The sequence below is a fragment of the Thermobia domestica genome, chromosome 10 (assembly GCF_964235325.1).
Source record: "Thermobia domestica chromosome 10, izTheDome1.hap1.1, whole genome shotgun sequence".
Taxonomy (NCBI): Eukaryota; Metazoa; Arthropoda; class Insecta; order Zygentoma; family Lepismatidae; genus Thermobia; species Thermobia domestica.
The window spans coordinates 77,170,869-77,242,957 of NC_137463.1; the positions used below are offsets into that span (position 1 = coordinate 77,170,869).

At 35.3% G+C, this 72,089-nt stretch overlaps 1 protein-coding gene across 1 annotated transcript; it reads right to left on the minus strand.

Moving 5' to 3' along the window:
• Positions 1-33,817: 33,817 nt before the first annotated feature.
• LOC145661514 (zinc finger MYM-type protein 1-like) lies at positions 33,818-34,915 on the minus strand. The gene has a single exon (XM_081726832.1). The coding sequence runs from the start codon at positions 34,913-34,915 to the stop codon at positions 33,818-33,820; it is 1,098 nt and encodes a 365-aa protein (XP_081582958.1).
• Positions 34,916-72,089: the final 37,174 nt, after the last annotated feature.

The window sequence follows — 72,089 nt, forward strand, 5'->3', positions numbered from 1 at the left end:
TACTCCACTTGAGACGAGGTTATGGAATGTACTCGTGGTGGAATACGTAAAGACGTAAACCTCTGAAATTCACTTCTGTCATCATATTTGTCAATGCATAGATCTTACGTGTTGAATTGTGAAAGCTAGCTGACTTCAGTGCTTGGCAATGATTTCAAAGACGGAATTACATAGCAGTTTTACAGATAAAGAATTCATTAATTAAACAGAATTTGATTTTTGAAATATCCATAATTTCCTTTCGCTGTTCGTTGAATGTCCTTTGAAGAACATTGAACTAAAATTACAATCACGGACAAAGTTTAACGATGATATCGATGAGCGTCCGTGACACAACATTGTCTTCAGTTAACTTTGCCGTCTTCAAGTAGGAATTTTCTGTTCCAGTAGGGCCCATCAACTGTAGCTTGATTCTGCTCTTCTCTTGTTTTTTTTTTTTCTGTCATTGTACCTGTATCCCTCAAGATACAATACTTTCTCAGTCAATGCACTTTATCTTGCTCTAGTTTTCTTACATACTATTCGTAGCTCTTCCTCGTTTGTTTCCCGTTCAAAACAGCTAATTTTCTCAGTTCTTCGACACGCCAATATTTTAAACTATCCTTTCTTTCTTTTTTCTTTTTCATCACTTTCAGGTAGTACCCATGTTTCTGCTCCGTCGAGTGCAATACTCCACAAGAAACATGTTATGGGTCTTTTTGTTAACTCCATTCAAGGACCCTCAAAATAAAATTCTTTTTCCTAAGTGCATCTTTGGCCATTCCTATCCTTGCTTTTATTTCACATTCGCACTTCATATCGCCACTAATAATACTATCTATATATCGAAAGCTAGTCATCTGTTTCACTTTCTTCCCTCCTGCTTCTACATTTCAAATAGTTCGCTTCGTTCCAAATATCATGGCTCTTGTCTTCCTAATCAGTGGCGAATCTAGAAGGTAAAAACTGGGGGGGGGAGGAGGCAGCCAATACCCAGACTATGATAGTTATATATAATTCAGGTATACATATAAATATATAAATAATAGCTTAAATTATTTTGTCACTGAAAAAACTGTGGGGGCCTAAGTCCCCCGGACCTGGCCTAGATCCGCCACTGTTTCTAATGTTCATTTTCATTCAACTGGAGACTTGATTCTTTGATACACTATAAAACAACTCCATTACTTACTATTCAAAACGTTTTTTTGCAGTAAAAAGGAAAGACAATAGTTTGAAATACAGGGTTTTTATTAAAGAATTACGGGATTCCAAACGCCTGTCATTTATCTTGTATGTTAAACTAATGCACTTTTTGTTTCCTGACTGGAGAAACTCATGAAATTTATTTCCTGGAAAGGTGAGGTTGTAATGTCATCAGGTTTTACCTTTACTTGACTTTAACCAAACTTTTGACGTCACAATGACGACTGAGCATGCGATGCCGAATTCATCCGAGAAAGCGCAGTGCGTCAATTTGGTAAACTAAAACTAAATAAGTAGTTACTGTACAACGTAACTTCGGTAGCGTTCAGTAGTTACATTTGTGAGTCTATGAACTAAGTTTTCTTGCAGATAGATCGGCAAAGGAGGAACAATTGCTTAGCCTCCTTGTATCCCTTACCTTATGCCTTTGGAGACACGTAAAATATCTTGTGTGTGCTTAGAAGATTCAAGATTTAAATCACCACAGAAATTCTGAATACTACCCTGGTTAAATAACATCATTAGATAGAGTTGTTGAAGTATTACGTAATCACATTTGTGGTCAGAGTCGGTTCTAGACATTCCTTGAGTGTATGCAAACAATATTTATGCGCCCTCACCTAAATAATAATAAAAAGAGTAGAAAGTTGCTATGGACAAAAATTCTTCAAATAATTGTTACAATAGTAAATTTTCTTCAATATCTGTAGTCTCCCTGTGAATATCAACGAAATATTAACGAAAATTATAACTAATGAACAAAGTTTCAATTTTAATAATTATTACAATTTTATATTAAATAAGCACAAGACACAAGTAAGATATATACCTAAGATGTATTTGACAAGTACAATTCAAACAGAAGTCGAAACAATAAAATTCATGAGCTTCAAGTCTAACATTAACACAGGTTTGATTTTAACAAAGAAGTATGCTCTTATGCTTCATTAAAAGCATAATAATTATATAGTATTTTCTAGTAATACGATTATGGTAATTTAGAACAAGGGCCAAGGGGGTGATAACTCCCCCTCTAGGGAACTTTTGCCACCCTATTAAAAGTGTTCCTTAGGGTCCTTAGAATAAAAAAAAATAATTATTGGTCAATATATAAATCCAACACCTGAGTCCTGGGGCCCTTAACCTTTTAGCACCCGTGCATATTTACAGACATCGATGGGATCTCCTTAAATGACCGTAGATCAGAAAGTTAATGCAACACTGGAACAAGTTATACCTTGATCGATTTGTAAGATAGTAGGCTTTCAGCTTACGTAATGAACGGGACATTTCTGTGTACAAAGGAAAACTAATTGAGGGATATTTAAGAAAATTTCCCTTAAAAAGTCCCTTCTCGCTATTCTTTTAGTTATTACGTGGCAACACTGAAAACTAGGTGAATAATAAAATTTATTTATGTGTCTATTTTATGTTCAACTTAAACTGAAAATTTCATCTTGACCCATCAAATTACATCAGAAAAAATATGATTTTTATAGTTTTCACAGAATTCATAATAATAGATTTTCATGGAAGTAAGACTATGACTTTGTGTCAATGTTCCGACCGCCAGTGCAACACTGAAACAAGTTATACCTCGATCGATTTGTAAGAGTGTAGGGTTTCAGTTTACGTAACGAACGAGACATTTCTGCGTACAAAGAAAAAATAATTGAGGGATATTTAAGAAAATTTTCCTAAAAGGCGCTTCTCGCGATTCTTTTAGTTATTATGTGGCAACACTGCAAACTACGTGAATAATAAGACGTATTTAGGTATTCTGTTTTATGTTCAACTTAAACTGAACATTTCGTCTAGATCCATCAAATAGCAGCAGAGAAAATATGTATTTTATAGTTTTCACAGAATTCATAATAATTGATTTACATGGAAGCACGAGTATGACTTTGTGTCAATGTTCTGTTTTATTTTTCTATAGAAAACAAGTGATACAAACTATTCTACTTCTACTTCATAATTATTCTACTTCATTTTCTCATTCGTTATATTCCGACAGATTCCCAGTACCGAGAAATCTCACAGGAAGGTTTTATGGTTTGTTGGTCCATGGTATAATAGAAAATATTTCGAATAATTTTACTGTTGTGCGGTTCCATTATGTTCCTTTGGAAATACTTGTTGTTTTGGTATTCTGCAATGAATAGATTTCCAAACATGTCTGCTGGTATGTGAAGTTATCAAACAACTCTGGAAGTTATTGCGTAGGGCATGTATTCTTATTACATATGCACACAGATAATCGCACTTAATATAGTATGTAATACGTAGTTTTTTAATTGCCGGAATACTAAACAATTTGTTATATTCTTTGTGTTCATGTCTGTCTGTAAGTTGATAATAGTAGCACATTCGCTCTGAAATCCACGTGTTCTCAGTTATTCTGGAGAAGAATGACAAACAAAAAGAAGCCAGTCAGACAGACGACAATTGCAACCAGAAAATTGATTACTGTTGTGAAAAATCAAAAAAATATGTTTAATACACTACGCATAAAACGAAACTGACATGAGGATGACAAATTTCATCAGAAGGAAAAAGAAAATCTTCCTTAAGAACTTTCAGGTCAGAGTACTGCGGCAAGAGACTGACACTGCACCGCTTAACATCAATTTGCATGCAAATTCCTACAGAATACGACACAAACAAACATGGTCTATCGCTGGGACTATACTGTAAAAAATCGTTGTGTTATTTCAACGACATGCCTATGTGTTAACACGATTGTGTTAGAATATAACACAAACAAGCGGTTAGAACGACTCACTCTCCATTTGGAGTTGTGTCAAATGCCGGTAATTGAAATGACACACAGCTGTGTGTTAAATTAACACAAGTGTAGAATCTTCAGTGTTGTTTTCTGCGTGATTGCCAAATATCTTGGGCATCTAATTATAAAGGCTTATGAATTGAAGCTACAGACAAACACAGTAGAAAGAAATACTTAAACAAATCCAATATACACAAAATTTCATCTCTCACATTTGATGCATTTATTGCTTCTTTTTCTAAGTGATTGTGTACTTAGAAGCAACAAACGCATTAACTTTATTAGATGGCAACTGTCGCCGATCATTTGAAAGTGAATATGGAAGAACTATAAAATAAAGTAAATAGACAGTCGTCATTTTGTTATAAAATTACATGGCGAACAGATTTTATCTTATCTCAAACGGTTATCGTCGAATATACGCGGCTTAAAGGAGCACTCTGATTAGCCAAATTCAAAAGACCTCAACAATTTATTCCTCTACAAGCGACGGTTTCTTCATCGCCTCCGCGGCCAAGCCGGAAGAACACGCGGCTAGTAATCGAAAGATTAGTGGTTCGGGCCCTCTACCCGATACTGGAGTACTTTCTTTTTTTTTACTTGTTTAAAGTGTTTTTGTAGGCTCAGCGTAATAGAAACACATCACACATATAGGCGATCTAACATATTTTGAGGGAATCATTTTGTGGTTCATTAACGCTTGCAGCACGGCTCAACACCAGTTGTGTGTTAAAGACGTACCGCGGGGTATGTGGTCACGCTGGAACCAAGGCCTTGTGTTAAAATTGAGTTGAATTAACACAGCTATTTTTTTATTGTGTATCAAAATTTCACAAAATTACCACGATTGCTAAGTCAAGCTGCTGAGTCATGTCTGGCGGAAAATTGTACACCCTTAGTGGATACTTCACCATATTTGGAACGTACTGCTATACGACAGTATGTAGCAGACATCCTGTTTAAGGAGGAGCAGTGCGTATTTGGTCAGAAATAGAGCTAAAATGCTGATCACGAAAAAAGGGAAAGGGTGTTTCATGGGAAACTCTAGTGCCATGTGTCACTAGAATAGTTGAACGTGTCATTAAAGGAACACCTATTCGATAGGAAGACGAATCACTACTGTTACAGGTTCAAGAGATTTCATAGCAGCCAAAATGAGGTACCACAACTTGTACCAGATCGTGGAGGTGAAATTGTTCATAGAAGAAACATACCTAAAGATAAATTCATTGAAGGCGCAGTCTGCGCAGGTATGTCCGTAAGTGTTTTAGTTACTGAAGCAGCTTTATTGTTACTGCTAGCTTTTATTAATCACCATCGACAAGCGTCAGATCTTTCATGGCTGTCCACGGCAAAATTGCTACATGCCAAGAGCTTGAATGGAACAACAATAACCAGCCATCCACTGAAGATATCAACAGTCCCCAGCCGTCAACATCATCTGCATATATCCGTGATCCTGTAGCTCAAGCTTCGTCTTAGTCTTCTCACTCTAAATCCTCCAGTGACAGCTATTTCACTGAACTTACTCCAACTCCAAAAATTAACAGATCTCTTCCTGGAAGGAATAGATCAAAAAACGTCCAAGCAGTAAACGAACGTCCTAACAGAAAGGGAGTTGAGTTGATTTTGAGTTTTACGTCCCGTTCAGCAGCGAGGCTATATGAGACGTGGACCTACTGATTAACGTGGAATCCGAACCACATGAGCTCCCGCCGGGAATCGAACCCGGGCCTCCCACGCCAAAGGCGCGTACGCTAACCGCTTAGCCACGGAGGAGCTCTAACAGAAAGGGAAAAAGGTCAACTTTGCAAGCGGGTGGACGAAAGAAAGGGTACTTATAAAAAGAATGGCGAAAGTAAACGTTCAAAAACATGTCATTACAGATAGCTTCTACTATTGCGTTACTTGCAAAAGGGTACTATTACGACGATACTGGTGAATTATTGGTTGCAATGTAGAGCCTGTAAGTGGTGATATTACGAAACTTGTGATGACATATTACCTCTTACTGGACACTGCTCTTCTTGTTCCAACTAAATGTACTTGTTCCAGCGTATCTTAGTTCATTGGTTTCATGATAATACGAATAATGATAAAATAGTGCTATTGTATCCATAGTGTATGCAATACCGCCATTTCACTTTGCGCGACATTTTTGTGCACTACTTGTACTACATATATATATATATATATATATATATATATATATATATATATATATATATATATATATATATATATATATATATATATAATATATATATATATATATATTCAAGTTCTTTGCTATGTTGTAATCAGTAAACACTATGCTACCAAACAATGCAACATGTATTTTTTACGTCAAATATTAAATGTGAAATCCTAGAAAAACTAAGAATGATGGCCTCATTGTAGCCAGTTACCCTAATTGTATTCAAACAAATTTTGAAGTACATTGAATTTAATTCAGACTCGTAACCGAAGAAACCGCATCCATTTCATTTTAATTTAACAATTAAATTACTGCAAGAAAGTAAAATAAACTTAGAATTTCAAAAGTTTGTGGACTTGCAAACGCTTCGTTAATGAAACTGCCACCCCGTTTCTACTTCACACCTACTATCCCTATTGACAACTTCCGCACCCCAACATTTGTATGATTATCACTTTCGAAATTTTCTCTAGAAATTGATTGAAACTTTTTAAGAGCCTTCCTTGCCTCTTATTTTCTTTCAAGTTTCGTAGCTTTCTTTACCAATAAATTGCTCATTTGTTTTTTTATCTTTGGCCATTATTATTATATGAAAAACAAAGTACTATTGAAAAGTGAAAACACACATCATTATAAACAAATTATAAAAACGAAATGACTCAGGATAGAAGCGAAAATGTTGACGAATGACAAATGAACTAATAGACATTAACAAAGTGAGCATAAAGCAATGGGCAACGATTGTGAGCCACTGATATTAGGAAGTTAAGTTAAAATTCCCTCAAAAAAGATCAAAAATTCCATTTGTATCGCCTCTTCTTGTTTTAGTTTTCGACCTCTCCCTGGACCAATGGACAACAAAAAACTAGTCGCTCGTACTTCGATAATGTGCATTTCATTTACGCTTACCTTTCTCAACCCTTGAACCGAAGCACTATGTGAGGACACTGTTTATCACAAGGCGGAGCACCCTTGAAGATATTTCTTTCTACTGTGATAATGTCGCCCAACCCATAAGCAACACTTGCAGTTGACTTCCTTTGGCTTGTTGATCCATTGCCATTTCAAAGACATTTCGCAATGATATGCTCCAGCAAGGTCGTGGAAAGGTGGTTGGGAGAGGAATGAAGAGTCTGTTATATTTGTATTTTCTGCATATCGTGAGATTGTGGAAAGAATTCCGCTGTCTTTAGTCGTACTGCCGTAGTGCTTAATATGAGAGCTATTGATAAGTTAAATTTCCTTACATTTTATCTCATATTTGTAAAATTTCCCTTTTTTCCCCCTTGTTTAAAAAAATCTTTCCTAAACCCCCCTGCATCGCGGGAAATTTTCTTTAAACTAGCATTACTTGTAAATATGGCATTGACACTATCTAGGTAATTAATTTACGAGTCTATTTCAATTGTAAGGGCTATTTTACAGTCAACCACGCAAAGATTCGTCTTTATTGTTCTTTTGACGTATTTTAACCGAATCTCGGCCTGTACAACATTTATTTAAAGCTTTGGAAATTTTTTCATCATAACATTTTCTCTAATAAATATTCACAATTAAAACAAAAAATTCATTTTCCAGTTTTACGTCCTCTTCACTTGGCGCCTCCTGCTTACGCATAGTTCGCAGGATTCAAGATCTGGCCCTGTTTGTAGTCATTTTAGAGACCCTAGCTAAGCAAACGTAAGCAGATGATTTTACCCCCTTCCCGCTGATAAGGATTATTTTTATTTCTCAGGAACTGTTATGTTTCGTGGCTTTCAGAGTCTGTTTTAGCTCATTCAGGGTATGATGTTTGTTTTCAAAATACATTTTTGTTCTTGAATGGTCAGCGGAAAGTTACCAAAAATATTTGTCAGGCATTATCGATTAAAATATTTCAGAAGCAAGATGCAGATTGAAACACTACTAAAGATAACAATAAGATTGAGCAGTAAAACCTTCCTGTACCAACGAAACGAATGCTTAGTTCAATGTCAAAGAAGTAAAATCGTGAACTTAATTAAATCCATATTTTATGCATTCAAGTTTTCTTTATTCGACTTTTGAATTGTCTTACTCAAAAGTTGAAGAGATAGATCTACCTAATCCTGTGAAAAAAAAAAAAAAACTAATATTCCCTTCCTTTCTTCTTCGCTGAAATCCGGGACATTTAAACGTCCCGAGAAATATTTTCGGTACGCCGGGACGCAGATCTCGATTCCGTGAAGGTCCATAATTTTCCGGGACAAATGACAACTCTAGACAATTTGTATTTAAAAGATGTTTACAACACTTAGAAGATGAATCTAATTATATAAAGAAGAAGAAAAATCCAGTAAGAATGTACTCGGAATCGTTTAGATTCAGAGTTATAGACTGCCGAAAATATGGAAAATGAATTCTTTTATCACATTAATTTCAAAATAGAATTTTTTCATGTGGGCTGTGAGATGAGTGCATGAAACTCTGAGTATCTGTTGTGTATATATAATGTCCTGGTAACTGAACTAACTAATTAAACAACTAACATTAAATAATAACAACAATACATTTATGGAGGACACATACCAGTTCTTTTTCTCCTGAACGGATTCGGCATGAATGATTTGCTTGGCTTACAAAGAAAGAGCATGGGTTTGCTTATCATTGAGCATCTATGTGCATCAGCCGTTACATAAGCAACTTGGATAGAGCAGTAGTGATGCCAGCAAACTTCAGCATCACAATGAAAAGGTAAGACTGGAAAATTCTTATGCAGAATAACTATTAAGAATTGGTTTAATTTTCAAAAAAATATCTCTGTGAAGCGGCGAAAAGGTAACATTTAAAAAAACAATCATGCAGAAATTGCTGCCTTGCATGAGCCTTTGTTATTTTGAGATAATCTTCAGTTTGTCCAAAACTTCCGCAATTTATGGAAGCATAATTGTCTACTTACGTTGCTTCAAAATATAAAAACTGTTAGCGAGGAGTCCACAGATCTATTTTTTTTGTGAAAAAAGAAAAGAAAGAAAGAAAATCTATAAACATATGTCGAAGTCATGCGTGAGTATATACCGTATACAATTACACTGAGAAGAAAAAACGTAGGTTACATGTGTAAATCATGTAGTTTTTGGACTTAACGTACAGCAAACGTATAGCCGAAAAAGTATATTTTATACGTACTTTTCGTATAAGTATTCCCAATAAACGTGCTTTCCGTGCGAACAAAAGAACTATATATAGGAGGTCAGGATCTCACACACAGATGGATGTATGTAACATATAGCTGACGTATGTAACTTAGGCATATGAAAAATGAAATGAAATCTTTGAGTTTTACGTCCCACGGTTATGCCGGTTATTAGGTATATGAATGTGATATACGGAAGACCGTTATATGTCATACATCCTGCAATGACATGATGTAACATCTAAGCGGGAAAATATGAGCTCATGAATAACGTGTGTTAGTATTGATTTCCGTAGTAAACATAAGGATTCTGTATATTTGTACAATATACAGCTGTCCGGATAACGGATTTTTCTGTGTATGGCATTAATCATTGATAAGTTTTATAGTATATTCCGAAGTTATCATCGGACTCTGATTACATTTACATGGGATCACCGGAGATAGATATCCTTTCAAATAAATAAGAACCATCAATATTGAAGTTCATGGGACAACTCCGAGAAGAACCATTGAGTACGATGTTGCCCATCATAAACTCACTTGACTTGGGATCGAACAAGGAAACTTTAGCATCTGAAAGAAGCTTTCTACCATGAGTCTAAGTGCTCTTAGTATATTTGTTACTATTTCACTTTATTTGTTTCTATTTCACTTTCGATTCCTTTAAATAGCACCTCAATACAAACAATTATCATACACCACTCTTGCAATACGTCTTCTCATTTATTGCACCATAGACCCATGCTTATGAACCACAAACCCGAGGTCAGTGACATGGGTCTCCAATCTCTTGGAGGAAGATAGTGTGGTAAGGAATGACCTATAGGGTAATTTGGGGTAATTTGGGGTAATATGGGCAGTAAAAGAAAAATGTTAAAATTTCTCATAGATACTAAAATATAATTTGACAACAAATATTACAGCAATGTAGACTAATACCTTGTGTTTACTCTCATAGAGTTTGCTTTCAAAAATATTTGAATGTTTGTCGAGAAAATTAAAAAAACTAACCTTACTGCAATTGCTCATATTTAACAAAATGTATGTGTTATATGAGCAGACATTATGAATAAAATAAGCAGGTGTCTCTCATTGGTACTTAAATTATCCATTACAAACTAAGAGCAAAATATAATAATGGATGAAGTGGTACTAAATATTGAACAAATTTAAGCTGTACAATAACACTATAAAATATATGGAAGCATTAAAATGGGAATACACAATGTTGATTGTAATATTCGTAGCTACTTGAAAACTACAATGTTAGACACTGAAACCAAATGTGATAAATTTAAATGTATATGATGTGATAAAAGTAAAATATAGTTTTTGCTCACACGTTATTGCAATGGAGTTGGAAAGACCGAGAGTGGAATCCGTTGACTGACTGCCTTTGTCATATTTTCCGATTTTCACCACACTTGTGATAAAATGTAACAAAACTCAAGTTTAATTAAAGGTCGATCATTGCGATAACGGATTTAAGTACTTGACACAAATTTATAATGAGTATTCTTCCAGTGGTCTTAAGAGAGATTTGTCAGGTGGCCGTAGCCATTGAAGTCAGACAGTGGCGTACTTTGAAGTAAAATATAATTTTTGCGCGTACAATATTTTTCAAAACATTTTCTTTCAAGATGAAAAAGGTATGTATAATATGAAATTATTTCATTGTTTATGTGATAATAAGTATTCAGTGGATGTTTATTATAACTGCCCATTTTGTACAAAATGAATATGCCCATATTATACGTAATGACAATGCTTAGTGATTTGCAACACTGCAGTTAGAATGTAATGCGGCAACTCTTATTCTTTGCTGTGTAGTGATAATGCAATGTTTGTAGATTACCATAAATGAGCTGACTTTTGTATTCAAAAGATTATAGTGCATGAATTCCTTATATCCATGTTACTGAAATTTACAAACAAAATGTACAAATCAAATAACGATAATTACTCATTTTTTTGTTTTTCAAAATAACACAAAATAACAGCACAACCGTCATGCACATTTGTGTCCACTTTCCAACACAATATTAAGTTGTGTACACAATGTTATCAACTAACAAATTCAGTTTTAGATTAATTCTGGTATGAGTAATACTCTGAAAACCTTAGTTTCGCCCATATTATCGAACTGCCCATATTACTGAATTCACTCATTTCATTCATTCATTTTTGAGTTTAATGTCCCCTTCAGCAGCGGGGCTATATGAGACGTGGACCTACTGATTAACCTGAAATCCGAACTACATGAGCTCCCGCCGGGAATCGAACACTGATCTCTCACGCCAAAGGTGCGTATGCTAACCGCCATATTACTCTAGACTACCCTCTGTGAAAATTGATTTTGATGATAATCTGTGCACCCGTCAACTGGATCGGATCCAAGCTCTGATCGTGGTCCAGAACTCACATTAATATAAGGATATTTTCCCATATATTATTTTTGTTCTTTGTATATTACTTTCACAGATACTCGGAGCAATGAATTTAGTATAAGTTCTGAAAATAATATTTTATAGCAATATTATGAAAAAGAGGTGACAGACCCTAGAAATTCTCAATACTACGCTGGCTAAATAACTTTAGAAGACTCTACAATTTCCAAGAATAACCCTTTCTGTTATAATATAGTGTGTATCTAAAAGTTGTTTACAGTATTTAGGAGGTGAATCTATTCATAGAAAGAAGAAGAAAAGCGTTTACTCGAAATCGCTTAGATTCAGAGGTAGGGTGCTGACTGCCAGAGCCAATTATTGGTGCTGATTGCCACGACTAGCGCTGATTGCCAATATCAAGGTGCTGACTACCACGAGCTTGAGAGAAAGTTGCTAGACGTAACATGAAAGAAACTATATGAACCTTAGGATTGTGCTGTTCAGACCAACACCTAACAAAGGTAAACAGATCTCTGTATGTAAACTCGTGCCAAAATTATTGTCGCATGACTATAAATATGTTGTTCTAGTAATATAATTTGATAACGAATTCGCCCGGTATTTCTTATAATGTTAATATGTGTATAGTCGATAAAGACAAGTATGTGGTAAATTTCATGTCAAAAGAGCAGTAAATAAGAACAATAAAACGAAAATAAAATTTTATTGTCCATTTAGTTACATTTTATTTTACTCATTATAATTTTCGTATTTATAATTCTTTTCCTATGAAATTTACCACAAATATACATTTCCTGATTATACACATAATATCAGTAGATCTCTATTAAAAGTACTCTGCAAAATTATCAAATTATATTCTTACAAGAAGACAGTTATAGATATGCGACAATAATTTTGGACATGAGTGTACTTTCAGTTTTGTCAGGGAGCGTTGCGTACAAAATTGGTACGATTTATGTATTCCCACTTGAACTCCCTATGTCAGCATGAACTGTGTACAGCTGCTCAAATTGTTTAGATCAGCTCTTGAAAGTTAAGTCAAAAAAGCACTGCTGGCTGTCCTTCACAAGGGAAGTTCAGAAGAAAGCACTCGCCTGCAGAGAAACTAAGCGTGCCATTTGAAGTCCCAATTCATGCTGATTACAACAAGCTAATAAAATTCTTGTACTGTTGAGAACGGTTCGAGATATTTAACTTGGAAGTTTATATGAGAAAATGAGGATATACGCATTTATACGCGTTAAGCACAACATAATTAGTAACGAATATTGACATACGAATTGAAAGCTATCGGAAGTAACAGGAAAAAAAGTGTTTCGCAATAACTAACGGGTTTGTTAGATAGAATTAATCATTACATTGTTCACAATAATCATAGGTTAGAGATGAAAATTGATCACTATTGTTGTTCTGTTTTATGAAGAAATGATGCAGACAAAAGACTCCCTTGCACCATGAACATTTTATATGTGCAATTGCGTTGCATCCATCAAGGGAACAGTTCGCAGAACCAACGCAAAAAGCAAATTCGACAAGTGATTCAAAAGTTATAGGCCTGTAATTTGTTCGTAACCTGCCTTGTAGAACGCAAACTGAAACAATCCAATGTATCGCGGTGATCGGAAGTGATTCGTATGGACACGAACTTTATTTGATTGTTTCGTTGGTACATTATAATGTCCAGATGAAGAAGTTTCATACTATGTACAAATCTCCTGCCATAATCTTTGATTGATCGGAATCAAAACACATCAAATGGTTGCACAAATCGTGTGCAATTCTTTGGTATCTTCTCAACCATTAGGTCTTTTCCATCCGTCATGCAACTTGTAATGGACAATTTGTCTGTGAGTGGACCCCATTGATCAAGCAATAGCAAGTTCAAACCATCAGGCTTCGCCGTGCATCCACTCATTTTCTCATATAAACTTCCAAGCTGAATATCTCGAACAGTTCTCACTTACAGGAGTTTTATTACCTGTTGTAATCAGCATGAATTGGTTCTTAAAATGACATGCTTATTTCTCTGCAGGCGAGTGCTTCTCCCAAACTTCCCTTGTCAGCTGGCTTCAGACCATCATATCCATTACATAATACAATAAAACAATTAATATAAACAATGAAATGTGCAAATTGTACATATAACAGAAAAGACAACCCCTTTATAAACATCCAAGTGTATGTCGTTCCACTTAGTGAGCAACTTTGTAACTTATAGGATGCCACATAGATTTGCTGTGATGATTACTAAATTAATCCCTCTTAATTAATTAATAATCATAAATTTAGTATGAGGGATTAATTCTTCTCTTTCCAAATACAGTTTCTCCCAGGCTCGTGGCAGTCAGCACGCCGTCGTGGCAGTCAGCACCTTCATATTTGCAATCAGCGACAGTCGTGGCAATCAGCACCAATAATTGGCTGTGGCAGTCAGCACCCGTGGCAATCAGCACCTATCCGATTCAGAGTTACAAGCTGCCGAAGCCGTGGAGAAATGAACTTTCGAGGTAATTATCTGTAAAATTAGTAACAATTAAGCTGAGGCGTCATGTTATCGCCTTATATTTGTAATTTTCTCTATCCAAAAATGAATGATTCAGAAACTGTTAGTGGTGGTGCAAGGGATTCCTTCACAGGAAGTGAGGTATTTCGTTAGGATAGGTGACATATAGAACGATATCCCAGCAAGTAACGAAAACTAATTGATAGAACATCGATATCTTGTACGGGGTCAGGATGGTGACAGATATTTTGTGTGTTGTACGTGGTTGCATAACTACAGAGGGAATGAGTGTAGTTGATAAAAAGAAATGAAATAAAATCTTCAATTTAATGATCCCTGATCATACCCTGTGGGCTAAAGGAGACGGGTGATTAATGATATTTAATGATTTTGGACGAGTTTGTGGAATGAAGATGTGGGAGATAATTGGAGTATCTTTACGTGTAGTTTGTATAGTAAAAAAATAACCATGTATTTGTAGTATTAATTATATTGTATTGTATTTTGAGTTCAGCGTCCCTTTAAGCAACACGGTTATATGAGACGTGTACCTACAGATTAACGTGGGATCAGAAGCACATGAATTCCCACCGGGAATCGAACCCAGGTTTCCTATACTAAAGGCGCATACACTAATCGCTTAGCTACGAGAAAGCTCATTATAGTATTAAAATACTTGACATTGCATTTTGGTGAAACCTTCCCTTCGCTACGCCACTGGGTAGACATAGTCTGTAGTAAATATTTTATTGGTCCTCGGGGTTATATTCTATCTTTTAAGCATAGTATACGTTAAAACAGCTGTCTGTTACATTTTTTTTTTTAAATCTTGAACAAATACCTTGAATCTCTGTAACCCATTCTAGACTTTTTCTTTTTTCACCTCTTACTGCAATATATTTTGCATAACTATATAATAACAGTTATATCAACAACAATTAGGCTTACATAGATAGAAATATATAAGAACAGATCGGAGAGAAAATGTAATTAAATGTACCGAAAGTAATTCCTTTCAAGCATTAATCACGTCCATGATTTAAAGCATTATTCAAAGTACTGGCGGACATTATTTGCCAATTGCATGCTTCGTTGCATCTAAGCAAAAGGTGTAGTTTTTTTTTCTTTCTTTTATTCTTCTGTCAGGCTCTGTTCCTTTTGTAATGTTCCGTGATATAGAGAAAAGAGCATCTGCATACCCTTGGCTAAGAATTTAAAAAAAAGAAAGTATTATTAATTGCTTAGGAGGAAAAAAAAAGGTGTTTATATGTACGTACCTACCTAGCAAGAGAAATATTAATTTCTAACAGTAACATTTGTGTGTGTTTGTAGATTTATTTCCCTCACGTTTTTCTTTTACTTATAATAACCAGATGTTGTTAGCATCTAAAGAAAGAAAAAAAAAGTTCAAAATACCCTTAAAGCTCATTGTGGATTGTAATGGAAGCACCATCCACATATCATCATAACATTATGTTGCTGAAATATCTCCTCATAACTTTCGTTATAATTTTTAAAACTGGCTAAAAATGGTAAAATTTACCTTTTATTTTCTTAGCTTTTGATAATTATAATGGTGAACTGGCTAGATTTTAAAATTATTTTATCCATAAGTATGGGAAGAACAGGATGGTTATATGTCCATCCGCCCGTTCGTCTACCATTCGACAAGCATCACAGCAATAATAATAACAATAATAATAATAATAATAATAATAATAATAATAATAATAATAATAATAATAATAATAATAATAATAATAATAATAATAATAAAAGATGGTGTGAGAAACAGGCTTCTGATATGAATTCAGCATCCTCAGAATAGGTTCCACTTCCATGATTATCTCTCTATTCCAACCGGAAGTGGTAGAGCACTACCATTTCCGGTTTTAATATTGATCGCTATAGAGAGCGAATGGTACGAGATAATGGGGAACTTTCTTAAAAAATATATTAACTCGACATTTCAAGGACAGATACTATTCCCCTCATGAACCTTTTACTGAAACCGGAAGTGGTGGATATTTATTACAAATTCCTGTTTCAATATTGTTTTTTATGGAGCAAAAAACCGTAACGCAGTAGATAACGTGTGAAATTGCGGTTTGATATATATTTCCTGTCCCAGTAGTAGAGCTAATCTTGCGTTTAATGCCTACTTTAAAGCCGAAAATAGTAGAAATCTATTACCCTCTTCCGGTTGCAATCGCAATGAAACAAAAACTGTAATAGATAGTGAGAAAGGGTTATGAATTTAATGTTCCACCAATAGGTTCAATCTCGGAATCAATCCTCTATTGAAATCGGACATGTAACGAACTTGTCGATTCCGGTTTGATATTGGATTTTCTTAATTTAAAAGCAGTAAGAAACAGAGAAAAATTGTCTTGGATATAGATAAAGAAGAATGTTTTCTTTTTTTAAAAAAATGTAGATCAAGTATCACAAGAAGAGGTTTCTGTTCCTTTCTTTATACTCTCATTGTAACCGGAACTGATGAATTTGTCATTTTTGGTTAGAACATAAAATCTTTATAGTTTGGAAATCTATTGTTGTTTCACGTGATACGAAACTTACTTGTTTTGTAGCATCTAACAAATTAGGACAAGCTTCGGGTATGGATAATTCTGAAGGGATTCTGTTCAACTATTGAAAGTTACGATGGAGATTTGATCTTTGGTTTTTAAGAAATAACTACAGTATTTAGTTTTACGTTTTTAATATAGAAGATATTCTGTGTGTCACCTCATGGTAATACGTGTGGTATTTACTAGACGTTTCATGCAGTTTGTTTCTGTGAATATTTCTGAACGAGTACCTTATATTATACAACGATAATCATGCCTGGGTGCTGTATGGTTGCAAAACATGGTCCACTTACTCTGAGAAAAGAGCGTAGACTGAAAAGTACTTCAGAATAAAATCTTGAGGCAAATATTCAGACCCAAGAGGAACGGGAATTAGGAATGTTGGAAACTTCATAACGAAGAACTGCATAATTTATACCGTTTACCAAACATTGTTAGGGTCATCAAATCTAGGAGGCTCAAGTGAGCTGGTCGTGTAGCCAGAATGGAAGAAAGAAGGAACAATTTCAACATTTTAACTGGAAATTCAATCCAAAAATTGACCATATGTGCACGTGAGATGACAATATTAAGATGGATCTCGCAGAAATAGGAATACAAAGTAGAAACTGGATCCAGCTGGTTAAGAAGTCAATTGAGAGCTTGAGAACGCGACATTGAATCCCCGGGTTTTCATAGAACATAGAGTTAGTTAGTTCATGCATTTTACTATTCAATACAGAAATCCTATATAGATTACGGTATTCAAAAGAATTCTTGTGGAGCTAAATAGTCATTAATTGCTTTAACTAATCATCATATGTTGTAAGTAATTTTTTTCTTGTACTGAAGTTTGAAATAATAAGTTGGGGAGGGGGAAAACTATTGGTCTAGTACAGGCGCATAAACAGGAATTTATTTTGAGGGTCCAAATTTAAAATGAGGATAAATTACACTAAAATTTGTAAAATCACCCCTAAAATTATACTAAATTTACAGGAAAGTGGGGATTTAAGGAGGGTCCAGACAATCAGGACCCACCACCTGCGTAAGTCCTTCCAGTACACAATCGAATATCTTTGAATAAATCGTTCGTAACTTGTTGATATTTTTTCATTGAATTAAGATAAATGATTCAACAAACTTTATATGTAAACTATCTGAAATGTCCTTTCTTCGCACGGTTTATGGAAAATATTTGAGCTTCCCTACCCCTTGGGACATGCATTTCAATGAACTGTAATGATGAAAGCTTATAAGATAATCAATTTTTAGTATAAATTTTGAATACCAACCTCCGAGGATACTCCTTTCAACCCTTTATGGACAGCTATTTTAAGTAAGTCTTTCCTTAGGCATGAAACGAAAGAAAAATATACAATTTTCAAACTAATTCTTATAATATTGCAGTACATAAAATTACTTATTTGAAAAATTCAGGCAAATGGGATTTATGATTCACATTCGTCCTCCTAGTTCACATTTTGTGTTCATACGCCATACTCGTCCTCAACGGTCGTTTGTGTTTATATGCCACACATATATCTAAAGGGCCCCTTTAGAGACGATTACCAGTATTTCTTCAAAGACGCAAAAATTGAGCCTCTAAACCAAATTCAACTTTGTGATGGAGTATTGAATGAATTATTTGGCAAAGTAAATGCAAATGAGGAGTATAAACCACACTTGTCCTCTGTCCAAGTGTTCATATACCACACCAGGTCTCAACAAAACGATCAGATCTGTGTTTATATGCTACATCCATCTCTAGAGGATTAATCAAAATAAATTATAAAGATCCAGCTTGGAGTACATACTATGACCGAAAATTCAGTGGTTTTTCTGTGACACGATCACAAACAAGAGACAACATCGATTTTAATGTGATGAAACATATAGAAAATGTACCCCTCATGCCCTTAGAACGCGAATTTTTCAAAAAATCTGTTCACCTGTCAGCTTATTTTAATGAAGATGTTATGTACTGAGTTTTATCTTCCTAAGTCTCGGACTAATCAAATGCTCAACTTTCCTCATAACTTTTGACCATCCTTAGCCCACCCTTTCCTTTAAAAATCCCAGTTACCAGTGGATAACTATATTTCAAAATTCATTTCAAATAGTTCAACCGTGACACGATCCCATACAAGATGAGTTTCATTTTTATGTATTAAACTAGTCAGCTCGAGTCTTCTCCCCCAGAACCACATGTTTCCTCGTCGTAAGGCCTCGTTCTTCATATTTTATCCTTTGCTTCTTAACACTCTACTTGTCCACTTGGATTTTATTTCTACAGCAAATTTTGTTTTGTCGTCCACAAATTATCGACTTATTGTACGTCGTTGATATTGGATTTTGATTTTACAAACTTTTTTGTTAAATTTGCAATTTTTAGTTTTCGAAAAGAAATTCGAGAATACCTTCTACATAATTATTAGGTACTTTATACTCTGTAAGAAAATATGTCACGTTTATAACATGATTTAAATCTATTTTTTTAAAAATAATAGTAGTTAAGATTGCGTGTATCGTTTTCTTAAATTTTGGACATCTTTCGGGAATTTGCCGGGCCTGAGAAGATGTCAATTGATTGTATATAGGCCCTCAGCGCCCATGGCCTGCAAATTACAAAGGGGAAAGGAACCTGAGGAAGATACCATTAAGGTAAACAACCGTCAAAGCTTCCTTTTCATAGAGGGTCTTGTTCCGGGGCGCTGTTCCCCTTCCCTCCGTTGCCCCTAAGTAATCTTAACAGCCAAGTTAACAAACTACCATATTTACGTAAATTCATGGTAGTTCTAGTATATAAAAGGGTTTCACGTATTCCTAGTAACGTTTTTGTCCTCAACGCCACTAGAAAGAAAAATTGGGGAATTTAGATACTTACGTGAATTGTCCACACACTACCCAAAACAAATTTTTAACTAAGCAACTGCTTAATTGTTATAGTCAATAATGGAATAAAATGTTTAAGAACTTAACACGTTGATCAATATAAATCAATAAAAAATATACTTCACACTAATAATAATAATAATAATAATAATAATAATAATAATAATAATCTGCAACTTGAATCTGTTTCAATTTATAATGTTCCGCAGAAACCAAGAAATTGCTATTTTGAGCTATATCGATCAAATATAATACAATAAGATAAGATTTTATGAACTTATAGCTTTGTGATTTTGTTTTGTTCCATATCCAAGACGGAAAACAAGTATTAAAATGGTCTGTTGCATATCTTTGCACACTCGACTCTAGCCATAGAAACTAAATCACGTTTCTGATTTGTTGCAGTTTGCGATTGTTCAAATCTCTGGTGCATGTGTTGTATATTATAGTAATAGAACAAAGTTGTCATTTTGTGTGTTGATAAAAATAAAAAGAATTATGTTTAGGTTACATTTTTCAAGAACATGAGGCATATTTTTTCACGCGCTACCCCAAAAAATTATGCAATTTGGTCACAAGGACGCGGGTGAGGTTCGAAGTTGGACCACCCGAGTGTGACGTAACATCACGTGGTATTATCATGAGGATAAAGATGGAACAAAACGAGCCGAGTGGTACTTCTAACCCTCTTCGCCCGCTAACGCCCGCTCAGCTGTTTCGTTACGTAAGTAAATCACTTTTTATGGGTTATATATTACGTACAAGGAGAAGTGAGTATCATTTTAATATTATTTTAATGACAAGTGTTATGAATTTTTTTTAAAAAATCTTGGACCAAGTTTGAACCCACGCCAAATCCGATTTTGATTACGAGCTCATTTGCTAGCACGCTCGGCTACGAGAATCAACAGCAACAGGTTTGATTTGTGCTTATACGTATGCCACGTGGCGAGAAAAGGATAACTTTAACCAATCAGAAAAGCGTATCTAGCTTCTGTGGCTAGAGTCGAGCGTGTTTAATTTGAGTTGAGTTGATTTTGAGTTTAACGTCCCTTTCAGCAGTGAGGCTATATGAGACGTGGACCTACTGATTAACGTGGAATCCGAACCACATGAGCTCCTGCCGGGAATCGAACCCGGGTCTCCCACGCCAAAGGCGGATACGCTACCGCTTAGCTCGAGTGTGATTCAAATATATGCTTGTCTCTTATATAGGGTTCCTCTATCCAACTAGAGTGACCAAAAAGAGTATATTGACGTAAATTAACAGGAGAATGAATACCGAAATATATACCTAACATGAGAGCATGTTCAATCAGAGAGAAAGAACCTCAAATAGTAAATCAAAATAATTCCCTTATCATCATTAATACTCCTGATATGATTTAACCTTTTCGAGTAACTGAAGTCCGTCCTATCTTGCAACTCTACAGTCTATAGGTCATTTTTACATTACCTTTTACCTTCAGAATTTGTTCCGATGTAAAGTGAAAATGAATTCAATGAGTGACAAAATTACTTTCAAGCAGTGTTCGTAATTTGAGGGAAATTTCCCTAATCCTGGGAAATTTCGTAGATAAATTTAGCAAAAAAAGGGCAAAAGGGAATTTTTCGATAAAACATGAAAATCCAGGGAAAAACTCGCACTAACTGATTAACCAATATAAATGCTTAAATTTTTCTTTGTTCTTAAGAAATATACCAATACAATAGCAATAGTTTGTATGAGTGTGTATCTGTGTCTGTGTTCAAAGGAGCATAATTTGCACGCATTGTTTACTGGGTGTATTTTTGTGTGTATTTTTTTTGTAAAAAGGAAAAAAGAAAAAAAGTAAAAAAAAGAGAAATGACTAAAAGAAATGTCTTTGGTACTTCCTTTAATATAGCTAAATTAATCTTATTACAACTTGTCATAGGATTGGACACTTGACCAAATTTGATAAGAAAAACGAAAATTATGTGTCAGTCGAAGGAAATTTTCTTAAGGAAACCTAGGAACAGTTTTCAAATTAGATCTGTCCTCCATCTACCAACATTGTCCTCCATCTACCATCATTGACGCTTTTCTTTTCTGGATATTAAAATGTTTCTCAATACATTTTGATACTGCGCAATATGCATAAAAATTTCAATATCATTAAATTCTTATAAAAAACTGTGAATTACTTATTTGTTTGAGAAAGTAAGGAAATGACTTGAAATTTCTTATTTAAAAATAATAAAAATAAACAGTGTAAAGAAGAAGGTACTTCATTTTACTTATAGTGGACTCCTAAATTACGAACCTGTCGTTTTGCGAGCAAATCCCTCGGTTTGCGAACAATATTTTGGAATACGAAAGCACACGCACGTCTGTAGCGACAATTTCACGCACCTAGGGGAAGGAACCTGCACGGGCTGAACTTTTCAACCCGAGTCCAATCCAGCCCCAATGTACCTAGGCCCGGCCCAGCCCGAGCCCGAAAAGTTTTGGAGATGTTCGGCCCGAGCCCGGCCCGGCCCGATAAGTGTTTTGAAATTATTAGCCCAAGCCTGGCCCGATAAATTTTAAAAGTTTCTGGCCGGACCCCAGCCCGATATTTAAAAAAAAAAAAAAATAGCTCGAGTCCCAATCTTTCTCAAAATTTAGTATAAAAATTGACCTAACCCTCAGAAACATTTTCTAAACTCTGGTTCACAACCTGACGCTTGCCTCCCAAATGGTACCATTGCCTCCTAGAACTTTGCCTGTCATCGAGAGAACAAAAACTCCATTTCCTGTAACAAAAATCTAACTTAGTTGATTTTTAGCGTAAAGTGAAGATAGCAATATTGTTTAGCGACAGGCAGAACTTTCCCACCCCTTCTTGTCATATTTTGGGTTCAGTAAAGGTCAAGGTCAGAGCTCAATTTACCGCGCAATGCCTCTAATCCTCTATAGTGAAAGTGGAGCCGCTAAACAACACAAATTGTAAATAGCTATTGCATTCTTTGTAACATTTTTCACGGGCACACTTCTTCAACGTTTGGCTTTATTCCAATTATTGTTTAACGAAAGTCAATAATTATTAAAGAATTGCAATTAATCGGCCCCAGCCTGACCCGACCTGAAGAGAAATCTGTGTCGGCCCGCCCAAGCCCGACCCGGCCCAAAGAAATAACAGAGTCGGCCCGCGCAAGCCCGGCCCGGCCCGGCCCAAAGAAATAACAGTCAGCCCGCCTAAGCCCGGCCCGTGCAGGTCTCTACCTAAGGGTACTTTTGCGCATTTGCTCTAAACATTATCTATCAAAAGTCTGTGTTTAACAATATTTCCTTTTGTTAATTTTTGCAATTTTTGTGTTTTTAAGCCCTAGCACTGTTCTTTATTATTTGTGTTTAAAAATAGAAGTGTTACTTTAATTCTATCATCACAGAAAATACTTAAAGTGAAAGAAATGCATACAATACCACGATTCATTGTCTAGAACGGATTAACTGTATTTAATTTCAGTGGGAAAAATAATTTCGATTTACGAACAGTATTGTACCGTGGGGGGCGAGCGGGGCGATGGCCTCGGGCGCCGAAGTAAGGGTCACAACATTCGAGAGAGAAAAGAAAAGATATATATAAAATGGAAGAAAAAGTAATAAAAAAGTGCTCAAAATCAATGAAAAGCGGGGTTTATTTTAAAAAAAAAAATTCTTACGCTTCGCTCCAACCATGGTTGTGCTTCGCTGCTGGTCTGTCGACTTCATCGATATTTACGGGGTCGCCATCGTATACTCCTGCCTCGGGCGCTGATTTTCCAGGCATGGCACTGTTTACGAACAGCGTTATGGGACGGATTAAGATCGTAATCCAAAAATCCACTGATATACCTACAGGGTGGTCCGGAAGTGGGCATACCCATAATTGGTGTTCACCAGCTCCCTTTGTCTGGCTTCCAAGAAGTCCCGATCTGACGACACCAGACAATGCTCTCTGGGGTTTCATAAAGCAAGAAGTAAGAAACACTTGATATTACACAACGCAGGAATTACGAGCAGCTGTGGAACACGCTTTCACCCTCGTGATTCCGGAGTATCTCCGGAAAACATCAGCGAGAACTTGGCGCAGAATTCAGCTGTGTCACGATATGGATGGTGATCATACCGATGTCTATGACTCTTAAGACTTCAGGGTAACTGTGTACGGGCATTCTACCATAACTAACACTATACTGTTGAAACTAAAGGGAAGGTACACCCACTTTCGGACCTACCCTGTAAGTACATTTACTAGAATTTATGACTTCACAACCTGAGTGCGGTGGAAGAATTAAACGTTAAGCCAACGTTTCTGGTTAGAGGATTCTTTATTCCTTTGTTTAGTTCAACGCCTAGCTATTATACACCGAGGCTAAGAGAAACGGTGATAATGAGATATAGAACAGTGTTGGAATGAAGAAATACATATGTTCGTCTGCGTTTCTTCTCGTCAGTTGGAAACACAGAGTTGTCAGTCAATTCAACCCATCACCAGAAGACAATCACTGGTGAGATTGTTATTAAATCATTAACCACAAATGTAGCCATTCTAACCTATTTTGTGTTCCGTTAATGAATATAAATTTCCTTGAATATAGATCTCGTTGAATTTCATACTCGTCGAACACATGTATTGGTTAACACTCTTGAAAGAATATTTGAAAAAGCTAGTTTAACTGGTTACGTACGTATTATCAATGAAATTGTGTTATATGATTTGAATACAGGTTTGATTTATAAATTTCTTGACAGACACATGTTACTTTGTGTTGAAAGTAGACTTGTAATACCTATATTTGAAAGAAAGAAAACTTATTAATACATAGAGGGAACTAATATTGCAGCGAATCTCTATTCCGACCTACTAGTAAGTCCTGAGGGACTTTTTGATGGGTCACGAAATATTTGGAAATATTTGTATCAGACTAAAGTGTTAAATTAAGGTTAATAATTTCTGTTGTGTAAAGAATGAGTTTTCTCCGATTTCAAATGAAGCGTTGAATGCCATGTTACTTCTCACTATACAATTGGGCGTAATAAGAAGTATTAGTTCTGAGATCCAATTGAAAGTGAAATTTGACTTTATTTTTTAACATTAAGACTATGTAGATTGTAGAAAGCCTGTGAGCATTTTTTTTTCTAACAATAAGTATAAAACAATTTATTGTTTTGTGTCTATGTTCTAAAGGATATTTTCCGGGTTATGTTTAGCAGAAGAGGTCCAGAAGCACGTAAAAAACACAAAATTTACAGGAGAGTAGATGATGAAAAGTACTTAGACCTAATATAACGTAACCTAAACTAACCTAATATAAGCAGAAATAAGCGAAATCCTATCATTTTTTGGAAAATTATGCTGGACTCCTACACTAACATAATCTGACAAAAGCTAATCTAACCTAACTTAAACTAACCCAAACTCATCTAACCTAACCTAATCTAACCCAAACTAACCTAATATGAACAGAAATGACTGAAATTATAACATTTTTTAGAAACAATTGCTGGACCCCTTCTGGTAAACATTAGCCAATTTTCCTTATACTTTTGGGTTTCTTAAGAGTTCGAGGTGATCACAAACTACCATAACTTCCTTCAAGCTGAATGAAATTATTCGAAATAAAAGCATCCATTATCAAGACAATCCAGTCTACGAAAATCAGAGTTATATTAAAATTTTCGATTCTGGGGCGAGCAAGTTCTTCGAAGGTATTCTGAGATTCTCTTGGTTGTTGAAGACGTCTCCGTTCAAGAATACGTCCAGATGCTGGAATAGGTCGAAGTTATTGAGAGAGCATGGTGGATAGAGAGTGTTTCATATTACAATGCACTAACCTTGTTCACATTGTTTTTCGTGTAAAATGATTAGACCATTCCTGTTGACTAATAACCGAAATAGACGTTTCAGTTTTTGGTGCATTTTGCCAATATTCTGAATTCTCTGGAGGAAAGAGTCTCATGGTCACTATAAACTTCTCTAAGTGCAATGTTGGCTCTGGAATAGTTTTAGAAGTGGATGCGCGAATTTAACCATTGGTAGAGCGCACTGCTTGGCGCCTATACAAGATTCATTTTTCCTTGTATGTGTGAATGTGATCGAGAAATGGATCCCTTCTTGTAGCGCAAAGGCAGTAGCATCGTAAAGTAGAATTTAAAAAATAATTAGATATTTCTGGGTCTCGATCAGTTCATGTGGAATCCATTTATCCATAGTTTTCTCCAAATGCAATGCTAGATCGAATGAACAATGCTTAGTTCCTCTGCAACTTCTCGTGTCGTTTCCGCGGATTTGCTTCGGAGATCATTTACCTTCAGTTCGTCATCACCAACAACAGAACTACGTCCTTCACCTTCTTATCTTTCAAACCTGCGTCATTACAAGAGAATTTTCGAAGCTAATTCTGCACTGTATATTTTTACAGTTCCTTAATGTTTCGAGTTGTTTAGCTGCTTTTTTTTTTTTTTTTGCAAAAGAATTGTGTTTTATCATCCTATTCTTTCAGCCTGAAAATAGACGAAAATACAGAGATATTTTACATAGCCTATTTGTCCAGGAAGTGCAGTGCATAAGGTTTCGAATGATATGTAACACAGCAGGGTACAGATAGTATATTTTATGACCACAAGCATGTGCAATTGAAAGTGCCCGAAATCTTGCACCAATTTTTTTAAACAAATTTAAACACGGCTATATTCTATTAGTTAAGCAAACCATTAGAAAATCATATACGTAGTTAGAAGCTCCGAAGAAATTGGTTACTTTATTTTGAGTTGCACGAGTCATGTTGTGTTTAGTTACTAGCCGCCACTGTCTTGAGGTCGCCTCGTTTAACCAACCAAGATCAAATTTAAACTGGACTGAAAAAGATCCTAAAGGAAGTTGTTTTGAATGTAATACTTTGCTGGAATTTAATAATTTCCAAGATATAATAGTTTACTGGAAAATGAAAATCAAAAAGCGAGATTTTCTCATAAACAGCTCTAAGTATTAATGTTTATATTTCACAAATAAAAAAATAATTAACTTCCCTACAATGTACCATTATTAATTTGTCATGAAATTTCATAAAAGCAATTTTAACTAGTGTGGATATATTTTCTCAACGGCAATTTTCTTGGAAATTGCTCGAATGATTTTCTTGATACTTTGTGAATAAATATTTCATTAAAATAACCTTTGATATGGTATAAAATGTTTTTACTTTCTGAAGAACCCAGAGAGGTGTTTTCTTATTCTGGAAGAAATTTATCGAGAACTATGTATGTATATATTTTAATCACATTACCCATTCCAGCAAAAACTGCAAAATAACATGAATTCATGATTTATGCTAACATTTTAACAACAGGTATATATATAAATCCGAAATGGCTGAGAATAAAAAGATAAAACAAAAACTGAGATAGGAAAATGTCATAGGGCACATCACATGGTGTTGTTGTGGTGACCCCCAAGGCCCTCTTTCAAGGGGGCCCAGGGGCCAACTCCAAATTTTCAAATGGGAACACGTATTGAATCATACCTCATTCAATAGTACTTGAAAAACGAAACAACTTTTGCAGGAAACAATTTTCGATTTGGGCCACCGTTTTCAAAATGGCCGCAAAAAGTGGGTCCTGTATCAGATAAAACGTCCAGTGCTTATAGGCCTAAATCAGAAACGGCTGAGAATAGAAAGATGAAACATAAACTGAGATAGAAACGATGACAAAGCATATCAAGTGGTGTTGTTCTGGTGACCCTCAGGAAACTCCTTGAAGGGGGCCCAGGTGCCAACTTCAAACTGATACAGGACTTTTTGTGGCCATTTTGAAAACGGTGCCCCAAATCGAAAATTGTTTCATACAAAAGTTGCTTCGTATTTCAAGGACTATTGAATGAGGTATGATTCAATACATGTTCCCATTTGAAAATTTGAAGTTGGCCCCTGGGCCCCCTTGAAGGAGGGCCCTGTGGGTCACCATGAGAACACCATGTGATGCGCCCTATGACATTTTCCTATCTCAGTTTTTGTTTCATCTTTTTATTTTCAGCCATTTCGGATTTATAAGCACTGGACGTTTTATCTGATACAGGACCCACTTTTTGCGGCCATTTAAAAACGGTGGCCCAAATCGAAAATTGTTTCCTACAAAAGTTGTTTCGTTTTTCAAGTACTATTGAATGAGGTATGACTCAACACATGTTCCTATTTGAAAATTTGAAGTTGGCCCCTTGGCCCCCTTGAAGGAGGGCCCTGGGGGTCACCACAACAACACCATGTGATGTGCCCTATGACATTTTCCTATCTCAGTTTTTGTTTCACCTTTTTATTCTCAGCCGTTTCGGATTTATAAGCACTGGACGTTTTATCTGAAACACCCTATATATATATATATATATATATATATATATATATATATATAGTTTTATTTGTGGAGGTATGCAACGTTACGGCGTACCGGCACCTTTTTAATGAGAACAATATTTCCTCTTCTAAACTGAACTGAATTGAACTAAACTAAAAGCTAGTACAAAAATTCTGCTGAGACTTTCTGTACTGTACTTTCTCGGCAGAAAAGTCTTTACTCAGTTTCTATTTTAATGTATCCAATTAATTGTTTTTATTCATTATTGGGAAGAGGGTTAAGTGTGAACATCCCCTAGATTCTTTTTTTCACAAAGCTTATCCATTAATTCATTAGAGATTTGTAGAACATTATGGTAGCACGACTACTACTCGGAAGAACATTATATGAACAATGTACTGTATGTGTATTATCATTGAATTTCAGTATTTGCGAATCTCTTGGTGCCTTTTGAAAAAACAAACAATAGCACCTTCCTTCCGCTCGTTTACAAAAAGAGAAAAAGCAAGAAACAAATCATTAAGAAATATTGATTATCATTACGTTTATTGTATTATAAAATTAAGATCTAAGGATCACACATTTTGAAACAACTTTATATATATGTAGCTAAGAGTTTTGTTACAAGACTAGTGTTGTGAAATTTTGAACAAGACTAATGTTGGTAAAAAACCGTTTTTCCCGGTTTCTTTCCGGAAAAATGGGAAAAATAAAAATCTTTGTATTAGGTTAATTTTACTAGTAATGGAACTTTTTTTTTTTTTTTTTTTTTTGAACGCGTGAAAAATGTTAAGTGGAGAAATTTCAATATTGTGAATATTTTAAAAAAGAAGCATTCGAAAATAAAAATGTAATTATTCTTAAAACTTAATAGTCTGCACTCATTTCCTTTATGAGCCTTTTAGTCATTTACTCCTGGTTATGCATTAATTACAGAACTTTTACAATTCCATACACATCTACCATCATGAAGCGTTTCTGTTGCAACAAATAGGGCTCTTGAATGAAACTTGAGTTCTTAATGTGCTCTTTGATCAGGTGAAATTTTGTTAATTTTAACCAAATTGCTTCTTAAAAGAGAGAACAGTAGGCAAATTCACTAATACCCATGCACTAAAACATATAATTACTATTATTTAATATTCTAATATAGACTTCTATATAAACTTTATGTCCAAAATTCTATATATAAGCAAATACCTGTTTTGTAGTGCGACAAATTATATAAAAATGAAAGTAATGAAAAAATATTTGTAAATGAACAACCCTTGAACCACGAGACCGATCTCGATAAAATTTTCAACATAGATGAGATTCGGTATACTTTATTATCATTTCACTTTGAAGGTGCAACTTGCAGGAAGGAAGGGGGGATATATATTGAGAATGATCGATATTAGTGTAGAATCCATTCTTTTCGGGGTCGCTGAGATGAACAGTGACATTTCCAATGCCGTAAAATCCAAATTCAGCGTCGTAACTTTGTGGCGGGGGAGAGGGAAATTTTCAGTATAGATGAGATTCGGGATGTTTTTTTTTATTATTTTTTCACTTTGAAGGTGCAACTTGGAGGAAAGAAAAGGGGATAAATATTGAGATTGACTTATAAGAACAGTGACACTTCCGATGTCGTTTAAATCCAAATTCAGCCCCCTTTAGTACTCTTTATGGGAGAAGGTGACAGGTAAAAGTAACTGAAAATGACCGATACTAGTGTAGAATTCATAGTTTTTGGGGTCCAAGTTTATTTCTGATAGTTTTGTTGCCCTTTATGTCCAAAATGAAACGTATTTACCCCGTGCGAAGAACGGGTATTTTGGTAATCTTTAATAATAACGACCGAAAATTTCACATGTTCAGTTCTTTAATATATTTCTCACTGCTCAAATTTACGCACTTCAGCGGTGTATGTGTGTATATATAAATAAGATCATCTCTCTTTTTGAGTTGTTCGAAAGATATAAAAGTAATAAAGAGGGAATTTTCCAGAAATCAGAAAACTAAAACGTAAAATTAAAACCTGTTGCTTTAAATATTTCTTATGCTAGGGAAGCACATTGTATATATATGGTGCAGACACGTTACAGCAAATGAGATTAGCATCAGGCGAAGAAATAGTTTTTAAATTGTATTTTTCGGTTTTTGTCAATATTTCCGAATAAAATATTTTTCTAATGGGTTCAAAATTTTCTGAAATTTTACACAGCATAGGGAAGATACGTATCTCCATAAAATGTATATTTGATGTGAACATACTGGTATAAACTAAAATGATTCTGGCCCCGTTATTTTAACACTTCCTTGCTATAAAGCGGAAACTTCATAAGATCGCTTAAGATAATTTAAATGCGTCTATATTAATTAATCCAGATAAAATTATGTTTTAGTATCTTTTGTAACCATAACTCTATTCTATCACGGTGCTAACTTTAAAGGAGTGGTGCACATATATTTGTTGACGCAAATTTTCCCTATTCTAATACAAGAAACATAACTACTCAATGATCTTAACTGTAAACTAGTAAATATAAAATAGTTTTTTATTTTAAAAGTATTATGTAGTAAAATATTCAAAAATTTCAATTTTCCCAAATTTTCCGTTTTTTTTTTCCCCAAGCTCACACAGAATCATAGTCATACATCTTGCAAATACAATTAAAAAAAATAAACACACTGCTGAACAAGACTGCACTTATTTAACATAAAAACACATTTACATGTGACGTTTCGATCTTCTAGCCAAGATCCTCACCAGACGTACACTCAACTGAGTAGAGTGTACATCTGATGAGGATCTTGGCTAGAAGATCGAAACGTCACGTGTAAATGTGTTTTATATTAAATAAGTGCAGTCTTGTTCAGCAGTGTATTAATTTTCCAAGCTCAGGAAAAAAACGGTAAAAAACTGTTTTTTTTTACCCAAAATTTCCGGATTTTTCCAGGCCTTCACAACACTATATAAGACCAGTGATATGCTGCTGGACATTATTATTATTATTATTTTATTATTATTATTATTATTATTATTATTATTATTATTATTATTATTATTATTATTATTATTATTATTATCCTGAAACGTACACAACTTTTTAACTATTATGAACCTGTGACTCAGCGTACCGGCACCTTTATTTTTAGAAATAAAACGCTATATATATATATATATATATATATATATATATATATATATATATATATATATATACACAGAAGAGGGAAAGAGAAAGAGATAGTAGATAGATGAATATAATTATCTTAGGAAACAAACTATAACAAACTATACAAGGTGGACTAAAATAAATAATAAGAATAGACGTACACAGCACCCTAATATAAGGTGGTGTCACTAAATTAGGAAGCATCGCGGCGAATATCTTGGAAACGAATTATCCAAGAAAGAAGCTTATCAAGAAGTATTGGAAAGACTTAATCTAGCAATGGATCAATAATTGTTGATATTGGTATATATGCGTTTCAAATATAAATAACCTCACCATTACACTCACATGATCCCAGTTCTCATTCTTGATATATGAGCATTTAAGATTAAAAAATATACGCTTACACCTTGTTCTGAGAGATCATATGTTTAACCCTATAGTTGTAAGAATGTCTGAAAGCAAAGATAGTTAAACGACAATTTATAGTTCCTGGGTAAAACTTACTGTTATGTCTGGTTAGATCAAACGATTCTACGAACTGGAAATATTTTAACAACCGATTCTAATGAACCGGTGCGAACCGGATGAACAGCACCACTGGATATATGATATAGGACAGGGAAAGTGCAGTTCACGTACCATTTATTTAGCCTTATTTGCATAAAAGTCACTAGAATATTAAAGGCACGTAAACCTATAGGGTCTATCTACCGAGGAAGCACAAGTTTGAGCAGAAATATTTTAAAAGCAGTTTGACCCCGATTTTCGCTTCATGTTATCCTGAGAAATCAATTACATTATACATTGTACGAGTTTAATCGAATTTGTCCGGTCGGAATTAAGCTTGGCATAGTACTACGACGTGACCTGCTTATATATCTATAAGCGTCTGAATTATTATGTTGTGTAGCAGGTCGGTAGCCAGCCCAAAAATGTAGGGTGGGCCCGATCCAACTATATTATAGTTTATCACCATACTATAGTTCATTTTCAAGCTTACCGTGACAATTTTAGGGGGACAGCAAAAAATTAAGAGGGGGCCTAGACCCCTGGATACGGGCCTGTTGTGTAGCCTTTTGGTTCCCGAGTTATGTTAAATTTATAATCACGTTTTCGAATAACGAAAGAAAGAAATAAGCATACACCAAAAGTCATCTTATCGTGATCAAATTTGGCATGATGTTAGATGTTGACCTGCTATACAATTGCGAGAAATATTTTAGTGTGCAAGTTATGAGGGGTCAGAAGTTGAGTTAGAGTTGCGAATAATAATAATAATAATAATAATAATAATAATAATAATAATAATAATTATTATTATTATTATTATTATTATTATTATTATTATTATTAATAATAATAATAATAATAATAATAGTAATAATAAAAACACCGAACACACGCGATTGGGGTCAGACTTTGCAAAATGGCAGACCTTGACCTGCTATATAAATGTGTGAGATAATATTTCATGCATTTTTCCGTTTTCCGAATTATATTCAGATTTTCGAAGAAATAAACATATACTGAGCTCATCCGATCGGAACAAAATTTGACATGGTGGGCAAAATTTGCCTGTTATACAAGCGATGTGAAATAAGTTCCTAAGTTATACGCAATCAACGTTTTAAATCGATTCATTAGGCAAAATACAAACGTAATAACTACTGTATAAAAAGTAATTAAAAGACCAGTCTTGAACAGAAAAAAATATTATCAAATAAGGGCTCTTTTTACGGTCATTCGTATTTCATCTATAGAATTACATTAAAAAAATTACAAATATGCACTTAACAAGTAACGTGTATCGGCACAGTACCCAGAAACAGTGTTCGTAGGTTTTCCTAAGAAAATTTCCCTCGATTGACACAAAAAATTTCTCTTTTCTCATCAAATTTTCCCTCGTTTGTTGAGAGTCCAATTTCTATGATAGAAGTTATGTGATAAGATTAATTTTGCTACATGAAAGGAAATGTCAAGCACATTTGTTTTATTTGTTTGCTTTCTGCTTCTACTTTTTTTTTTTTACTTTTTCCTTCACTTTTTTAAACAAAAAATACACATAAATACACCTAGCCAACAACTGGTTTAAATCGTGATACTTTGAAGATACACACGAAACATACGCAAACATTTATTGTTTTGGTTTATTTCTGAAGAACAAAGAAAAATTTAAGCATTTATATTGGTCAATCAGTTTAACGCTAGAATTTTCCTGGATTTTTCACCTTTTATCAAAAAGTTGCCTTTTTCCCCATTTCGCTACATTTACTCAGTGGCGGCTCGTGAGTATATGATACGGTAGTGCCAAAACGTACATAATAAAAATGTATTTCCGTAAAAAAAAAAGAAGAAGAAGAAGTAATGCAAAGGCACAAATAACATCATTTTAGAATTATTTCCTTACATTGTAATATTATATATATATATATATATATATATATATATATATATATATATATATATATATATATATATATATATATATATATATATATAATGAAGCTGTTTTTGCCTACATTAAACTTACTATAAACATAATGCAAAATGAATAGTTTTTAACTTACCTAGCATGTGGTGACTTCTGTTAAATATAAGAAGATGGGAGAATCCTAATGGGAGCGGTAAACAAAGTCCATCCGACGATTCTTCTGTTTGGCAAATAGGTCAATGACCTTCCCATTGAAATCACTTATATCGTTCACAAAACTTTTCTCACACGATAACATTCCTAAAGCACTGAGTCTTTCCTCTTTCATACTGTTCCTGAGGAATGTCTTTATCCTCTTCAATTCAGAAAAACATCTTTCAGCCTCAGATGTAGACATCGGCATTGTGACTAGCAATTTTAACAGCTTTACAGTTTCACTAAATGATTCACACAAACCGTCTTCGATGAGTAGAGACAAAAGTGGAACAGCTCCAGAAATAGTTTTTAGCTCTTCCCTTTCATACAGCACTGCAAGTTCATTCTTCAGTCTATTCTTTATTAAAACAGGATACTTGTCTACCATTTCACTAAGGTATTCGTCAGGGAATCTTACGTGATAGTTGTCAAATTCTTCAACTAGGAATAGGTTAGTAGCTATGAGATGACCAGAAAATTCAAATCTATTTTTAATTTCCACTACTATTGTGTCACACACTTCCATCGCATCTCTTTTCATGGTGTCTAGTTCTTTATTATCAGTGCGTGGCCTTTTTGATGGAATGTTATCAAATTCCAACTCATTCCGAACTTCCTCAATTATAAGATCAATTTCCCCCCTTACTTTCTGAATGCCCATTTCGAAATTGTGAATTTGTTCCCTGACTTTAACGGGATCTGTGATTTTCTTCTGCAACTGTGAAAAAAATATCTCAACGTGAGGCATGATTTTATGTAAAAATGTTAGCCAGAATACAAATGTGCGATCTTGAAGCCTCAGTTTATATGCTCCAGTTTGTTCAATGGTACTGTGCAATTTAATATCTTCACTGTTTTCAATTGTTTTCATTACCTCAATCAGTTCTTTTCTGTACTCATACACTACATTTACTCCACGCGAATGAAAGTTCCATCTGGTTTGTGATGTACGAGGCAGTCTTGTCTGTACAATAGCATCAAGGATTTTTGTTCTTTCCGTTGATTGTGAAAAAAATGCGCATATCCCAGACAAATGTGCGAAGAAGATACGAGCATGGCGGTTTATGGATACTGCACGAGACATTATGAGATTGAATTGATGTGCATAACAGTGGATGTAATTTGCATTGGAATATTTATCTTTTATGATTTTTTGCACCCCATTTGTGCATCCACTCATAACCGAAGCACCATCAAAACTTTGTGCTATGAGTTTCTCTGGATTTTCGCTGAGCAAGGAATCCAGTTGGTTTAATATGCAATTTGCTATTGCACGAGCATCATGACCATCGGGATTTACAAAATTCCAGAATCTCTCTACTGGGATTCCCCCAACGATATACCTCAGTACTAAAACTAACTGAAACTGGGTAGTATATCTGTTGTTTCATTAGCTATAATGGCAACGTAATCCACACTTCTTATTTCTTTAGCTACTTCATCATGATACACTTGTAACATACAGGAAAGCAGTTCGTTTTGTATTGTTTTTGACGTGCCTTTGAACACGGATGACTGACTAAGGTGGCTTTTCAAATCTTTATCCAGTTCTGCACTGAAATCAATTAATTCTCGAAAGACACCTTTATTTGAAGAGTCCTCAGACTCATCATGCCTCCTTAATGCAAGTTCTAAAGCTCCGCAGAAACGAATGCAGTTTATAATCAAATTCAAAATGTATCTGTTTTTATTTACTTGTTCATTATGCTTAACTATGGACTGATGATATTGAGAATCCAGCCGAGCTTGGATATTTGTCTTCCCTAACAAAGACAAACTTAGTACATTGTTCAGATGTACTGTTGACTTTTTATGTTTTTTAATCTTATCCCAAATATGCACTAAGTCTGTGACGCCAGATTTTGTCCAGCTTGCGTCCCCCCCAAACAACATACACGGAAAACAGAATAAAGCATTGGCTACATCACAACCACAAATCCAACTGTTTTTCAAATATATGTTCATGTTAAATTGACGCAGTCTTTCCTTATTACGGATCACTTGCTTAACAGACAATTTTAAATTAGGCATTGGCCTTCCTAAATTTTTAACACTTAGTTTGTCGTCATATGATAGGAATGAAAACGGAATTTTCAGTAAATTACTTACCGCATTCATCGTAATGTATTGTCCTGGTTTCACGAAAAGTACTTATAAATAGGAAGAAAGAAGAAAACAACACTACACTTAAATACACACCATCAAAACTTCGCAAAAATATATAATTCGCAAGTTATACACACACACACACACACACCACATTCAACACCCAAACACTCAGGCGCACAAAGTGTTTTTTTTTCTATTACCGGGGGAAAAAGCATACCTGCGTTGACAACACAATAACTAAAAAAAAAACTTCAAATCGATTTTTTGGGATGGTCAAATCCAGATGGTACATATTGATATGTAATAAGTAGCTAGTTTGGAAACACTGCAATAGAAACAAGTGAATTAGGAATCACGTGTTGGAATTCCAGGCGATTGTAGCTCCGAAATAATGCCCCCTTTCCTAACGAAACAAATCTCCCGCTTCGAGCCACCTTCAATCGTGGCACAAAACGCTAGTTATTTCTCCGCACTTTTCTCCTGCTCTCCAACTAACGAGTATGCGCACAAACCATTTTTAGAACAGTCGGGAGAGCAACGTAGAATTTGGCACGAACAGAGTAGAAAGATATGTACTGCTAGCGCGCGAGTAACTCGGAGCTACCGCGCGACTCAAACCAGCATCTAGTGAGCAATGATGACGTTGGAAGTAAAGTACTGTGCGTAAAATTGAGAAATGTATTTAGTAAGAGGCAAATTATATTATTTATATTATTTTGTTGTATTATTTGTGGTAGTGCCATGGCACATTGGCTCCCCCCCAGCGGCCGCCGCTGCATTTACTTATGAAATTTCCCTCAAACTACGAACACTGCCCAGAAGTGGCCATAAATGAGCATGGTATTTTGACTGAAATCTTAAATATAAGTTTGACGCACGATAAAAATAAATTATAGGTTACTAGCTTCATAAAATTTTGTGGAAAGTTTGAGTTAATGTGCAGTACCTTGACGCAAAACTAGTTCATATGGGGTCAGTATTTTCCAGCCTCGGAGAAGTGAAAAGCCAACAAGAAGTTAGAAGTTGAGTAATAATTATGCCACAGAGATGAAGGAGTACAAAGGAAAAATAATTATTCAATACACCGCCATCTAAATACACACAATATATGCAACTGCATACTGGAGTACATTTGGAATAAGAAGAAAAATCTTTTCAACAGTAGTTTCCATTTTTTCGTTATGTTTTTTAAAGTGTGTAGTTTGCGTGTAGTTTGATTGATTTGATTTCTGAGTTTAACAGCGAGGCATTCCATTCAGCAGCGAGGCTGTATGAAACGTGAACCTTCAGTTTAACATAGAATCTGTAGGCTCACCTAGGCTCACATATACCTATTGTGGATATCTCATCATGTCCATTCATTTCTACTATAGGCCCTAATAGTAGAATCCATTTCTTGTATATGGTGGATATAGTAACTTTCCTAAAAGCGAATGGATTAAAACCAAATTTGGTCAGTTCATTCATATTACAAATGTCGAATCCGATCCGTCATACTGTTTTAAAATGGAGGCCGTTTGAAATTAAAAAAAAAAATCTCTTAATTTTGGGTAATATGGTAAAAAAATCAAGTGATTTCTAACTTTGGTTAAGAAAACTTGGACAGTTGTTTAAAACGTTATTGAATATTTTAAATAGAGATGCGCACGAGACAAGATTTGTGGCTCTCTCGTCTCGAAAATGTGCTGTAAAAGTGATGTCTCGACTCGAAAACTGTATATTGCTCTACTGGAAGAGCCGTGTCTCGACTCGAATTTTTTGCTGAACCGGTCATTTCCACACTAAGTGATATTACACCATGCTCAGATATCTCATTAGCTTTCAATTTTAATTGTATTTCAATTTGCAGGTTTTGTTGCATTTGTATTTTTCTGGTATTTCACTATTCAGTTCTCATTAGTTTCATATCGCACCTCTTTCATTTATATTGATTTTAAAACAACTCTGCACTTGCTGCAAATGTTTAGTAGACCTATTTTTTGTTGTTCGTGATAATATGTGTAAAAATAAAAATATGCCTATCAAAACAAAATTCAAATAATATTTAAAAATATTTTCCGGTATTAAATTCTAATTACATGATTTATCCCTTCCGCTTATCTTCGCGACCCCCATGAAACCCTCTCGTGACACTCAGGTTGAGGATTGTATTTTGTGTTGACGATATGATGAAAGATAGAGTTGGAGTCTTTGTCTAAGTTTCTGGAGCATTAAGTATCAAAGAGCAAGTAACAGTATCACGTGTACACTACATGAAGGAGTTTGGTTTGTATGGGGTGATAGTTTTTCAATTAGGTCCTAATGTTGAGACCGGAACTGGTAGTAAAATTTCTTCCGCTTCCAGTTTTAGTAAAGAAGTTAAGAGTGGAAATGTAATACATTCTTGGAATGCTTATTGATAACTGAGAACCATTCTCGCTATCTATAGTCAGTGCAACAAGAGCTGGCCTCTGACAGATCAATATTCCAAGTATTATTATTGTTGTTATTTGGAAAGCATACGCTCCTGTTATATTTTTACGATTATAAAATTATGACTTGTTAAATGTTCTAATTTGTCGCCAGAGCTGCTGTGTCTGTTGCGGACCCTTTAAAGCAACAGCTCCACCAATACTCTAAGTGCTCTGCCCAACTGTCAGAAGCCGGCTCTTGTTGCACGGACTTTAATAACGTGTTATTCTATAGATAGTGATCAACGTTACAACAGAAAGTGATCATTTCTGCCACTTTTCGTTTCAGTAGAGACATTCGAGTGGAGATGGAATATATACTCTTTGGATTCTTAATTGATTGTAGAAAACCTCTCTTCACTAACTATTTCTGTTTTTACTCATTCAAGGTTGAAACCGGAAGTGGTTGATATCTGCCACTTCCGGTTTGACTACAGAGTTAAAAGAGCAGATAGTAGCTATCATTAGAACGATAAATCAATTAAAAATAACTGCTTCTCACTATCTCTTATCGTTTTTACTCTATGTAGATCAATACTTAAACCGGAAGTTGTACTCGATTTGTCACTTCCGGTTTTAGTAGAGAGTTAAGGATGAAAATGAAATGTATACTTGAGACGCTTAATTGATTGCAGGAAATCGCTTCTGGCTATCTAATAACGTTCTTTGATCGATAGTGATCAATGTAAAGTAGAAAATGATTGATTTATATCACTTCTGGTAAATAGATAATCTCAACCAACAAACTCGATTTCTGACTTTCTCGACTCTTACATCCCGATCAAAAGTGATGGTGATCCAAGAAATCGAACGCGATGGTAATCGAGATATCTTGTCTGCAAGAGCAGCGGACGGACAAAGTAAATATATAAGGGAGTTTTGGTAAACCAAGCAGTAGTCATTTCAGGTTTTCAGGTTGTCCACCGACATATATTTTAGTATATAATTTATTAAAAAGCATTTCTTCTGAAACTCGGGGCGGATAATTGACACCGTGCCCTCCTCAAATGACGCTCCCTGAAACCAAAATCCTTTTAAAAATATCAATGGTAAGGAAGATAAGGAAATGTATGAAAATATAAGTCAACTACGGTATCGGCTTGTGCTTTCTTTATTATTTAACAGCCACACTATTTGGAACTGAAAATGGCTTGCTCTATCGAAAGTTTTGAACACAGGTTTCACATTGCCATGCATTTTTCATTAACATCGGAAGTTACGAAATTACTCCACTCATTCATACTGGCACATGTGGCTCTTGAGTTGTCCAGCCGTCTTCGTACTAGACCAATGAGGTGGCATAGGATTTGCAGGGCTTACAAAGTTCGGGAGCACTCGGTAAACAGAAATTATGAACCTAAATGATTCAATAAGCATCACAACAAATCCTAGAAACATCCACAAACATTATTCACTCGAGTCCACACATTGATGTATCTATATTTTCCACAAAGAACATACACAGAAGAAGAACACAGAAAGTGCAACTAGAACACAAACAAAATGGAAACATAACAACCAGAAGCTCTTGTAATAAGCAAACCACATACATAGATATACGTATAACCAGAGGGTAAAAGTGAGGGGGAACGAAGGAGGACGTCGCTTCCCCACTTCCAAAAGATATCTATGGCGTCCGCCCACTTTCAAAAATATTACAATGGCCAAAGATGGACACGGGGGACGGCGTGACGTCAAGCATCCCCCTAGCTTTTCAGATCCACTTTTACTCCTGCGTATAATACAGAATCAAGATCATTGTTAACCTACAACTTAAATATTCTTTCTTGCAACTAAATAATGATAATACTTTTCTAGTTTTTTATTGATATAAACAACACTGCAGCTATAAAACCATTAATTGGTCACATTAAAATAAATCGATAAAAATTACAAATCGTGCAAAAAATATACCGCGTCCTTAGAGCGCAAAGGTTATAAGTCCAATTTTTTCCGAAATTGAGTTTTTTTTATATACTTATAGATGACGCGAAAAATGCTCTTTCACAGGGCGACAAAAAACCGTACGGAATCGTTATTATTTACAACAAATAATGAAATAAATATTGTCCTATGTCCATTATTTTTGCTCTCCTGTAAAATTTCTAAAATTGGACGTAGAACCTTTGCGCTACTGTATTACTAAGACAAAACTTAATAGAAAACATGTGAAAGACGTAAGACAAAATAAGACAAGGAATGTCTTATTTTGTCTTACGTCTTTCACATGTTTTCTATTAAGTTTTGTCTTAGTAATACAGTAGCGCAAAGGTTCTATATCGTCTTCGCACTCTCTATATACAGAGCCGTATAGCTGAGGCACATCTAATTCTTGGTGCTCTGCTCGATCAGACTCCTGCACTACCAAGGCATGCCTATCCACCAGTTGACCATCTACTTGCACTGCATGAACTTGACCAGGCCACGGCAACCTATAACCCACGTCGTCGCATTTATCAAAGCCATCTGCATATCTATCGTCCATAATCTCTCCTACTCTGCACTTCTTCTACTACATCTAAAGATATAATCATTATCGTACATCACCACAATTAATAGCTTCCTGTATCCCATCTATAACCAGGCGCTTCTCACAATTCTGTTTTTCTCCTGGGCCCGGAGAAGCCGTTGCCTTTTGTGGCCCGCCCAGTTTCGACTGGGAATGAAATTGCAGTTTAAAAAAAATAAAATCATTTGACATAAAATTAAATACTGACGTTACAATACAATTTTCTATACATCATAAAATTACCCAAAGAACAGATTTCTTCAACACTTTTTAATAAATCGATTTTAAATTTCAGTTTTTTTTTTTTTTTAATACCAAATACTAAAAGTTTGCTATTAAGAGTTCCAATACCCTTCGAGGTATCAAATCAAGGTATCATCACATGAAAGAAGTTGCTAATTTCTTTGGTGATAAGGTAGAACTCTGGTATAAAGCAAATCAATAAGGCTGATCTTACCATGAATTATATTATAAACAAATTTAATCTGTTGTAAAATTCTTTTTTTTCAGTAAGGGACAGTAAATTCAATTTTTTAAAAAATACCACCATTAGTTAACTTATTAAATTTAAATTTAAATCGAAGCCAAGCCAAAAAGCGAAATTTGAATAGCCTCGATGGATTAAGAAATCGAAACTAAGTCCTTGTTTCAAACCAAAAATAGGGATATGAAAAAGATATAGTTTTTAAAATAGGATATGATGAGAAGTTTTCTTAAAAGCTTTAGCAAAACTAAAATGTACTGTGTGCACGTGACCTCTTTTGTACACCACAAGAAGCATTTATTTAATATATATATATATATATATATATATATATATATATATATATATATATATACCGGGTGCACCATTTATAATGTCCCACCATTATAACAGAGGAACTAAGAGAGAGAAAGAAGCGAAAGTTTGCACAAAGAAACTACAGTAAGGGGGACATCTATCCATATATTGGGTAAGATCACCAGGTGAACAGTGTTGCCAACCCAACATAAAGTTATGATTTTTTAAATGGAATGACCTAAATTTAATTTCATAATTCGAATCAACAATGAAAACAAAGACGAAAGAGATGACACTCGAAAATCAGAGTTGCACACTTTTTGAGAAATAACGTTAAACATGTGTCAAATTTAAACGCCTTTAACACACACAAGGAATGAAGGAGGAACTATTGATGCACATTAAATTATTGATTGATTGATTCGTGAGTTTTACGTCCCGTTCAGCAGCGAGGCTATATGAGACGTGGACCTACTGATTAACGTGGAATCCGAACCACATGAGCTCCCGCCGGGAATCGAACCCGGGTCTCCCGCGCCGCACATTAAATTAAATACCGGGAAGAACTCTTTAAGATGACTTCAAGTTTAGAAGGATCAGCTAAACAGTGTTGCCACAACAGAAGAGAGAAAAGTAGAGTTTGGAAATAGTGCAATAACTTGGAAAAGGCTGCTAGTACAGTATGGTTTAAAATTCATGGAGCAAATAAGTATGTCATAAGGAGCATTGTCACGTTTATTTGAGATCGATAAGTAAAATACTTACCGAGATATTCGGTACTTTGTAAAAGCTGAGAATTTTTTGCTGTACAAGATGGTAACGATGCCTCAAAATTCCCTTTTTTCCCTCAGCGTTGGAGAAATCGTGAAGAAATGATTAAAACGAAATAAAAAATTAATGAATGGACATACAATGAAATGAAACCCATTTGAGTTCTTGAAGGGACTAATCAAACGTAATGTTGTGGATATAAATTGTTTTTGAGTTAGTAATACGAATTCACATTTCAACAATATGGTACAAATACGTTTACGAGAGTTACCTAATAGCTACTTTCGTGCGGTGAATATACTTATTCTCGTGCAACTTTAGGGGAGTAATATCGAAACAATTCAATATTATCTCTAAATGAATGAAATAAATAAGAGTTTGTTGCAATTGAAGCAATACAAAGGATGGTTTGCAAGGACAATTCGTTTGGCTGTGTGGTAACTAGTGGGTGTAACCAGGGCCGTGCCGGAGGGGGAGCGGGTCCATGACTCCGGGAGCCGATGTAAGGGGGCGTAAAATTCGGGAGAAAATATACGAAATATTGTTTGGAATGTATGTATGGGGTCGCCGTCGTATACTCTCGCCCCGGGCGCTGATTTTTCACGACATGGCCCTGGGTGTAACCAAGTACGTGTAACCAAGATAACCACTCACTTCCTTCGTTTTCTAACACACGTCTACGAGGATCATTCGGAAGCAATGCTCAAAAAATTCTACATACAAGAAATGCAAGAAGTCGTTATAACTGCTATGCCGATGATCACTAACAAAATGGTAAATATTGCTTTCCGCTGACGCATTCCATATCGAAATGGTCCCCCAAGTCTCTCGCAACACCCATTCGGTCACAAATCAAATTACTTTGTATGGTATAGTTAGTACAGATGAATTCTCACTTAGGAACTTAAAATTTTAGTCATTGGCCTTAACTCAGTCCTTTTTTTATTTATTATTTTGTTACCATATTATAAATCTCTGGAAAGGTTAGATGTTAGATGTATGAGCTGTAACCTATATGCAATGAAATAGGTCTTATTCTGGAAATAGATAATTATATTTACGAAAAAAGTTCGTGTTTTTTTTTTTTTTTTTTTTTTTTTTTTTTTTTTTTTACATTTCTACTTTGCCGCCAGCTTGTGAAGCTGCACGTTATCTTCCGTAGTTGTCAGTTCATTTATTTAATGTATAGTTACAATTCATCGAATTAGTTTGAAACGCGCTACTGTCTTTCATGTGAAGCTCGACATAATGTTTTAAGCACAGATTTAGGAATATTTCTCGTGCAGGTTTACTTTTGCCGCACCACTCGAAATAATTGTTTAAAAATTACAATTCTTTCACAAATTCCTTCTTATTGCTTACTAAATAATTTCCGCTAGGCGACATGAAAATATCTCAAATAGCATAGTTAAATTTTAAGTGGACCATCATAATCGTTGAAAAATTAAAACTCTTCCAGGATTTGCGTGTACATACGGCGTCCGGATGTATGCATAAAAACTGCAATGCAAAAACACGGAACAACCTTTGCTAGGAGGCCACTAAAAGCACGAACGCTATCTAACCGAGTCACGGCAGGACAAAATTGAGGGATCGAGCTCTAGCGAGGGGGTGTGTCCGAAAGGAGCAGGTGCGTCAGCAAATGTTGGTATATGCAAAACTGAGGATAGTGAAAACGAGTAGATTTTGGCAATGATATGAGTTTCAATAATACTTGTCAAGGTTTCATACTTGTAGCGTTCCACTTGTAAACATAAAATACATCTTCTGTACACTTTGCATAAGTACAACACCGCTGGAAAATTGGGTCAATGTTCGGTTAAGGAGGTCCAGTGTCTTTGACACCACTTCTTTCTATTGATTTTCGTTTGATTGCATAATATAACGTCACATTAAGTTCTATTAGGTTAGTTTAGGTTAGGTTAAGGGGGTCCAGTGTAGTTTTGGACGCCCTTAACAGAACATGGACCAAAAATAGTTTCTAATAGAACCATCTTTCATATGCACTCACTTATTTTATCCGTTCTTGTAAGGATTTTACACTAGTAACCCTGCACTTGTAAACATAAAATACAGATGTGTTATAACTTTGTACTTAATTCTATCGCTTGCAGAAATTTGTTCTTTATAAATATATGTCTTTTCATGCGAAGTATTGAATTTTACTTGTAAATCTTTCAGAATTTGGTGTGCCAAAAGTAACCCAGCTCCATATTTATTATAAATGCAAAGGTAAATAAGTTGACCAAAATACAAGTAGTAAGACTGACGTAATGTATTATACACGGGCTCACGTACAACAACTCGTGATATGTTTAATTTGTGCAATATAGTGCTGACGGGGTTCAATAAAATTAGGTGTTTTTTTTTCTTTCTTGTTGTTCTTCAACATAAAATATGAGTTAGGATAGGTAGGTTGGCTTTGGTTAGCTTAGCAAAGTATACATTTGGTAAACTCCTTCTATGATAATTCACCAAACGTAAAAATATGTGAATTGTGTATTAATATCACAAAAGTCATAGGGTCAAGTTTTCTTTTACATACGCAGCAGCTGGATAGTAATTAATGAATGTCTTATACGGCTTAAAATGTTTTATACGGCTTTATTCTGCAGTGGATTGTGTTAGAGAAATCCAAAGTTTTTTTTTTTGCGATAATTATTATTATCAATTATTATTATTTCATTATTTGCGTTCGTTTGCAATCCGCAAATTTTACGAACATTATTACGAAATTAGACTCAGATACTGTTATTTAGTGTAGCACGTAAGACCGTAATTTGTTATGGTGCCAATAATTTCTAAAGTTTGCATTTAGTGTTTACATGTACCTTTACGTACAATCAACTAACAACTGTTCGGAATATTTTATGCAATATATTGTACGACAGTCATTTCGAACTTCCGCACACTGAAAGATGTTTTGGAAGTAAATAATTTATTGTAAAAATACCTTTACAGGCCTTCAATATAATCTCCATACTTGTTTATGACAGCTTCCCAACATTTGGTGAATTCTGTATTCTGGATAGGGCACCTTCATTGTTGAGGGGGGGCGCGGTGGCTCAGTGGTAGAGCGTTCACCTTCGGTGCTTTGGGTCCCTGGTTCGATCCCAGCTCGCGCCGTGTGGACTTTGTGGTGGACAAACACCGTGCTCGAGGGTTTTCTCGGGGTTCTCCTGTTTCCTCCCACTTTCTTCATTCCACCATTTCACTTATCTCTCATCATCACCGTCTCCTTCAGTCTAACCGGCATAAACGTGGGACGTAAAACTTAAAGATTTAATTTTTTCCATTGAGGTTGATCACTCGGGTCACCTCACTGAAAGCTTTGTCAATTGAATCAAAACGTTTTCCATAGAGTGGTTCTTTCAATTTGAAAAACAAATGAAAGTCTGGTGGGCTCAAATCAGGACTATATTGAGAAGGGAAGTATTTTCCATTCATACTTGTCGAGTGTCACCCTTACTTGTAGAGCAGTATGCGGTCTTGCATTATCGTTCAAAATGAGGATGCCAGCTGTAAGCAAGTCAGGATATCTTTCACGAATTTTCGTTCGCAGAACATTTTGCAGAAACAGCTTGTAGTATACGCTTGGTACAGACGTCCCCTGTGACACTCTTTTCTAGCCATCTCTCCATTCGTATCATACGGGATCATCGTGAATTTAACCTTTGATTGTTGCCGGCGGAATTTCTTCGGGCGTGAGAGTCTGAACTGTTTTATTGTGACGACTGAGATTTCAGTTCTAATTCAGAATGCGTGATGAAAAATTGCAACAGTCCTTCGTAAAAACTGATCATCTTCTGTTTGATAACGTTGAAGTAATTCTTCAGCGATTCTTTTGCGACATGCTTTCTGCTCTTTACTCAGATCATGCGGAATCCATCTCATCTTTATCTTCAGCTTCTCAGTAATGATTCTGTAAACTGAAGTGACAGTCATTTTGGCCTCATATGCAATTTTCTTTCATGTTTTCGTCGATCCTCTCTCAAAATGTCATTCACAATAATCTCAAGGGTGTAGCCTATTGCAAGGGTGTCCGCAGTGCTTACACAACCTTCACGGAAACGAGCAGAGCATCGTAATACAGTGCTATGATCCACTATACTATTTCCGCAAACGTCTCGCAAAGCATTGTAAATTTTAGTTTGTATCTTTCTAAGCACATAGTTTCGATTTTGATATAGGAACGCTTGTCATCATGTTCTTGATATAGGAACGCTTACCCAACCTCAGTCGGATTCGCCACTGAATTTCTCACAACACAGCAACGCAAACGAGAAAACACAGAAACAATCGTGAAGCCCAAACTCTGACCCACAACTAACCTAAAAGTGAACTTGATCAAACCACTGAAACGGTCGTGCATGGGCTACGTGCAAGACTTTTGAAATGACCCTCGTACTTATACCTGGATTCTCTCATTTTGTAACGATTTGCGTCAACACAAAGCGAAAATAAGCCTCTACGTTTTACTTTCCGTATTGACGTGTTTATTTTCTAAGAACTCAGTCCCATGTTCCCTCTTCCTGAACTCCAAGAATGTGTCATATCACAATGGCTACGTAGCACAGGTTGTGCTCGTTTCTCGCCCTTGTCTTCTCTTACGCACATATACACTGTCAATGACATGCGTCCTCCATACGGACACAAGCCCGTGTGAGTTTCAACTTCGTTCTGTTCAAATAGATGAAATGGTAGTTTCCAGTCACCACCATGCAGAGGTTTGTACGTACTTTTCCGAGAAGAATCGCTTTCCAGACATATCATTTTGAGTATATCACAAATCTGTGTTCAATTATTGTGAAGCATTGTACAAAAAAAATTGATTGAATTATAACAGGAAAATTGTGTAGGTATTTCTTCTTAATGTTAAGCTGCGAGGGCACGGTGGCTCAGCGGTAGAGCGCTTACCTCTGGTGTGTGGGATCCCTGGTATGATTCCCGGTCCAGTAAGATTGTGGTGGATAACATCATGTCCATGGGGTTGTCGGGTACTCTCGCTTTCTTTCACATTTTCATCCTACCAATTCTTCCATCATCAGTCACTTGCCTTAACCATTGTTCTCCTTAGCCTAAATGGCATAAACGTGGTACGTTATATAGAAAGTTAACCTGCGCTAAGGAATAACGATGCCGCGTATAATTTGCAGAAGAACTATGGAATATTCTTTATACAGTATGTTTACACTATTTTGTTTACAAGGATACCCACGTTTGCTAACGCGCCTGGTCCCTATAGACACCTTGAGTTCTACTAGTTTCGCCCTGCCCTAGCTTGGTTAAATACTTCCCTGCTTTTTGTGGCCATCCAATACAGGTTTGATCATTTTTTTTTTACACTGTACTCGTTTACTCGCTAGCTCACGGATCCAATCGTTCATGCACCCATCAGGTTCTTAGTTTCTTGACCGATCGGATACATTTCTTGTTTTTAATGGCCACATAACACGGGTTGTTTGGTGCTTGTTCCAGTATAGCTTTTATTGCATATTTCTACGTGCTGTATTTTTACCCATAACGTTTGAGTCCTCATAAGGGAATCGGGGTTAACTGTTGTATCGCCGCACTAGTTTTAGGAAATTTAGAGGGTAAATTGCAGAATTTATTTAAGTTTGTGAGGAAGAATGAGTGAAAGTCAGGTAAGGGGAATAGTAAAAGTTAAGAAAGTGGTAGTATTTGCTGACTGTTTTTGATGTTGTAAGCGGCACTGTATGTGGAGGCGGATGGACTATTTCGCGGACTTGTTTTATTATACGGATCCATAGACTGTAAAATGCACAGAAAAATTTGGGCAAGTCTTTAATTTGCCCGTTTTATGTCGAGAACAGAACCCAACGAACCCCTGCGGGGCTTCTAACCCGTTCCTCCTCCTCCTACTACTACTACTTCTACTCCTACTCCTATTTCTACTACTACTTATATTATGGATCCGTATAGTAAAACTACACGCCTAATAACGTAATAACACGTAACGTAATGTAATCCAACCACATATAATCGAATGCACTACATTTTGGTACTTTTTTCGATATTCAAATTGGCCGGCGATACAGCAGTGATGCCGGGAATCGGCACCTATGAATCCATAAATGCAGCTCACTTCTTAAAAACAATTTGTAAATTATTTGTAGTTAATTTCGTGCTGAATAAAGTACAAAATGAGTTTTGTATATTCCCCTAAAATTGAACAGTACGTGTAAATATTGGATGATTTGAAAAAAATTGCAAGAATTTAACAGAACTTAGCCTAGGTATTTTCAATTAAATTTTTGTCAACTATTAATATCTACGTTTTATTGTCTTTTCTAACTTATATTCAGGAGAAAGATATTAAATTAAAGTAATATATCTTTACGATGATCAAGAAACAATTATTCGTAGCATACATTACAAAATTAATGAAACAGAAAAAATATTGTTTGCTTTAAATCGGCATGTCACAGAATATAACTTATGTCACAGATTACTACTAAAAAATTTTTCCAACGCAGAGGGAAAAAAGGGAATTTTGAAACAGCGTTACCATCTTGTACAGCACAAAATTCTCAGCTTTTACAAAGTACCGAATATCTCGTTAAGTACTTCACTTATCGATCTCAAATAAACGTGACAATGCTCCTTATGACATACTTATTTGCTCCATGAATTTTAAACCATACTGTACTAGGAGCCTTTTCCAAGTTATTGCACTATTTCCAAATTCTACTTTTCTCTCTTCTGTTGTGGCAACACTTTAGCTGATCCTTCTAAACTTGAAGTCATCTTAAAGAGTTCTTCCCGGTATTTAATTTAATGTGCACAAATAGTTCCTACTTCATTCCTTGTGTGTGTTAAAGGCGTTTAAATTTGACACATGTTTAACGTTATTTCTCAAAAAGTGTGCAACACTGATTTTCGAGTGTCATCTCTTTCGTCTTTGTTTTCATTGTTGATTCGAATTATGAAATTAAATTTAGGTCATTCCATTTAAAAAATCATAACTTTATGTTGGGTTGGCAACACTGTTCACCTGGTGATGTTACCCAATATATGGATAGATGTCCCCCTTACTGTAGTTTCTTTGTGCAAACTTTCGCTTCTCTCTCTCTCTTAGTTCCTCTGTTATAATGGTGGGACATTATAAATGGTGCACCCGGTATATATATATATCGAGTCAATGGAACCATATGTTTCAGAGATGATGCAACCCTCTGTGGAACCGTATTGTTCAGAACCATACGATAGTGAACAAAGTTGTAAATGCATTGAAAAATAAATTGATCAAAAATCTTAGGTATGACATCAAATAAAGACATTGATCTATCTATAATCTGTTATATATATATATATATTTTTTTTTTTAAATCAGTTTTGGGAATTGAAGTTAGGGTAAATATGAGAAGCTAGACTCCAGTTAAACAAAGATGTCAAAACTGGAGCGAACAATTGGTAGAAATACCTATAACTATAAAAATCGGTATTCAGTCAAGGTCGATAAAAGCTTTTACATTCAAACCCTTGATAACCTCATTTACCTGATCAACAGCATTACACAATTCATTACAAACCTGATTAACCATTAAACAATCATTTACTTTCATTTGAACCATCCTTATTAGACAACTTCAAACTGTTTAGCTGTAAATTCAGTTAATGGATGTGGATCTGATGAAACAATCTCATCATTAACCAAAACAGCATTATTACTTTATTTGGTATTCAACTTATTCATGATAAGCCTTGAATTTTTTTTAGGATAATATTTTTTTTGAAGAAGAAGAAGTTACATCTTAAAATTGAGAGACATCTAGAAAACACATCGTGATACCAAATGCATAACTCTAGCTTTGACTAGTTATTGGTGTTCTTAGTGTTAAACTTGATTTTTAACATCAGTTATTAGAAGTTTATTATAGAAAGGACCTTTTAGGATACAACTAGGCCAAATCGAAGGGCTACGTATAATTCCAAAATCAGTATCAAATACTTCAACATGGAAAGATGCATAAATGGAAATATATATATATTTAAATACATTCTAACAATTTATCTCTTTTAACAGTCGGATCACATCTCGTTACAAAAAGAACACTTTTTTTACTTCTCGCAACCAAATTAACCTTCTCTACATTACAGTCTGAAATCAATTTACGAAGGTCAGTCAATAAGTAACTGCAATGTTTTTCTATTCCTTTTCGGGTTGGCTCTACGGCATTGTGTGGTCACCTAATGCTAACTGTTACCGCTGGCTTCGCCTGTGGTAGGTTGCAACGTTATCACATCAATTCGCTTTGTGCTGTTGGGAAGTAAAGATGGCGCACCACTCTCTGTGTGTACCAAAGAATAACAGCGTTCTGTCACTTTTTTTTTTTTAATGGTCGGAAGGTGTACCCGGAGAGGAATTTCATAGAAAACTTTCAATACAATACAGGACAATGCGTTACCACATTGAAGTGTTTACCGGTGGATTGAACAGTTCAAAAGTAATTGAACGAGCGTGAAGGATGAGAAAAGATCAGAGCGTCCTGCTACAACAAGAACTGATGACATTATTGAACGAGTCCGTGCTTAAATAACACACGAGTGATTATTGATGAAGTGGCAACCCATATGCAGTTTAGTCATGCATATTACATTATGCATACCAGACACAACTTTCACAAAGTCTGTGCGAGGTAGGTCCCGAAGAAACTTGATGAAGAGCACAAGCAAAATCATGTGAGAATCTATTAGCACCTACCGGACCGTTATGCTAATGAAGGTGAAGCGTTTCTCAGGCAAATCATCACTGGAGATGAAACGTGGGTTCATTACTCTGATTCAGCCAGAGAGCAAACGATAGAGCATGGAATGGAAGCACCTCGTATCTCCCGTCAAGAAGAAATTCAGAAGTCAACTCACGAAATGTTCATTGTTTTGAGACTCGCGAGGACCAATCCTGGAGCATTTCCTGGAAAAGGGGTCAACAATAAATCAATAAAAGGTACAGTGATATGCTGTTAAGCAAATTCAAGACTGCAATTTGTAATAAACGCAGAGGCCGGTTGTCGGAAGGTGTTCTTGTGTTGCATGACAATCCGCGTCTACATACCGCCGGCCACACCTCTCAAACTCTTCAGACGTTGCGTTTGGAAGTGTTGGAGTATCCTGTATACAGTCCCGATCTCGCCCCGTCAGATTACCATCTGTTTGGTCCACTTAAAAATGCTCTCAAACGCCATCGATTCAGCTCCGATCAACAAGAGAAGGAAGCGGTGCATTTGTGGCTTGCTGCATAACCAAAATCCTCTTTCGCTGAGGGTATTGGAAAGTTTGTGCAACGGTGGATCAGGAGTATTGAAAAGCAGGTTGAGTATGCTGAAAAATAACATGAATTAAACCATTGTACTCTTGTGGTAATAAATAATAGAAATTGATTGCATATACTTATTGACGTATCCTTGTGCATACTTAATAGTAAAAATAATATAAAATAAATAAATAACATAAAATAAGAAATATAAAAAAATCCTCTTAGAGGTACAAGATCTGGAGAACTACCCAATCTAGGCAAGACTTACTCACACATACACACAGAGCTCCCTCGTGGCTAAGCGGTTAACGTACCCATCTTTGGTGTGGGAGACCCGGGTTCGATTCCTGGCGGGAGCTCATGTTCGAACTCCACGTTAATCAGTAGGTCCACGTCTCATGTAGCCTCGCTGCTGAAAGGGACGCTAAACTAAAATCAACCCAACTCACACATACACACAAGTTAGGACTCTTGCTTTCCCAGCTCAAAAGTTCTGGCTCTCAAAGTATGCCAAAGGTAACCTTCAAAAATTGATATTTCAAAGGATGTAGTAACCAAAGGGCTAGAAAAGTCCTTCCCACCCTTCATGTGGATAAAACCTTCAGTTTTAAGACAGTCAGTATGATTAGATAGGGATATGTGAAATCAATACATTCCAAACTTTTTTTGTACTCGCCCGGTAATTAACACGGCACCACATGTTCCAAAGCCTAATATGCTATCAATTTGTTTCCTTGCGAACTCTGAGTTATTATAAATCAGTGGTTTCCAACCTTGTTTGCCTGGCGTCCCTCTCTGTGAATCCTGCACAGTTTACACACCTCTTCCTTACCGCTCGTTAATCTGGCTCCTTTTACGATTTCATATGCAAGATTAAATTCTCAAATCCTCAATAATAATAATAATAATAATAATAATAATAATAATAATAATAATAATAATAATAATAATAATAATAATAATAATAATAGTAGTAGTACTATTAGTACCAATTGTGATATATTTGTAAGTAGCTGAATCAGGGCCATTTTTAACCTCCCGGAGCCCTAGGCACTTCAAATTATGTCTCTCCCACTATTTCCAGAGCACAGCCATGATGGTTACAAATAAACGTTGATAATTGCTGCTAAATAATCAAGTGACAAGATAATCCCATGCATGTATAGGAGATTGAAATTTATTGGGCGCACTGTTAATAATAATACATTGAACTCATCAAAAGTATATTATAATTGTTTTTTTTTTTTTATTCTTTCATCATGTTGATGTTCAGTTTATTATATTGAGTGAAAAGCTAGTAGTTTTATATGGACGGAGGTTGCATTTATAGGTTTCTCGTAAATTATTATAATTAAAAGGTGGAAAGGGAATCATTTCCACAGTCTCGGCTGTTGTCTGCTAATAGCAGAAAACACGTATTTTTCCTAATATTAGTACAATTAATAGTTTGTTTTCACCCCCCAGTTTTCCTAAGATAACTGTCCGTAAGTATTCTTATTTAGGCCTAACTCTATTTTCAATTAACAAAAGTAAAATTATACGTAGACCCTATCACATTTACATTAGCTGCTGAGATCTAGTTTGTTCGTAACCAGGTGGTAGCTCAATCGGAACAGAAATGGCGTTTCTTGCACCAGCGTATTTTTATTTTTCTCTTTTTCCGCCCTCCAATGTTTTGCGCCCCCAAATCTTTTCCACCCTAGGCACGTGCCTAGCATGCCTAAACGGAAAAGCAGCTCTGACCTGAATTGCCCGTTCTTCACAGGGGGAGAATGTTTATGGGAAATTTTTGAACTTTTCCCCCTTAGAATGAACATTTCCATAAAAGTAATAATAAAAGGCCATAGGACACTCTATTTTTGGCATAAATTTTAAGTGCGATACTCTTTAACCCAGGGGCGGATCCAGAACGGACTTCTGGGGTTGGGGGTCGGTGGGTTGTAGTATTGCTACTTAGAGCTACTTTTAAAAGCTCCAAACTCTGGGATGGGTTTTATTTATATATAAAATAAAAGTTTCCTCTTCTGGGGGGGGGGCGATCACCCCGATAGCCCTCCTGGATCCGCCACTGCTTTAATTAAAACGAGTTGACAAAAATCCAGCTTGCGGTAAGTAATAGCTATGTCCCAAAACTTATTTCAAACGGATAAGCAACAGACAACATAGTGTGTTGAAAAAATAGGTATATAGGCTATAATACGGTATAACGTTGGCCCCCTCCCTTAAAACGAGAATTTTCAGAAACAACGAGACACATGTCTATTTATAATGAGGAGTTTGATCTTCCTCCCGTGACAGGCATGTGAGAAACTTTTTTTTTTTTTTTTGCATAAATTACAGCGCCGCCCTCTCCTTGGGATATGCATTTGAATAACTTTAAAAAATAAAGAAAAATAAAAAAATCAATTCCAGATAGTTGATAACTACGAGTATACCCAAAAACTCATTTCAACCGTGTGCATGGGTTTTCTCCTGCCTCTTTCCTCATTCCACCCTTTCATTCATTTCCCATCATCTCCTTTAGCCTGGCTGGCATAATCGAGGGACGTAAAACATAAAAATTTCATTTCATTTTATTTTTATTTCAATTGGTTCAGCTGTTTTCCCGTGATTCGATCACAATCGAAATTAGTTTCATTTTTATACATTAGATTACAAATGTACGTAGTTTAGTTCTGTCAGGAGTGCGCGCAGTGGTGTCGGGAAAACTTTTCAACTGAGGGGGGGGGAACTGCTTCTGAAATGCTGTCGAATATTTGTTCCAAATGTAATAATAATTGGATTCGGTTGGACAATAATAATCATAACAATAATAATAATAATGTAATGCAAATGTAATTAGATTCGTGGGGGAGAAAATTCATCTATGAGAATCATCTTGGTTTATATGTTTAAGATTAATTAATTAAGTGCCAGTTTAGTAATGAATTTTGGTATGGTGCAGAAATTTTCAACTACTTAATCACAATTAAAAACATAAAATAGTAAAAATTGTACTACTTAACAATGGTAAGTAAAAGTTTTACCATTTTATATATGTATTTTACACTGTGTTGAAAATGGCCACACGAACACTATTCAAGAATCTTGGAATTACTTAAATTACTTGGAAACGAGGGAAAAAATATATTTTTAAAAATCCAGTTCTGGTGTTGCAGTACACTGTAATGTGAAATTATTATTAGAACTACAAATTTTGTTGTACTACCATGAGCAAAATAAATGACGCGTCTCTTTATTTTGAAGTTTTTTGAAAATATCTCCGTTTTCTTTATATGTTCGAAATTTCGGAAGGTTTCCCCAGCAGGACAGGTTAATAACAAACCCGTTTTTAATATTTGTGTTAGATATTAGCTTAATATAAAGAAATTAGAAGCAAAAAACATTAAATCGACAGAAATCTCGAGAATTACCAATTCTGCTAAAGTGGGAAATTTTCAAGAACACGAGGGAATTCTGCAGTTCAACACGAAGCAGCGACATCTATGTCATTGAGAGAAATGTGGATTAAATCTACAAACTAAACTTTTAACGAATATTTCTAGTATGTCTTATTATATGCATTATCTGCAAACTCCAAATATATGAATATATGCTAAGTATTAACATAAAGATAGAGCAAATAGTGGAAATTATCTATGGAAAAGGACGAATTGGTAGGACGATCGTAATGAAATATCGTCTTTACCGGAACAGGCTCAGTTGACGTAAAAAGCAAATAGCTCAGTTAGTTAAAACAACGAGTCTGTATGCTGAAGGTAGCGGGTTCGATCCTGTGGAAGTGCCGTTATCATTTTTATCACTACACTACGGTTATTTTTTTATTTTTTTATTTGGGAAAGAATCAAATTGTAACGTATGTGTAAAACTCATGACGATACCAAAAAAAGAAAAAATGCTGTTGTCGCACTTGCATTAGCATCCCTAATTTTGTTTGCAAACAGTTTCGTAATTATTTCCCATGTGCTCACTGCTCACCATATGCTCGCTGGCGCATAACGAATGTTTCCCAGTAAATGTTAATTCTAATTTGGAGAATTTTATAAAGTTTCACAATATTTCTCACTACATAGTCTTCTATCTACGTGTTTGGATATTTTGTTAACAGATTTCCCTATTAAATGTTTAATTTTCCCTAGATGTTTAATTACGGAAAAGTTTTACAATGTATTTGTATTGAATTGAAATTGTTTTGAATTTACTACATAAGGTAAGTAGATCGAAGGAGGAGAACTCAAGTAATTGATATTCTACGTAAAAGCAACCTATTGTAGAATGATGATGCTTCTTACCTTCAGCACATAATCTTTACGTTAGAGAGTCAGAGAGAGAAAAATCCTGGTTTTTCCTCCTCTATGACCACCCATCTTAAACCTCTACATATCATTGTTCGTCTCACAAAATTTCGGTGCTCCAAAAACATTCAAATAATAATAATAATAATAATAATAATAATAATAATAATAATAATAATAATAATAATAATAATAATAATAATAATAATAATAATAATGAATATGCCATCCTTACATAATGTAGGATATCTTAGTTTCCTAGTTTAAATCTTAAATATCTTAGTTTAAAATGCTTTCTTTAGTACTTATTTGAGCAACCATGTAGGAGGGGGTACGACTTTTTATTTTGCCCCTCTCATTTCAGTAGCCTTCCAACAGAAAGTAATTTTTGATAAGCAGGACAGACAAAATGAATAAGAAATATATTTACAGCATCCTTTCCCCTTTCATGATTGGAATATCACGTAATATTTTTTATTCTACGAAAGATGGCTTTGTGCGGTTAGGGGTAGGTAACTAAAAAAATACCTAATATATAGCGCCCCTTGATTGTAATATTACCGCTTCTTTATTTGTACGAGGGAGCCCCTACACAATCAAGGGTGACAAAAAGAATAGGAAGAGTGTCTATTGATTCCAGTGGTGGATCCAGCACGAACTCCTGGGGGAGGGGAGGGGAAGTGAAACATTCTTTTGATGATGTGAAGCTGTCACAAATTACCAGTTAACTAAACTAAACAATACTGGGGGGAACTGGAACCCAGCCAGTTTAAATTGATGTAAAAGTTTAATTTTTGGATTCATATTAAAGTTTTGGTTTCAAATGAGAATTTCAGTCCAAGTGGTCAATGATCAAATCTCGTGGGGCTCTTCAGTGTAGGCTAATACGGCCCTCTTATGAGAAAAGGCAAAATTATTAACATGTTTATAACTTTCGAATTTTTCGTCTATTTTAAAGAAATATTTTGCTTCGTATTAAAGTGTTGGTTCCAAATGACAAACTCAGTCCGAGTGGACAATGATCAAATCTCCGGGGGGGTCTTCAGTATAGGGGGCTACGGCTCCCTTATGGGAAAAGGCAAAAATATGAAAATGCTTATAACTTCCGAATTTTCCGTCTATTTTAAAGAAATTATTGGCTTCATATTAAAGTCTTGGCTTCAAATGACAATTTCAGTCCGTGTGGACAATGATCAAATCTCGGAGGGCTCTTCGGTGTAGGGGTTTCGGCTTCTTTATGGGACAAGATTCACGTAGTTGATATTGCAAAATTGTTTTGTATATATAAGTGGAAACTTGCACCGTTTGGTTAATTTTACCTCTTATGTTTTGCAGATTCATATTCCAAGCAATAGTTACTTCGCAGAGCTAAAAGAAGGCACTTACTAGTTTCATTAAAATGAAATGTCTTTTATGAGAGGAGCAGACGAACGAACAGGCACCCAAACGTTGGTTGAGTCGTACGGTTGAAACTCGTTAAGTTCGCTTCAATTATTATTATTATTATTATTATTATTATTATTATTATTATTATTATTATTATTATTATTATTATTAATAATAATAATAATAATAATAATAATAATAATAATAATAATAATAATAATAATAATAAAGCATTGCAGGGACCTTCGGTGCAGGGGGTCCGTGGCTCGATTCCACTTCGTGCCAAGTGAAATTTGAGTTGGACAAATACCGTGTGCATGGGTATGTGTTTTCTTGAGATTTTTCCATTTTCCTCCCACTTTCTTCATTTCACCATATCATTCATCATCATTCTCCCTTAGCGTAGGTGCATAATCGTCCAACGTTAAACTAGATATTGCAATTTCAATAATAATAATAATACAAACTAATTCAACTGAAAGGACTGTATTTTATGTGGACAGCAATTATCATAAATATGCAACCATTATAAAAACAATGCTTTGAGTAGAAAGATAATTCTTCCCAAGTGTTAACGAATGCGCACGAGATAAGACATGTCTCGAGAAAGAGACAAGATGCGCTTTGTGACATCCAAGATAATACGAGGCAAATGTTTTGGATACGAGATAGCTTGTAAAATGTCTCGTCTTGTCTGGAATGTCTCGAAAACAAAAGTCTAAGTTTTAAAATTATTTTTCAAGATCTATTCTCTCAGAAGTAGTTCTCTGCCTTAAAATTAATAACGACATTTGTGATTTAAAAAAAGATAAACAATGCATAAAGTTAATAGTTAACTTTTCGAAAAGAAGCTTCATTAAGGGTGAACCTGAAAGATGTCCACAAACTTCGGGAGGTGATTCGTGACATCAAAAGGAGACAAATGGTCCTCTTGCAGTTTTCGAATTCAGCTTCGTTGTCGAGATACAGGGTTGCCAAATGGTCGTGTTTGAGAAACTCACTGGGAATAAATTCAAGTCCAAGAATAAACTACTACTCATATATTTTTCAGGTCAATTGACTTATACCATGTTGTAAGGTCAAATATTTATTTATGAAGTGTGTACAAAATTCGCCAGGGTCTTTTCTGAGAAAATCGTTGAGAAAAAGTCACCTCCAAGAATAAACTACCCCTCGTAAATTTTTCTAAGAGAAATATCTGATACTGCAATATAGGGTTGTTAATTAAATATTGATTAATGAAAAATAAACAAAATTGTTAAAACCATTTTTGAGAAAATAGCGTTTTTCGATTTTCGGCTGTTTGTAAACCACACTTATTTTAGGTGGTAGGAAAAAATGGAAAAGCTCCTGTAAGAATACTAAGTAAACCCTAAGTTTAAAATTTGGTGTAGATAAGTTGAACAGTATGGCCTCTAGGCGAGTGCATATAAAAGTGTGCCGAACGGACGGACCGGAAGAACGGGTGTCGAAAAGTTACATTTTCGGTATGTAGACGCCATGAAACATGTAAATCCGTTGAAATCTGAATTTGATATTATTTTCACAATCACTATATTTTCTTCTCTCTTTTGTCGCTCGAAAAAGAAAAGCCTGAGTTTACCACAAAAAGCTAGGGAGTTTCTCAAAAAATATTCAATTACAGGGCCACCGCACTAAACTTTTTCAATTCAATTTCTTAACTGTGTTAGGCCGCAGTTGTTACTGAAGTGTGTATTTGGATAATACGAATAAAATTATCGTATTATTCAAATACATCGAATGTCAGATTATCGAATAAAAAACTTCGATTGAAGAAAATCCATACTACAAAACTAACTCACATTTTGAGCACATTTTCATTAGACATATAATAGACCAATTAATGCAATCATTGTTTATGAAATATGAAAAAAATCAAATTAGTCACTTTGGGAAAGTCGTTCAGAAAGAACACGTCAGGAGTAACCTACCTCTTGTGAATTGTTTCGAACAATGAGTTAAGATATACTTTTGGTTATTAATGAAATATTTATTTGCGAAATTTGAACCAAATCGCCTGTCGTTCGAGAAAATTGTCGGGGAAAAAACCTTGACCCCAAAAATAAACTATCCGTTGTAATTGTTTTTCATAGAAATGACTTATACTAAAATATAGGGTTATTAATGAAATACTTATTTATGAATTATCAATAAAATTGTCCGAGTAATTTTTGAGAAAATCGTGAGGGAAAAATAACTCCCCAAATAAACTATCTCTTGAGGATTCTTTCAGGGTAAGCGAGTTATTCCATATTACTAGGTTTTTAATGAAATATTTATTTCTGAGTATGAACAAAATTGCTTGACTCATTTTTGAGAAAACCGTGGAGGAAAAACACCCCCAAGAGTAAACTACCCCTCGCATATTTTTTCAGGACAAACGAGTTTTGCCATATTGTTCGGTTATTAACGAAATATTTATTTTTGAGTCGTTTTTGAGAAAATCGCCCAGACAACACTCCACCAAGAATAAACTACCCCTCGCATTTTTTTAGGACAAACGAGTTATGCCATATTGATAAGTTATTAATGAAATCTTTATTTATGAAATATGAACGAAAACATTTGAGTCCATTTTGAGAAAATCACTGAGAAAAAACTCACCCCCTTAGTATAAACTACCCCTTGTAGATTTTTCTCAGATAAATGCCTTATACCACAAAATAGGGTTGCTAATTAAATATTGATTTATAAAAAAAGAAAGAAAACAAGATTGTTAGAGCCAGTTATGAGAAAATATCTTTTTTTATTTTCATCGTACAGGAAACTACCCTTGTTTTGGGAGTAGGAGGGAAATAAAAAAACTATAGGAAATACTATGAAAATCTTAAACTAAAATTTGGTGCAGATAAGTTGAACATACCGTAAATTTTTCAACTAATTTACGGTATGTTCAAGTATGGCTTCTAGGCGAGGTATGGCTTCAGGTATGGCTTCTAGGCGAGATCACAGAAAAGTGTAGCGAACGGACGGACGAACTGATGGACATGTATCGAAAAATAACTTTTTCGGTGTTAGGGGCTATAATACGTGTAAATTCGTTGAAATCTCAAATTTGATTTTTTTTCGAACACCATACTTTCTTCTCTCATTTGTCACTTCAAAGTAAAAGGAACTCAGAACTACATATAAAAGACACCTACTTTTACACATAGACATTTATTGATTTAAAACTGTTTTAGTTTGTGTCATTTCACTTCCAATTGAAAGGTTTTACAATGATTAACGGCATACCAATGACGAGACGGAAGTTTTCAGGAAGTAAATGCATTCAGAAGTCTAGACTGCATTACAGCCTGTTTTTATTTATGCAATTGTTAACAGCTGTAATTTCGTCCAAACGCTACATGAAATAATTTTTGGTTGACGTCATTGTATTACTATTTTAGTATTGTTCTCTTCAGACTTGGTTGAAGTTTTGTCTTAACGGTTATACATTTTTTCTTTCTTATTTCATCGTTACACATAAGAACAAAATGTTATGGTGAGTGGATAGATTCGAACCTACGAACATTGAGTTTATATTCTTCCAACACTTTACCAATGGACCAAGCTTTGTCTTCACGTTAACGCCCGGTTACAGGGTTTACTACGATTTAATAAAATGGCTGGCTGTTAGAATTCCCTGCTCACATATTTCGATAAATAATTTTCATTGCTTCGTAGATACGTAGAGCAATGTTTAGATACACATTTTAGGAGAGTGAATTTTGGTGTATATAATAATTTCATGCCAGGTAAAAGCTAGATAAGTTTTGATAAAATGTTTCATATGTAGTTCTCAATAATAAGCTTGCTGTTCGGTGTGGAGTTCCAAGGTTCAGCATTGCCTAGCAGTTTTTGCTATTAATATCCCTTCTAACAATATTGGCAGTGGACAAAAGTTAGCCCGTGTTGAAGCTTTTTGCTCTTAATTTAGTTATTTTACTTATTTAAGGAATATATTGAAAATTGTCAGCAGGCACGTATGCAGTAATTTATTTCGGGAGAAGTCCGACTTCAATATTAGGATAAATTATAATAAAATTTAAAAGATAATCCTTAAATTTAGGCTAAATTTACAGAGAAGTTGGGATTTCAGAGGGGAGTCCGGACCACCTGGACCCACCCCTAAATGCGTCCTTGTTTGTCAGTAACGTTTCCTCATTTTGAAACCCTCAAAAACGTCGGATATATAAAGGAAAACGAGTTATTTTCGATAAAATATCACTTGAGAAGACGCGACAGTTTTATTGCACATGGTGGTATCCCAAGTTCACAAGGGCAAGAATTCATTAATTTTGATTCTCTGTCATTGTGCTCTATCGAAAGGTTAGGTTTGTAACATATTACTCCTACGAACAAGCATGACTGGCAGATAGGAATACTGAACACAACTCCAGAGAAATGCATGCTGAACTTACGTTTATAGCTACGCTTTGGTGATTTGCCCTCAAGGTCAATCGAGTGGTAATTCAGTTCCGTCCCTGCTCTTAAGCCATGTTCGTATTACTTCGAACAGTTTTGATAATGAAAAGCATGCCTTTTAATATAACAGACTTCTTTCGCGTAAGAAATCGAAACTCAGTTGGTCAGAGCAACTAGTCTGTAAGATTTAGGTTGTTAGTTAGTTAGGAGCCCAGTACGAGTAAGGGTTTTTATTACTATTGTTTTTATCTTTTTTATGTGAGGAAAAATCAAATTGTGACATCGCGATATCAAATGTATTTGATTAGGTAGCTTTGTCTTAGCTAAACTTTAAACATCAGTAACCGTCGAAATTATTTCACCAACTGATCACTTACTGAACATTTCAAACACGTCAAACCAGTGGCATAACATGAAGGTTAACCTCTCCTCCACAGTCCTTAGTTATGCGTCCGTACTTTCAAGGCGGACTAAGGGCCGGGCGACTGCCCGGGGCCCCAGAGAAAGAGGGGCACCAAAACGAGCCTCAAAAAGTAAATTTTATAATGTGCTTTCTACTGACGTTTTTGGTTTATATTCTTGTAAAGTAGTGGCAATTATATGATCTTTTTCCATTTCACTATGGAAGAAGAGAGTTTCATAGTACTAAGGGGGCTGTATCGAAAAATTGAGAGATGGCATGTAGAATAAAGAGTGCCGGGAATTAAGTATTGTTTGTTTGTTTGCTTGAGTTTAGCGTTCCACGGTTATGCCTTAATGGGCAAGGGAGATGTGGATACTAATTATAGTGGAATCCGAACCACTTTTATCGTTCAACAGTAATCCACCGGGAATTGGACATGGTACCACAGAAGGCAGGCGTGCTAGCCACTAGACCAGGGGGGTGGAGTTGGTATTGTTTATAGCGGGCCATATTCTTTGTGAACTTTTCCTAGGTAATGGATTTCTTTTTGAAAATGGGTTTAAAACAGGGGCGTCATTTAGGGAGGGCAGGGAGGGGCATTTGCCCCCCGTGAGTTTGAGATGTATATAGATTTTATCATTAGAATAGTAGTAAATCAGTGAAAAACGCGAAATTTTACTTATATCAAGAGGTCTTGCCCCCCCCCCCCAAAGCAAAATCTGAAATGACGCTCCTGGTTTAAACTATTAAAAACACTATGATAAAATGTAAAATATAGGCTACTACTAGGGGAAGGGCGCCAAAAAGTCACTTTGCCCGTGTGAAAATTTGGCCTGCTCCGCCCTTGCGTACTTTCTGTATATTTTTTGGCCTTGCAGCTTGTGCGGTCCCCACGCCACATTGTTGCGGGGGCGCTATTTACGCGTACCCTTCGAACGTAATTCAATAACTGTTTAAGAAATTCTACCATCAGCGTGAAAACGGGAATATATTTTTCTAATAGTCCCATAGAACTTTCACTCAGAATGCCAGATGCAATTTTTCAGAGTGGGCTCTGGCTAAGTAGAAGGAAGATCTGTTTCCTAAGTAAGTTCCTTTCAGAAAGTTTGCTATTTCTTTAACAGTGATGTAAATAAATATACTTATCGTTATTAGCTCGACACCAAACCATCCTGGACAAGTCCCTCTAGAACAATGATCGGCAAAAGTTATTCTGCATAATTTTATAAGCGACTCAAGGGTGAAACACTTGTTAACGAAAGCAATGTTGTGTATATACTGCCTTGTTTCTGACAAAATATAAAGTCTTTTGTAATCTTTAGACACTTTTCTATTCTTTTTGTCACCCTTGGTTGTGTAGGGAAGCCTCGAACAAATAAAGAAGAGGTAATATTACAGATAAGGGGCGCTATAAATATATTAGGTATTTCTTTTGTTACCTAACCATAACGGCCTAGGGTCGTCTTCAGTAGAATAAAAAATGCTACGTGATATTACATTCACGAAGGAGGAAAGGATGCTCTAAATATATTTCTTATTCATTTTGTCTGCCCTGCTTCTCAGAAATTATATACCTTCTGTTGGAGGGTGGTGAAAAGAGAGGTGGGGAAATAAAACGTCGTGCCCCCTCATACATTTTAAATTTTGTGACGTGGTTGCTCAAATTATTACTAAAGAAAGCACTTTAAACTAAGATGTGTAAAGTTACAACATTATGTAAGGGTGGCATATTCATTAATAATAATAATAATAATAATAATAATAATAATAATAATAATAATAATAATAATAATAATAATAATAAATATGAATGTGTTTGGAGAGCCGAAATTATGTGAGACGAACAATGATATGTAGAGGTTTAAGATGGGTGGTCATAGAGGAGAAAAAACCAGGATTTTTCTCTCTCTGACTCTCTAACGTTAAGATTATGTGTTGAAGGTAAGAAGCATCATCATTCTACAATAGGTTGCTTTTACGTAGAATATCTATTACTTGAGCTCCCCTCCTTCGGGCAACTTTGCTTATGTAGTAAATTGAAAACAATTTCAATTTAAAACAAATATATATAGAGAAAATTAAACATTTAATAGGGAAATCTGTTATCAAAATATCCAAACACATAGATAGAAGACTATGTAGTGAGAAACATTGTGAAACTATAAAATTCTCCAAATTAGAATTAACATTTACTGGAAAACATTCATTATGCATCAGTGAACACAGGGGAAATAATTACAAATGTTTGCAAACAAAAATTAGAGACACTAATGCAAATGCGACGATATTTTCTCTCTTTTTTTTTGGTATCGTCATGAGTTTTACACATATGTTACAATTTGATTCTTTCCCAAATAAAAAATAAATAAAATAACCTTAGTGATAAAAATGACAACAGTACTTCCACGGGATTCGAACCGTCTACCTTCGGTATACAAACTCGTTGCTTTACCTAACTCAGCTATTTGCTCTCTTACGTAAGCTGAACCTGTTCTACAGTAAAGACGATTTTTCATTACGATTGGGCTAACAATTCGTCTTTTTCCATAGGTAATTTCCACTATTTGCACTATCTATACGTTAATACTTAGCATAGATTCATATATTTGGAGTTCGCTGATAATGCATATAATAAGACATACTAGAAATATTTCGTTAAAATTTTCGTTTGTAGATCTAATCCACGCTTCTCTCAATGACATAGATGTCGCTGCTTCGTGTTGAACTGCAGAATTCCCTCGCGATCTTGAAAATTTCCCACTTTAGCAGAGTTGGTAATTCTCGAGATTTCTGTCAATTTAATGTTTTTTGCTTCTAATTTCTTTATTTTAAGCTAATATCTAACACAAATATTAAAAACGGGTTTGTTATTAACCTGTCCTGCTGGGGAAACCTTCCGAAATTTCGAACATATAAAGAAAACGGAGATATTTTCAAAAAACTTCAAAATAAAGAGACGCGTCATTTATTTTGCTCATGGTAGTACATTGTAGTGCAAAGTAAACTTAAACATTATAAAACGCTACATAATCAACTAAACAATAAGAAAATACCTATATATTTTTCTACTTACTTGACTTCGTGCCAGAAATGGAAAGATGGAATTTTCACCAAAGACTTCATAAAATTACACCTAAGTATATCCAGATGGTTGTTACATTCACCTCTGTTTCTAATGTCATTATTTTTACTTCACTTCACACTGATAAAGTATGACACAATTAATAAGGAATAATTCAAATTTATATTGAATTTTAAGTGCTATTTTTTAATATAAAGAATTGGTTATGTAACGCTTAGCATTTTCACTTACTTGATTCTAGATTTATTTCTTTTCAAAATTGACCGAAAGTTGCTTTCCTTTCGCTTGTCTTTGATATAAATTCTCTTACAATGGTGTTTAAAATGTAACTTTGAAGTCTGGTCGTTATGCACATACAACAACAGCAGCTTAGACAATCTTTCCTGCATCATGGACGTCCTCAAGTATATCTTTAGACGACGCAAAGTGCTGAATGATCTTTCGTAAGATGCTGGAGAAACTAACACAGTGAGAACGAGAGTCCCTAGACGAACAACTTGGTCGAGAAGGCTGCGAATAGTTGGGGTTTCAATACTAATCCTTTTTAGTATGCTGATGGTCGTTAGTGACTCGGTCGTCATCAAAGTAATTGGAAGCAGTGTGAGCTGAGCGTATTATCTATCCAGGTTAAAATCCAAAGCATGAACTCCCAATTCCTGTTTCAAATAATCTCTTGAGAGAGGCTCACCACCACATACAGTTCCTTCACAAAGTATCTTCTTGAGCTTGAGTATGAGTTGTTTGAAGCCTGGCTGATTGAAACGACGCTGCACTTCATTCGGCAGTCAATGATTTTGAAGTACTTTTTCCGAAGATCTGATACAGGTTCTAGAGTAGCTGCTTTAGAATGATTATCAGTCTGTTCCAACCTAGTTGGTGTTTTCTTTTCTCTTGATGAAGTGTGCAATTTGAAGTGCATTCTGTCTGCATTTTCCTTTGCTTCTTTACACATATCAGGGCCGTAACTTGTGGGAGGAGCAGGAGGAGCAACTGCCCCCCAGGGAAGCACCCCTCCGTTCGAGGGAGGCCCACTTTAAGACAAAATTTTCTTGCTCCATATACGATACGAACATGAAATTATAAATGAAGCATCAAACAGGTTCAACACATTACATAAACAAAACAGCTTACAAAAAGTGTAGAAGGCCGAGTTCCTTCTCCTTCATCTGCATATCAAAATGCAGATGATGTGCACATTTGCATATCATTATTTAAATATATTAATTTGTGGTAAAATTAATTGCTTCTTAATTAGCATGCATATTAAATATTATCTTGTTATTATGAATATTAATGGGTAAACACCGAGCGTAATACGGAAGTATTAATACAATATTGCTGTATATTGTATTTATTTATGTATGTTATTTCCTTTATAGGCTATGAATGATTTATTTCTTGCGTGCATCTCATTACTGGGACATTATGTTGTATATATTACATATGTAAATGAAGTGAGATAGTTATTATACTATTCTACATTCCATTAATTAAAGAAGAAATTAAAGCATATTCTATGGATTCTTGTATAGAAGTTAGAACTTTGGGGCGACAAAGCTACATGGACAGAGATTTTTATTCTCGGCGACACTTGTCTGCATCGAGAACTGCATGTGAGGTCTAAGACAACTCACGAGTGAAGAAATCACTGAATGAGCAAGAGAAAATGACGCATTAAGTATAGGATGTATCCTGTTCACTTCCTCTTGTAAAGCATACTGGTATGGATACATTGCTGACTGACGCTCAACATGCTTTGTTGAAAAAGTCGTAAAATTTTTAGCGTCAACATGGTAGATTTTGAATTTTTAAAGGTGCGGTTTTTACACCTTTTAAAAGAATTTCTCGAGTAGCTAGCTCATAGCGTCATTCCACCCCTCTTCACCAAAGTTCGTTACCCCGTCAGCGAGCGGACCTAGGAAATTTTCCCAGGATGCACAGCAGTTTTGAAGTTTTGTATTTTATTTTGATTCATTTTATATGTAAAATATTAATATTAACGTATTACGCTCACTAGTTCTTGGAAAGACCGTTCAAAATTCATGACTATATTTGTCAACGTGTTTCCCTGCGTTCAAGACATTTGGCTCTTGTATATTTTCAAAATTAATAGTAACCTAAGATGTTTTCTTTCTCTCTCTCTTGCAAACATGGCTACTGGAGTTGGTAGCAGACAGTTTTGAGGGAAGCCATAGGAAAAGAGACTTCCTTCTAATACCCAGAGAGATGACAGTTTTGTATATATGTACCAATGTATTCTATATATATTTTTCTTTATTTTTGTACATTTTATTATGTGAAACCACAATGCAATGTGTTGTTTTTAAGTGAAATAGTAAATGTTTACAGGCTAGTGTTATGGACTTCTGTTTTGTTCAGAAGCTTTTTATAGTTACCGCCATCGCAGATAGGGCAGCACCTCGCATAGGTGTCTGGCGAAAATGTGCAGGCAGAAGCTAGGTGCTGTGGTCTGTACATAAGCGACCACCCACGATATGTTGCCTGCGGCATCAAACCCTTTGTGGGAACACTCTAAGAAGAGCGAGTCGGCTATTTTCCTGGAATAGTCGAGTTTAATAACCTTGTTCGTGGCTGAACAGAGGTAGTTGTTGTATAGTCTCGGAAGAGAACACGTCAAGCTATCGCGTGTGAAGTTTAAAATTGACCCAGGAAGGTGAGAGAATCGCTCCCTAGGATTTCCTGTGATTATTATGTATCGACATGTATCGGGTACGGATTCGTACTAGTAAACAGTGCTGATAAATATCTATTTGATTGTGAATTACATCAAGTTTTTTTGAACAGTGTTAACCTTCAAAATTTGAAAACTACATTATGATCAATTATTACTTCTGAACATGATTGTTTCGACCATTAACTTAAATATGGCTAATTTGCTGTATTTGGTCAGCGGTGCTAAGTAGCAGTTATTCTGTCTACAAACTTTCTTATAAGTGCAGTGGCACTTGTCACTAATTCCTATTATGGAATTGGAATTTATGTTTCAAATCTCTATCTGAGAGATTCCTGGCCTGTCACGCTATTACGGCAGTGCCGTCCTTGGACTATAGAACAAGGAGACAAGCAGTTGCTTGGTTTTACTATTATGCTGACGTATCTTATGTCAGTTCCAGCGTACTTGTGACCATTCCGCTAGTCTGCATCGTCACGAACATTTCCCGTTTAGTGGAATGCGAATGTTGGAAACTATATACGTGATTTCCGCCAGGAACTGTGCGTCACCCTTTCTTCTGATGAACAGTGCGTCGTATATGTATATAAATATATATATATATTGATAATTTATAATCTCACGTATAATTTGTGTACTACCATTGTATTGCTATTATTATCCTCCTCTCTGAAAGACAGTCAGAGACAGTGAACTTGAAGTTATGAGGAGTGCGTGTAAAATGTGGTGTGTCTGTTTATCAGATCTTTGAGAGGTCAGACAAACCTCTATTGTTCAAATAATTTTTGTTATATAATTTTTGTTTTTTTTAAAGTGAAAATTTGTGTGTGTATATTTCACTTAAAGTGTGGTGCACCAAAGTATAAAGAAAATGTTTGATAGTCAGTGTGTATAAAAATGGAAGTGTTAAGTGGCTTCTACTTTCATAAATGGTTTACTTAACCAAGAATAAATCTTCATCTATCCAAAGTATTTCCAGGGTGTCTGTTTTCCTGTACGGTGAGTACCTGAATACTAATTCCTATGTTTTGTTTTCAGGAGTGAGAGTCAAGGAAGCATTTCTCCTTGTATTTGTACATCTGACCATCTTCCTGTATGGGGCGCAGGAAGAATTACGCCCAAAGAACTAAAGGGGACACAGTCATGAGTATAGAGAGAAATTAACAGGCTGCTACCTGTTTGGTTTGAAGCCATTAGATTTTTTTTAACCTTTTGTTTATTTTAAAACTCTCTATAAGTTGCTTCAAGACCATGACTGTAGTCCAAGAAAACCCTGAGATCTTCTGTTCATTTTTATTCATGTATTTCATGCTCTACCGACTATAAACGTGGCAGTGGCGGCTTCCACAGGAGATCACCTTTATCTCCAAGTAGGGAAAAACATATGCTAATGCTGTTTATTTGCATTTTATTTATATTTTCTGTATAAATTTAAATATCCCTAGCCACTCCACCGTATATTATCATCTTTATTGTGGTGGTGTACCCAAGGTATGCATAGATTTCTTCTAGAGCTACCTGCACCTCACAAAAGTAAATAAAACAAAAATGAGTCTGGGCCATTTCAGTAAAAAATGTCTACTATTAGGGGCCTTAGAAATAATATTTATTCGTATGGCTTTGAGTTTTGTCAATATTGTCCCCTTAATTAATTTGTCATGTATGGAACGGGCCCAGAAACGTGCGGGACGGCCCACAGGCTTCGGAGCGCCCAGAAAGAGTAAGAAAAAGAAATGGCCTATTTCCGAATTTTGCGGGAGGGCCCAAAACAACTTCTCTAGGGAGCCTAAAATATTAATGCTTCCCCCTCCCCAGGAAAAAAAATCTAAGTTACGGAGCTGTTTCGAATGCATTGTCCGTTCGTAGGTTTCTCAGCGTATTCTTTAGAATTGCTGCTGCTCTTTTAGCTCCAGAAGCAGAAGCTTCAGAATTTTGAAGCACTTTCCCATGTTGTTTGCAAGATACAAAAGCATGTATACTGACTATCAGAGAAACCATAATTTCGAATTTGTTCGTTCTTTTCGAATACCCTTTCAGTATTACTTTTCGATCATCATTTAGACCACTTGTATTATTGACGATTTCTTCCAACGTGATTTGAATTCGTTGTTAGATTGAGTGAGTAGGGTGGGTAGGGTAAAGAGGCAGCAAATATTTTGGATGGTTTTCATTGTTAGTTTTACATGGTTCAAGAACAATGTCGGGTATGTTGTCATTCGTTTTGAAGAATCCAGGATGATGTTACAAACGTCTTTCACTGTGGCCAGTACGTCACACAAAGATTCATATTTTCGTGCTACTTCCTGCAATGCAAGATCTAATGCATGATTACTACAATGAACGTATACTGCTTTTGGATGTTTAGTCAAAACTGTCTTCTGCACACCATTCACTCTTTCTGGCATGTTAGCTGCACCATCATAACACTGGTTGCGTATTTTTTTCTGAATTCAGGTTAAGTTTAATTAGAATTCTAATGTTTCCGATTTTGTGTCATGTGGGGTGATCATTCCCATAAATATTTCTTTTGGGTTTAATAAATCAGAGTCAACAAAACACACACAGAGACAACTGTTCTTTCTTTGAAATATCAGTTGTGGAGTCGGCTATGATTGCATAAAATGGAGACTCTTTAACTTCTGCTACCAAGTCTCTCTGTATTGTATGTGTCATAATCCTCAAAACTTTATTCTGGCAATCAGTACTAAGCCAGTTATCCCGTCGGTTAACCCATTGATTGAGAACTTTCACATCTGTTTTTCTTTCACCCAGGAGTGACATCGAATTAGTCGTATTATGCAAATGCTCATGGATTCCTTGACCACTGCGAGCTAAATATCTAAGAGTACTAATTATTACAAGTAGCGAATGTCTTGTTGTTTATGAACTTGGCCTGAAAGAGGAGTTGAAACACGTGTTCAACGATAGTATTTGTGAAGCTTTGGCGTTTAGACACCGTGGATTCATTCAATTCTTCCAAAATCTATCTGTATATACGTTCGATGAAATTGTAGAGCCAGATGAAAATATAGTGTGAATTATTAGGAATGTAGATTTGAGATAAAATTTGTTTCTAATTAAATTAAATGTTTTAATCAAATTAATGAGTACACATACACAAATGAAGAGCCAAGTTTTTTTTTCCCTGAAAAGAGACCTTCCCCATTAAGGGAACACTTGTTGGAATTTCTTCAAGGGAATAACAATTATATATATGCCTTTGCAGTGTGCGATTTGCAGAAGGATCGAGGATTCTACCCCCTTCTGATCCCATCCTCTGGTTACGAATGATCCATCACAAAAAGGGATGCATTTTTTCTACTCACTATAAAACTTACTGCACTCTGGACATTGTTTGTAAGATCTATAATTTAAATTTATAGAAAATACATGTAAATGCCTTGTTAAGCATTTAAACTGTTATTTTTTTAAAACTTTAAAATCTCGCTCGACCACTCATTTCATATTGGAGACTTGGGTCAGAAATGCGCCCGGTCCCATGTCTCAAAGGGAAAGATGAATCTGGAACAGAATTGTTTTATATTACCATAAAAAGCAAAATTTAGTTCACATAATAACTGTTGTGTGATGTTTTTACAGTCTGAAAGTGGGGGGCAAAACGAATATCTTGCTTTCCATGAAAATTTCAGGTTGCAGCTGCCCTCCTTGCCCCCCTGGGTTACAACGCCCCTGAGCTCGCGCCTCCTTTGCTCGCTCTTCACTGTCTCCAGGTTGGGAAACGCTGTAATAAAATTACTAATATTAATAACAGTGTTCAAAAGGATCCATTACTTTTTATGTTGTTTCAATATAAATATGCAGATTATGAATATAATCATTGTTTAACGTCAAGAAAGCTAAAAGCTTGTGTTCTGATATGAATAAAGCTATATGAGATGAAACGAAAAGGAGTCATATGCATGCAGATGACAATGGATTTTGAAATTAATTATGTAATTGATTTTCCCCATTTGAAATTAATGATGTGGAACAGGGTAGTGTCGGTACAGATTTAATAACGTTAAGACCATATCAAATTCAGTATCTTCCGCATTCATGTCTTTTATGTTGTTTT

Bases quoted from the DNA above. Each gene is read 5' to 3' on its own strand.
- LOC145661514 (XM_081726832.1), bottom strand. From the start codon at position 34,915: ATGTCTCGTGCAGTATCCATAAACCGCCATGCTCGTATCTTCTTCGCA.